This window comes from Taudactylus pleione, unplaced genomic scaffold (assembly GCF_031769625.1).
Source record: "Taudactylus pleione unplaced genomic scaffold, aTauple2 ptg000161l, whole genome shotgun sequence".
NCBI classification, from domain to species: domain Eukaryota; kingdom Metazoa; phylum Chordata; class Amphibia; order Anura; family Myobatrachidae; genus Taudactylus; species Taudactylus pleione.
In genome coordinates, this window is record NW_028284563.1 from 646,724 (window position 1) to 718,812 (window position 72,089).

Here is a 72,089-nt window from a genome sequence, read left to right on the forward strand (position 1 = left end):
CAATATCTCAATTGTCCCATAACTTCTAATTATTCAGCAATCGCCATAAGCAACTTAATTATCAAGTTCTTCAGCATTGTTCATGCACAGTGCCTAAAGCAGCGGTGGTCAACCTGTGGCTCTTTCATTGTCCTGATGTGGCTCCCTTGACTGACACTGACTGCTGGAGTGACACATGGAGAGGCTGCTGTTGTGACACATGAGGGACTGCTGGAGTGACACATGGGGGGGCTGGATTGTATTATGTGAATCTGTTGATTTTTTTTTCAATGTATTATATGTGGATGTGGCTTTTTCAGTGTATTTTATGTGGATCTGGCTTGGGTGAGTGTATTTTATGTGGATCTGTTATTTTCAGTGTTTTTATATTGTTCTGGCTTTTTCTTTCCCTTTAATAGTTACCTCCATGGTGATTGTGTACATGCGTTTTTATATGCTCCTACAAAAATCATACCAGGGGCGCTGTCTAGCTGGCACAAGGCCACACCCCTTTTTGCATGTGCGCCTTCGGCGCGCGCATGATCTTGGCTCTTTGACAAACCTACAGATATTTGTGGGCTCTTTGACTCTGACTGGTTGGCCACCCCTGGCCTAAAGCATTATTAGTCCCATGAACACAGGGTTAAGTACCTTAAAATGAATACATGTCTTGGCTGTCGGATTGACAAAAGGCTTCAATACATCCCTTTAGTATTCGCACCATACAGTAGCTGATCAATTTCAGAAGGGAAACCTCTCCGGCACAAGTCTGCCCTATCAGTGATATTACTGGCAACTGAAATCTCAGAAATGTAATTGGATGAAATCCTGAAGATTTAGCCAATGACATCTATGAAAATCTCTGCTGAAACAAAATAAAAATATATCTGAGTTTGGATTACTCAAATTTTTTGGTAGTGAGAATATAGTACAAGCAATAATACTCTCACCATCACAAAAATAACAAAACAAGCTAACCTGGCGAAAGCAAAAGGCTAGCTAATTCATATGGACATGCAGTGGACCCTGTTTGTATATTTTTTGGGGAGGAGTTATAAAGGTGCCCGGCGATAGCCGCCAGCGCCGTCCCTACAAATGCAGTCTCCTCTGGACTGGACTGGGGTGGGTTACAGCTAGATCCCCTTCCACCGGGCACCCCATGCCCGCATTTTTATTTTTAGAGTTCAGACTCACTCAGGAGTCAAAACTCAGGACTTACTTGCTTTTTTTCTCGGAGCCTGCCACCCGCCGCGGCGAACAGATCTCTGAGTCCTCAGGTCCAGCCCCGGGATTGTCCTCTCCAACACTCGCTGGCCGCTGCAGGGAAGGGGGTCCAGTCAGAGGCCAGGGTTACAGCTAGATACGGCCAACCCCAGCCTTAATTGCGCACTGCAAGTACAAGGTGACGTCATGTCGCACGGTTTAGCCCATCAGCACTGCAATACAAATTAAAAGTAGGGATGGAAATCATTTGATATTTCATCGGATACATCGGTTAAATGGTTTCGATGTTCGATCCTGCAATGTTTTTGATTCAATGTTTCGAGTCTGAAATTGACTTGTTGGAGAAACTAGGTGAGGGAAGAGTGCCCCCTACGGCAGCTGCCACACGTGTTGTGCCGTCTGCTCACCCTCCCTCATTAAGTCACGCAGTCAGGTGGCCAATCAGGAGCCGAACTGGGCAGAGCATAAACAGTGTCCGCACATGACTAGGGCGCAGGGTCCATGTGAGAGCACAGACCACCTGTGGTAACAGCAGCCGGCGGCGGTCACCCCTATCCCGCTTCCCCCGGGTCACTGTGCCGGCTCTGTTTTCTGGTAGTTTTCTTGACATTTTCAGGTTAGCTATACCAAAGCATTTCTTATGGTTTTTGTAAATTTATTTATTTTTTTTTCAAATTTTATACCGTTTTATTCCAAATTCTGTAATTTATTGCTGATTGAAATCAGTTGCAAAAGAATCACATTAATATCTTAATAGTCTTTGAGATATTCAAAACCAAAGAGCGTTTTGGACAAAGGGACTAAGCAAATTATATACATAAGATTAAGTAGCTGCGTCAGGATATCAGCCTGCTGGGGCCTCTGACCCTTGGGACCTAATTCAGAGCCGCTCGCTGTCTGAATGAGGGCCTTGGTCCTATGTTGCTGGCCAGTTTCCTTGCTTACCTGCCTCTGACACAGTTTTTCTTTCAGATCCTGAGAGGTTTTTCCCAGGGAATTGCTCATTAAGCGTCACCTGTTCCTAATTACTGACCAATCAGAGGAAGTATTCATCTTCCTGTTTTCCTTGTCTAATAATTATTATACCTGTGGTTTTACTTTGCTTCTGCAACATTTGAGACGACCTAGACTGAACCATCTTGTCCTTTATAATGTCTCTGCTTATACCTGCATACTGCACTTGACTTTGATTTTTATTAACTACAGTATGCCTGGCTGATGGCTGTACTGTTCTTCACTTGCATCTGGTTCCCTCGTTGATACCAGTTTGATTATATGCTATTTGTATTTTTAATAATTGTATTATTATGTCCAGAGTATACACTATATATGGGATATTTAACAGTTGTGGGAACCTCCTGCAATCAGTGTTTTGCTTTCATTTTTAACTGCACTAGAAAATTGAGACCTAGGGGCCTTATTTACGAAGCTTTTGATTGTGTTTGTGTCCGATATTTAAAAGGGCAATGCTTTTACCAGCAGTGTCTTGCTAGTAAAATCATTGCCCTTTTAAATATTGGGCATGAACATGATCAGAAGCTTCGTAAATAACCGCCCTTGATGGGTCTGGTTACTATAGGTAAGAGCTAGTTTGCGCAGATTGCACCATTTTATTAAATACTGTGAACCCTGCTCAAAAAAAATGTGTGTGAGGAGGCAGCATTGTCACAGCTCCTGGATTTTGCCACATCCCCTGTATTACCTGCAGGACCGGCCCTAGCCCAAATTTTTTTGTAAGCGAGTATATTTTTTGGCGCCCCCAGGCATATTGTTGCGCATGCCCAAACAAATTAAGGGACCATGGTCTCATGGAAAAAGCCATAACCATGACACACACCCCTTTCTCGTCACTCTGGGAAAAGTGCTTTCCATTCCACATGCACCTTAATGCAGTCCCCCCAGTATGCAATGTCCCCCAGTGGTGGTCTCTCTTATGCAGGCCCCAAGTAGTGCCCCTTATACATTGCCCCCAGTAGTGGTCGCCCTTCTGCAGGCCCCCAGTAGTGATCCCCACCTATACAGTGCCCCTTATACAGTGCCCCCAGTAGTTCTTCCCCCTGGTGCAGTAACCCTTGTGCCCAGGAGTGGTCCCCCTTATGCAGTCCCTAATTAGTAGTCCCCCCTATGCAGTGCCACTTGTGCCCTAGGAGAGGTCTCCCTTATGCTGGACTCCAGTAATGCCCCCAGTAGTGATCCCCCTATGCAGTGCCCCCAGTAGTGGTCCCTCCTGTGCAGTGCCCCCAGTATAGTCCCCCCCATGCAGTGCCCCCAATAGTGGTATCCCTTATGCAGTGCCCTTTAAATAGTGGCCCAAGTTGTAGTTTCCCCCCCAGTAGTAATGCCCCCGTTAGTGTGCCCCCAGTAGTAATGCCCCCGTTAGTGTGCTCCCAGTAGTAATGCCCCGTTAGTGTGCCCCCAGTAGTAATGACCCCTGTTAGTGTGCCCCAAGTAGTAATGCCCCCTGTTAGTGTGCCCCCAGTAGTAATGCCCCGTTAGTGTGCTACACCCACACACAGAAAAAAACAACACAATACTTACCTTTAGCCCCAATCCTACGTCTGCTGCCATCTGCTGCTCCTCGGAACTATGGGAGAGACGTCTCTCCCATAATGCCCGTGGGGGAGGAGCCGGAGCTCAGGAGTGAGCTCCTGCTGTTGCTGCAGGGGGGGTGGGGGGAGTGTGGCGGTGGCGAAGGCGGGTCGGGAGAGGAGGAGGAGTGTGGCGGCGGCGCTAGGGTACGGGAAGGACCCACAGCGCCCTCTGCTGGCTGGCGCTCTACGCTGCTGCGTAGTTCGCGTAACGGGCGGGCTGGCCCTGTTGTATTTCTCGCATCCCCGCAAACACAGTGTATGGCCACACCATGTTGGGGGCACAGTAATGTCATATTGGGGTGTGCCACCCCCCAACGCCCCTTGCATGTACTAAAACCAGTTTCATTTGCAATGTGAAACTTTAGCCATCATGAGTGGTTCACATTGCACATATCTCTCAACTTCACAGCAGCCGGCATGCAGTTGGCTACTGGCAGGATGGCGGGACAGTCCCCATGTCACCTGCATTCAGTACCTTATATTTCACGGTGTGCGTCTGTAGGTAAAAGATAAAGGTGCATACACACGTAACGATTTTGTGAACTATTTAACTATAACGACGTCGTTATCGTTCAATCGTTCAAAAAATCGTTAAGTTTCTGAGCTATAACGATGAACGAAAAACATTCAAGCGCGCTCCCGTTTGTAGTTCATTTCGGACTGTCCAACATAACGATTTTCATTAAGGGAAGGAACATTTTTCGTTCATTGTTGTAGAAAATAGTTTATTACACTTCAAAAAATCATTCACTTTTTCAAGGGAAAATCTGACAGATAATCGTTGGTTACAAAATCGTTACTTGTGTATGCGCCTTAAGAGTGACATCTCTAATGAAACCCATGTTATCCTATGATCTTAGTAAAGAGTGCACACAGTGCTTGTACACATTCTAGATGCCTAAAATATAGTGCCCGTCTTATTTATTTAACAGTGTTCTCATTGTGAGCATGCCAATTCATACTTGTTACCATTGTTCATCTATTTAATTGTTATTATTGCTTATTTAATTGTTATTAAATATTGGCATATCTATTGTTGCTTTGCATATCATTACTCTCTTTATTTGCTCAGTAAATCTTTGTCTATAAATTAATTGTATTATCATAATTGCATCTTACCCGTCTCATAGGGAGATTAAACTTGTTACACAGTCATTTCATAAACGTGCCAAATTGCTTGTCCCCTTTCCTGGAGTGTGTGTGAGTGAGTGGTCACAAGTCATTTATACCCTGAGCCAAAAGCCATGGGATAGATGCCTAGTATCGTGTAGGACCCCTCCAGCCCGGCAAAGTGCAGCAACTCGATGTGGCATCAATTCCACCAGTGAATGGAAAACCTCTGGAGAGATGTTGACCCATGCCATCTGGATAGCTTCCCACAGCTTCCTGATAATTGTAGGTACAGGATCTTGGGTGCTAATGGTACTCTCCACCACGTCCCATAAATACTCGCTTGGGTTCATGTTAGGCGAATGTGGTTGCCACGCCATTCTTTGGAACCCTCCATAATGTTCCTCAAAACCAAACCTGGAAAACTTGGGACAGATGACATGGTGCATTATCCTGCTGGAATATTCCATTGTTATGGTATACATGAATTCCATGATGGGCTGCAAATAGTCATCAAGCAATGCAATGTATCGGTTACCGGTCAACGACGTGTTGAGATAGACCAGCGGACCCAACCCATGCCACATGAACACACTCCACACCATTATAGAACCACCATGTTGAATGTCTGCACAACTTTGGAAATAGAATGTCCCATCCATCGGGCACCCACAATCATGCCCCATTCGAACTCTGATTATTCACTTTGCCTTGCCGTGAGCAGCCTAGCCGGTGTTCAAACTGTTTCACGAGATGTCAGATTACAACTGATGCAGGTCTGTGCATTTTCAAGACATCACAGTATGGTGATGCCACCTACCGTTACCTTTACATACTGCTATCTCATTACTTTTGGCACTTCAGTGTAGATAGTTGATCAGGGTTTCCCATGTCATCCTCTGGTGGACTCAAGCTCTACAACCGAGGGGGACAAACCAGTCGAGAGGAGGCACTGTATTTAAGAACTTGACATTACCATAACTTTGAAGTTTAATACACCTTTCCACACCAGGTATTTTGTAATACCTGGTGGCAGAGGGACTAAAGCAGGGCTGTTGAGAGGGCAGGGCCACTTGGAGGAGGAAGTAGATGACTAAGTGGCTCTGCAGCGGTTTACTCAGTGCCATTCCGGGCATCCTGCAAGCCAAATGGAATTGTCTAGTCCCTGGGTGGTGGCAATGCTCGTCCTCCCCTCATTATGGCCTTGGGCTACAGAAAAATTGCAAATTATATCACAAATAAGAACAAAAGGAGTAAAAACATAAACATTTATATTTTACATGTTTTATGGAACATTGTGCACTTCCCCATGTCCCTAGCACTGATAGCTACAGGTGTGTAAGTTCCCAAGATGCCTTTTACATACATGAACCTCTTATGCAGCTCTGGTATTGATGCAGTGGACGTCATTTACAAACTGCACTGGATGCACTAAACAGATCACAATGATTTAGTGGCAATGCCTCTAGGGAGTTCACCCAACAATCTTCATTTTGCAGCTGCTCTCAAGAGAACGGTTCCACCAACTACAAGTTTGTCTGCCAATTGCAAGACTAAGCGTTAAATAAAAATCAAACTACCTTCCACCTTAAATCTACCCCTTCCATGCATATTTACATATTTATCCTATATTGCTGCTCTGCGTAGCCTAATTTATTACTACAATAAATCATATTCATCATGAGAGTGAGGGTACACCCATAATGCAAGTCGCACCATTTTGTATTTGAGGCGTTTTCTTATATTGGGTAAACAGTTTCTAGACAGGCGCTGTGGTGCAACATGTTTACCACAAAATGTATAGGACGAGAACCAATCTCCACCGGCTCTGAGTTACTGCTGCACAAATCAAGTGTTTCTCTGTTAAGATGCACCCACTCCACTGCTTATCTGTATCATATTCCCGTAATCTCTCTCTGCAAACGTACATTTTATTTTTGCACTCTCTTGCAGAACACAAGAAATTCCTGACTCCACCTAACTCCTCTTATCAACTGGTGCATATTTCTTCTCCTCTATAAATAATGTTATCTTGCTAGTTAGGTTCTTCTTTTTTATAAAATGAAAGGGAATGGGTATGATTCCCGTCAGCGGCAGGCCGACATCAGCAGAGTTCTGAGCAGCGGAAGCCCGACAGCGCTGGAAATCCTGATCGTGGATAGGTGAGTATCTACTAACCTAACCCCCCTAACCCTCCTTAGGGGTGCCTAACCCTAACTTCCCCCCCAAGTGCCTAACCCTAATCCCCCCTCTAAGTGCCTAACCCTAACCACCCCCTTCCCCCCTGCCTAAACCTAAGTCCCCCGGGGGGTGCCTAACCCTAAGTCCCCCCGGGAGCCCTAAACCTAACCCTCCTCCCCGCGGCTGTCCGCTCGCGGCGCCCGGCATCACTACGATCGGGATGCCGGGCATCGGGGAAATGCGGGCGTCTACATCTAGACGCCCGGCATTTCACCCTTGCCGGGATATGACAGTCGGAAAGCCGGCTGCCGGTATTTAGGCAGTCGGCTTCCCGATTGCTTCCCAATGGAAGCCATATATGACATGGGCCCAGGGCCGGATTGAGGGCCACATGGGCCTGGAGCAGAAAATGACCAAGGGCCTATTATGAGAAGCAGAGGAGGAGTGGCCAGTGCTGTGTGGATGTGGCCAGTGCCATGTGGGCGTGTACACCTCTATACTCTCAGCCCCAATGCCCCCCCTAATTATGTAAAAGAAAAAAAATGCTTCATTTTGTGAGGTAAATAGAAATACAGTGTTACTACTATATGATTTATGGCTGGCCGTGTGGAGAGCAGATGGCCAGTCATCATGTTGTCATGACAATGGGCCTATTTGTATGTGGAGGCCTGGAGCTGTAGCTCCATCAGCCGCATTGTTAATCTGGCCCTGCATGGGCCTCCTTATACCCTACCTGTCCGTTGATGGAGGCTGTATACTTCTCGTCATTAGGCCCCAATGGAATATTTTTAGCATGACTGAGAAAGTGAAACCTTTGCTTTCTGAAGGCTCAATGTACACAAACTTTGTTTAAAGCACAAAATTATTAAAATACAGTATAAAATAACCTTCTGGCCAGAGTCGGACTGGCCCACAGGGGTACAGGGGAATCCCCCGGTGGGCCCCACCTCTAGGCATCAGGTTCCAAACTCTGCACTTGAATTATACATTATATATATTTACATTATACTGCACAGGACTATGGTGTATTTTCTACAGTGCATTGCTGGTATTTATCTGGTACATTATCATACATGCACCAGCAGTATGTACTAAACATACTGTATAATTTAAAGGGGCCCAGATCATGCACCTTCTTGTGGTTAGCCAAACCTCGCTGGAGGCTGGCCACACCCCTAAGTATGGGCCCTATCACTGCATTTCCCCTGTGGGCCCTTCATGCCCCAGTCCGACACTGCTTCAGGCTGTGTGTATAAGGTGTATGTGAAACATAAATGAATTTCATGTATGTACACAAACTTTTTTATGCACAAAATTATTAAAAATATTGTATAAAATGACTTGCAGGCTGTGTGTATATAACACATAATTGCATTCTGTGTTTAGATTTGGGTCCCATTCTCATGGTATGCAAATATTCCAAAATACCCCTGGTCCCAAGCATTTTGGATATGGGAGACTCAACCTGTATATATATAGGTATTTCTGAAATTTTTATCTAAGTATCTGTGCTTCAAAAGCATAGTTTATAATTTTATAATCATTACTCATTGGGTAAGCCTGAGCATTGTAAATTATTGCAGCAATTAAAAATAACCTTGGACTTCTGTGGTCAATGTTTGCAGGGCTCTGGTCTGCATACGCACTTTTTACATTTCCAGTGAGCACTAAGCCCATGTTGCATTGGCAGAGAAGTATTGTGTAAAATACACATAGCACTGTTACTGTACCAGTTCCTTCCTTGACAGTTCACAGAGAAGGGAATATACAAGAGAAGGGACTTTCCAGAGCAGAAAATATGCTGGTTGCTCAGTTGAATAAAATATTTATGCAAATGAGCAGGGCTATGTCTCAGCCTACATAGTTTAAATATCTGTGACACCACTCTATAGCACTTGCAATGCAGATTGGCAATTCTTCATAGGAAAAATACATAATCGCTCCTGGAGCGAAAGGTTTATGTTATTGGGTGCAAAGCAGAGTGAATATGGACTGAATTATTGGGAGAAAGTGGGATGAAAAAAAATCAAGAATTATATTAAAATAAAAGGTAAGTATTTGCGCAAATAGAACTATAATATTAACGGCAGCCTTTATCGGTTGTCTTTCTGGTTTTAGTTATTGCTATAAATAACATATTCATATTTTATATGCAGCAGTGTCATTGCTCAATTTATTGCAAAGTGATATTTAAATATTTTTTTTGTTGCCATTTTTTCTGATTAAGTACTGTGTTTTCCTTTTAATTATGTTATTTTGCATGCTGTCATTGCCAATATGTTTCTTTCTTTTACATATATTGCAATTTAGACTTTTAGCAGCTGTTATCAGCAATATTAGCAATATTTTGTTTTACTTATTTACTGATTGGTACAGATCATTTAAAGTGTTTTAGTGAATCATTACATTGTCCCATGTAATCTCTCATGTAAAGAAGCCATTTAAAATGTGTCACAGGCAGAAATTAGCATTAGTTACTCAAATATTTGCCTGTGTAATATTGATAATTATTACATTTTGCTTATGAAATTAAATTAATTGTTAATTTACAAAAGTGTATAATACATCACTGCATAATGTGGAAGACGGAGGTATGCCTCTACATATTCCCACCCATTGGGGCTACTTGTGGGTTGGGAGCAAAAGAAAAAAAGTAACTTTGCACCTTGGTAAAACCATGCTGCACTGCAGGTGGGGCAGATGCAAACTGTACAGACTTAAGGAGCCTATACATCTACTTCCTCAATTCCCCGCTCAGCCGATCCCACCCGACCGGCCATCGATGATAGGCGATCTGTCGAAGCATCGGGGAAATTCAACATGTAAAAAATACACAATCGCCCATTCAGACCATTTTAGAGATCTTTAATTGTTTTAAATATCCTGAATTCCCTGTGCTGTCAGTAGAATGGAGAATAGCGGGAATCAGATGCAGATGTATGGGCACCATTAGATATCAGAGGGGTGTGTCCAAACTCAAATCTAAACTGCAGTGTAAAAATAAAGCTGCCCAACATTTGTGGGCTTCATGCAAATGCAGCCAGTATTTACCCTGCATGCAAAAAAAATGAATGACAAAATAAATGTATTTTCACCTCTTGCAGCGCAACACGGTTTGTCCAGGTGCAAACACGTCACGTATGATCAAACTCCTTGATAAATGGCCCCCTAAGTTTTTCTGTATGGCTGAGAGTAAGCTGACCGTACCTTGCACTACAAACAGTAAGCTATACACGATAGTCAGATGCACATCATCTAATATTACACAAGAAATGCTACCACGGAGTAGTATCGGAAACACTGAGGGCCCGATTCAGAGCTGGACGGAATGGTAGAGTTGCACACTAGCGACTGTGCAATTCCATCCATCTCATATGCTTATGCAGCAGGAGGTGCCTGTAGGAAACATCGATTCCAGGGCTGCTACTGAGGTCGCAGCCTGGGATCAACATCGCAACCATCGGTTGCTCCATTAACCAGGCTGCGGAAGCTGAAGCTTACTGCAGAATGACCGGGTCCTGGTCACTTGTGAGGCCAGGAAATATGCATCCGCCAACACAGACCCTGGCCTCGTCCCTCTCGGAAAACGGGGGGAAGGGGGGGTTAGCGCCCCCGCTTCGCCTTCCTAACGTCGCAGCATGTCAGTAATCCTGTGGGGGGGGGGCTGCGAGCGAGAGCCAAAGACCCGTTCTGCACATGCGCGGAACCCAAAACATCGGAGATGTGCGCTGACCATCGGGTTAGCGCACATCTCTGAATCAGACCCTGGGCTCTCTGTGGTAGCTATCTGTCATGTGGAAAGCAGATCATTCACTTGAATAAATGTTTTATCGTGATTCACTATCTTTTTTGGCCCATACACTTCAGGATTTGCATCTGATGAGGTCTAATGGGCAAATACAATTGCTGTGTGTGTATGGGCACCTTCACTGCCCATTCATGGATTGCATTCCGTCATCTTTGGTTCTGGGCTATTTGAAGAATGATTTAGGGAGTGTCTGATAATACATTCCGCTGGGTTTTTCCCATCATGTAGATATTTGACACTGTGTTGGCCGTGAAATGCAGTCAGAAAGGGCCACTTTTCCACCACCAACATTGTCAGTTTTCCCCGTACCCCATAGATTGGGCAGGCAAATTGCCAATGTTGGGGCACTATTTTGTACCGCATTGTGCGCAGCCTAAAATCACGCCCGCACTTCGATAAAAACATTTAGCTGTATAATGTACATATTTGCCGTTACCTATTTGAATACAAATGAATAGAATGAAATAAAAAAAGATACACTGTTGGGATGACAGAATCCTTCTACGTTATAATAATGACTACACTGAATGGACAGACAGACAGAATAATAAACATAGCACGTTACTTGCTGGAAGCAGAAGAACCGGAGATTAATCCTGTAAGAAAATCCATAGAAAGTAATTTGAGGCTGAAGACACTTGAGAAAGCTAAACGCCGTTTGACAACTAATATGAACTAGTGGAGATATAAAAGGTTGATCGTGGGAATATATTTTGGGGTTTATGTACTAAGCCTTGGAGAGAGATAAAATGGATGGATATAAAGTACAAACCAATCAGCTCCTAACTGTCATTTTTCAGACACCGCCTGTAACATTACAGATAGGCGCTGATTGGTTGGTTCTTTATCTCTCTTCAAGGTTTGATACATCTCCCCTATAATCAGCGTTGCATTTAATACAGCCTGATCCATCTTCTGCTGTGTTACTATTAAATAGCAACAATTTGTCAAAGTTTTGGGACTCTACAAATGTCAGTATATATGCAAACCCTTTTTCCTCTTCATCTCAATAGAAATAAACAGTATAGGGAGCCATTGCCAGCGTTCCAACACAATGGCACAACCAGGGCTTTGCCCGCAATTCGTCCCTATTTAAATTGACCCAGTAAACTAGAGTCAAACTTTTCTCTCTGAAGCTCATTGCAGATGTAGAATATGAGGCCCAATGTTATTAAGCAAAACAGCGCTTATTATAGCAAATGAAAACTGAAATATACAAGGGAATGAGGAACATTATTCTGAAGCTTTTTGCAGTTACAGTAAATGTTACATCTACAGTAGAATCAATGTAATTTCCTGAATCATTGCTTACAAATCCGAGAAATGCAAATCCCAAATATACAGAGCGATTTACTGACATATTTTTCCTTTGCAGCTCATTGTGAATAAGAAGAATGTTATAGGCCCTGTGTCAGCTTACAGTAACCAGATTAAAGTCTTATTCCACTGCCGCTCTGTGCAACTAAAGCAGGGATGGGGAACCTCAGGCTCGGGAGCCGTATAAGGCCCTCGGAATCATTTGGTCTGGCCCTTGGAGCTTTTGGCACCCTGCAGCCAGAATCTATGCAGTAGTGCTGCCTGGAGCATACTTAGGACGCTTCAGACAGTCACACCGCTGCCCTTACAGCTCCCGGGCATTGCTGCGCCTGCGTGATGTCACGCGTAAGGGGCGTGGCCTGCATCGGGTCCGCAAAAATGTTATATATATTAAAATGGCCCTCGGCAGAAAAAAGATTCCCCACCCCTGAGCTAAAGAATAGAATAGTGTATCAGTGCTTGCACACAACAGTATAGAGAAATGCATTCATACATTTGTTACATGTGTATGCATATAGTAAGTCTACATAGGCCTTTTTCACACTTTGGGCCTGTTTCGGCGGTGGATGCCTAAGCGGTCTGTTTAGCCACCTCCCAGTCACTGCCCAGGGGCACCCAGCACTCCATCGCAACAACGTGCGTACGCTCTGCGTAATGCATGCGCCAAAGGAGTTTTTAAAGATTTTCACGTAGGGGGCATGTTGCCGCGATTCCATCCTCATGCCCCTGCCCCCTGCTGTTCATAGCCTCTATTCGCAGCATTTCACAGTTGGGGTGGGGACGTGGCTACCATGACGCAATTCCAATGGGCTTCACATCGCCCGACCTCGGTGCCACCCATTCAGTCGGGAAGTAGACAGCAGCTGTAGACTGGACAACTCTGTCATGAGGCCAGTGGAGTGCCCCTAACTTGTGACTCTCCCACGCATTTCGGGACAGTTGGCAAGTATGCAGTGAGAGAGCCACTAAAAGCAAAGTGGCGCTTTAAATCTGGCAGCTACCTCGTGGAAATCGCAGCGGTGCCTGCAAATAGCAGGCTGTTACATTTGGGCCAAAGGGTCATTTACAAATAGCAAATGTGTACAGTATGTGTAAAAGGCAGTTTGTTTTCTAAGGAATGGGCAGTAATCAGACCTTGGAGACCACTAATTTAAAGGTGGCCACAGCTTACTTATACTCAGGAGTAGAGACAATTGTGTGACTGTCTATATGTTTAATAGGTTATCTTTTGCACTAACCAGGTGCACATTATTCAGGGAAGCAGAATTTTGGGTACACAAATGTACACAAATACCCATATAGTAAAAATACTAAAGTGTACAATAGTAACACGTGATAAAGACAGTCTCGTTTTCCCCATAATTTTTCATGACCTACGACATGAATGAAGTTCCAGTGAAACATATTTTAGAGAAAAATGTAAGTATTGTTTTAATTATATTGATAGCCCTAAAGTCATTGGCAGGATTTCAAGTGAAATTCGTTCTAAAATTTTGAAAATTAGTTGCAGAACAGGTTAAAAGAATTATAAGGAACAAACATGTTCAAGCCGGTTTGACCGAGTGCGTGTATCGCTGTAAATACATAACAAAAGCATCTAAGAGTGTGTATGCATGTAATCATAGAATAGTGTGTTTGTGTCCAGCCTTGTGTATCCATATGTGTATTATTGTGAATTAATATTAGGCTTTGTTGAATACTGTACTTTCTGAGAATACCCTACTCAGAATCTGGAATGAAATGGCGAGATCTGCACCACTTTAATTATAGAAACTTGAAGGTAATCTTTGATGCTGCTCTTAGAATATAAGGGGAGTCCTGAATTGTCTCAAAAGAGTGTAGCATAAATGAATAGGTACAGTATACCATCGATATAGGGTTCTTCGATGGAGTAATATTGTCTCCATTTGGCTAAATTAGGATAATCACAGTTTTCTTATCCAAACGATTTGCTCTTTATTGTATAGAATAACAGTAGATCTCTCCAGACAGTTCAAATATTCCCATCAGTCCATTTAATGCGTTTCGTGACACATCTGTTCATTTCATCAGAAAACTGCTGTAGTTAACTAGTTGGGGAATTTCATCAAGTCCTTTGTGTAGCATTCTAGGCTCATGCATGTAACAGGCTCTTTCTGCACATTGGCCATGTCTGCGCGCCAACTGGCCACAGGGCCCATTCCAGCGTCGCTCCCGGCCCCCTAGGTGTACTCAGGCGCACGCCAGTTGTAGGACTCCTAAACAGATTTGCTAAATTTGCACATGTGCATTATAAAAATGCAACCTGAGGCTAAGAAAAGGCTGCCAAATGGGTTAGCGTCTCACTCTGGAAAAATATTGGCAGTGTCCTTGGCTATGAATGAATAGCAAATACTACTTATACATATGCAATAGCGCCCCCTTCTGTCTAGTTCAACTTCATTTATAGAACACACAGAATATGGACAGATATCAAACCTACCATACTGCTCAGTATAAATAGATTCAGGATTAGGATCGATCAGTTATGTTGTTTTAAAATACCGAACATGAATGATAAACACCTTTTCGCACATACAGCTGGTAACATGAATAACAATCTAAACATAAAGGTATAAAAGATGCCCTGCGTCGTTCCTGCTAATATACAGAACATTGGCATTATATGCATGGGTGGTTGGTTGTTGCTGTGGGTTAAAGATCCTGTGACCCTGATTCACAGTCACTGTACTGAAGTCTTGCTAGCTTGCTACAAATTTAATGATGTTCCTGCCAGTATATGGGCTCTCCCTATCCCTCTAATTAATTCCCAGAAATACTTATACCTGAGTGTAGTAGAAACTGTAGGCAGTAAATGTAACATGTTGGTGAGTATGCTTTTCAGAAATAATTTTGATGGCGGTACTATGTACTATGGATAGACTGGGTGCCAGGCTAACTGTAAATTAAGGTTATGTCTCTCGCCATTATAAACTACCCGTTGACATGGGTGCAGGATCATCTGCGTGAACATCAGTCATCTGACTCACCCTCAGGTGACTCAGGATGGCTGGGAAATTCATGCTGCTGAATCCAAGGACGCAGCCACTGCCCACAGCATGCGCCCAACACCCTTCCCCCCCCCGCCCCCCGTTTTCTGTAACGTTGCCTGACGCCGTCCTGTTACTGCCCTTAAAAGCCAGCAGCATGTCAAACATGCTGCGGCATTTGGGGAACTGCGAGCGGCTTTGCAGACCTAGATCTGCACATGTGCAGTGCGGCTTCTGAGCGCGGGCAGATCTCAAACATCAGAGATATGCGTAAACATGGGGGTTTACGTGCATCTCTGAATAAGGCTCACAGTTATTATTGAAGGATGTTTTAATGTTTTATTATTGCACTTGATCTTGTCGCCAGGTGGGGTCTAGAGACACTGCTGTGTTATGTATCATGTATCATTACAGAGCCTTTGTCGCTTGGGCACACTAGAATCACCACAGAGACTGTTGGCGCTGACGCTATTCTGATGTTCCATTTCCTCTTGCCTTATTGTGTCGCACATGTGCAGCATGTTGCAACGACTACTAGCGAAAGGCTGTTATGAGAATGAGAACAGTCGCAGAGAACCACAAACAGTTTAAAACCTTTGATTTTACAGACATAGAAAAATTGCAGTCACATCAAAGTAAAGAAGGCAAAGCAGTGTAGTACCAGACCACGGTCCATCATTTTGCTTGGTCAAATAATGGAATTTTATCCGTTCTGCTATTATGACAACCTCAGCGGCTTATCGCTTGATGTATACTATTGGTATTAATAGCTATAATAAATAATGAATAACAGAACCTTTCTCCTTTGATGAGTCTGCCTACGTAAGAATGCCCTATTTGTTATTAGAAGTCCTCACCTCCCTTATGTTAGGTTCTATATTGCGGAAATCATAAATCATTTCTAAAAATCAGTTTTACAGGACTATACCCCTTCCCGTACGCAGTTGTCTGTGGCTTTTTACTTCCCTTCATTATTTCCACACAAAGCCCAGGGTCTCCCGATCATAAGCACACGTGGACAGGTCATTAAATCCAACTAGATTAGAACACTTGTCCCCTGAAATACGAAGGAGATATGTATCAAGTCTTGGAGAGTGATAAAGTGGAGCAGTTGCCTAAAACAACCAATTAGCTTCTGTCATCTCAAAGAATGTGCTAGATAAATGACAGAAGCTGATTGGTTGCTCTGGCTACTTCTGCACCTTATCACTCTCCAAGGCTTGATACATCTCGCACTATGTGAGGCTCTGCACAAATCACTGCACTTATTGGCTGCACAACGTATGTATGTAGTTTGCATCATACAGAGGTGTGTTTTACACCACAATGTTCCTGCATTAGTGGCCAAACATCTATATTATGTCGTTAATGGTCCCTGCTACTTCCTCTATACAGTTGGCTGCGGCTTATAATTTCCCCTCCTTCTATTCCCAAATAGCTCTGACTTCAGTACACAATCACGTGAGTGGACATGTTACCACTTCAAACAAGATCAGCACACTTATAGAAATACTGCCTGTCCCTGAGGACATACCGATATCTGATTGAGTACAGACTGTTCTATCTCCACCAACTTCAAGACTGCTGATATACTGGGCAAGCTGGAGACATAGACTGGATACAACCTGGTGCTCAGACACTAAATTGCAACTTAAGTTTATACAGAGGTTTTTGCCAGTGGCGATTCCAACTTTGTCTTAGACCAGAGGTTCCCAAACGCGGTCCTCAAGGCACCCCAACAGTTCAGGTTTTAGAGATATCCATGGTTGAGCAGAGGTGACATAATTAGTACCTCAGTCAATTTGATTTAACCACCTGTGCTCAACCATGGATATCTCTAAAACCTGAACTGTTGGGGTGGATTGAGGACCATGTTTGGGAACCTCTGTCTTAAGGGGGGGGGTATCCATTTAGTGATATTTGCAGGTGATTGCACGGTAACGATGTCGTTATTGTGCAATCGCTTGCAAATCGTGCATGTATCTGACACATTTAGGCCAGAAACGACCAGCGATGCGCATGTCCGCTGGTCGTTTCCGACATCAATCATCGCCCGTACATGCTGGTCAACCTGACGATCATGTCAGGTTCAGCATGTACGGGGATGATGGATGTCCCTACACTGAACGACTGAACGTTCAGTGTATGCACATCACAGACATAGAAACGACAGCACGATTACAATGTCATAATCGTGCTGTCGTTACTATGGGGTCTAGTTACTAAGCAGTGATAGGAGACAGAGTGAAAAGTGATAAGGTGCCAGCCAATCAGCTCCTAACTGCCATCTCACAGGCTGTGTTTGAAAAATGACAGTTGGGAGCTGAGTGGCTGGCACCTTATCACTTTTCATTCTGTCTCCTAATACTGCTTAGTAAATAGACCCGTATGTCTGTTAATGGATAGGCACCTTTAGACCAAACTATTTATATTGTATCTAATTACCGTATAAATTCTATTTACATTGCATATAGTGAATATATCTATATATCTATATAATAAAACGAACTGCTGATAAAAATGACATAAAACCATTGGGGTGCTCACATGGGACACATCATGGGCTAATGTAACTATCTGGACTTTAGACTCATTGTACTGTTCGAGCCAAATAGCTTTGTGGGGAGTTTGACAGAGTCTGGGAGATACATGGGAGAGGGTTGAAAAGATAAAATCATGAAGAAAAGCTTGTGAGATTCTAACGTCACATGAAATGATGATGTTTGGCCTCACTTTGGACTCACAAAGAACTGTCAACAATTCCATGTTAATTTGAGATGCGGACTGTATAGGGAAACTCAAATGTGTCTGACTACCTTTATCCAGACCACCCATCTCTAATAGTTTTACTCACAGAATGGCAAACTAGATACTGTCTCTAAAATTGAACCAACTAATCTCACAGATATACCAAAAAAATTGAATACAGTATATACAAGGATTGTTGCAGTTATCGCAGAGTTATAGGGGTGACAGCAATTCTGGCAGACATTCACACATCATGGAGGGCATAATAGTTGCCCTTAGAGATGAGATAAGGGATGACATTTTTTTTTTCTTATATTCATTTTTAAAAACTTTTGTAAATGTTGAATTATATTAATTGACTGCTTCAAATACATGAATGAAAAGATTTCAAACGTGCTTAGTATTGTGTATGAATACATTATGTAGCAGCTATAGAACAAAGAGGCCATCGCCCTAAACACCAAATCACATAAAAACGACGTCACATATCATTTTCAGTCAAAATAAAATATTTATTATATCTATTTAAACAAAAAAAGGCACATAAAGTGCAAATTGTGTACCTACTGTACAAAATCATCCTGGCAATGGGCAGGGCCGCCGAGGCATACTGCGGGTTCAGGTGCTAGATGAGGGGCGTGGTCAAACACAGGAGCATGGCCACATCCACTCTTTAAAACATGTAGTAAAAATACCATGTGCACTGAGGAAGGGGATACATCCTCCATAGATGTACCAGGCCCCCCAGACAATCCAATGACAATGGGCCCCGAACTAGAGGTAAAAACAATAAAAAACACATTTGTATCACTGTTAGCCCAGGTTAATGATAGCAGCTGTGTACTCACTTAAGACTGTAATAAATAAGTTAGGTTACATACATGGAGTATCTAGACTACTAGGAAGCAAATAAATATTTGCTCAGCGTGATTAAGCAATAAAATAACATGAAATCATTAGTTGCGGCCATTCAAGTGAAAAACATCTTTTTAGAAAGTGATTGTAGATCTCGAATTATTGGCCAAGTTCTAATTAGGTGATTTAAGACATTTTTTTTCTTTACAACTCACAGTAATTAAAACCCATTTTATGAATCTTTTAGAAATCTTTTTTGACTCCGAAAACCATATAAATATGAAAGGGAATTAATGGTCCAAGATAATTACTATTCCCAAATTTAATTATTTTATTATTGAGTGCATCTGAGAGGTCACAGGAATAATCAAGACATGAACAATTAAAGTTAAGCTTATTTAAATATTAATAGCTCATTTTCAATATACACTGATAACTTTTTTTTTTTTTCATTGAACATTCACCTCAAACAGCTTCTAGTAAGATACAATTCAAACACATGAAGGGCAGTAAAAGTGAGATACCTCATATTAATTCAATACGATATAATTCCAATAGCAATGAGCAATACCCTGTAGTTAGAATATAAATTATATAAATAATATGACTTGTACTGAAGCCTAATATTTCACCTCGAGTTGTGCAAATTTCTTTCGGTTCTATTTGCAGAACTAAGTATCATTCCAGTGCTTCTATTTGTGAGATTGAGGGCCATATTCAATGAGAGGCGAAAAGCCATTTTCAACCTGTTTTTTTGAGAAAATTTTGCCTAAATTTTTTTTGCCAAATTCAATTCCAGGACAATTTTGCCTAAGCGAAAACTCGATGCATTGAATTCTCCAAAAAAGATTCTCCAATCAATAGCAGGTGAAAGAAGTGCAAAATATTTATTTTGGGGTGCAAATGTGAGGAAATGACTCAGAACCCTTGGGACAGCCCCCCAAAAGACAAATCTGCAAAAAAACAAAAACCAAAGAACACCCCAAAAAATACATGTAATTTTTGGGGTAAAAATGCAAAAAGTGGGGGGGCAAGCCTAAAAACTAGCAAAATAGGTTTCTTGGGGGGCTGCAAGTATGGGTCAGGTTTTTTTGGGATTGCAGGTGCATGCAGCAGATGGATTTTTCACGTTTTTTAAAAGTTCACTTTAGAAACATAAAAATATGCTAGAACCCATTTTCATGTACCCCAAATTTGACTGGACTATTTATTTTCACAAAAAAATACTGCTTAATGCTATTCTTCACTTTTACAAAGACGCTAATAGCAAGCAATTTACACAACTTAAGTATGCAAAATAGTTTTATTAGGGCTATTAGTACATATCTATATTGATTTCCTATGTTAGTGCATCTTTTTCTGGGGTACAGACTGATTTCCCCAATTCTTTCAGTACTTTTCGCCTTTTCCGTATTCGCCTGTTTTGCAATTGAATTGGGCGAAAAGCGAGGATGCGCATGGAATGATTTCGCTTCTGAAACAGGCGAATGAGGTTCCTAAAGGAACGCCTCCGTTTGTGAAACCACCCCCCCGGGTCGCCTACAAAACGGGGCGAGCTGTCGATCACCATCAACAGCCACCCCTTTTGTAATGAGCTCCGGAGCGAGAGAATTGCGCAGGGCCTAAACATTGACCCGCTTGCGAGCGCTCAGCGCTTGCGAGTGGGTCTGAATTAGATCTCTTGGGCCTGATTCAGCATGAATAGCAATTGAAACCCTGTAAGCAGATCGGCCGATGGTGCGTACTGTGCATTAGGGGTGAGCGGGTTCGGATTTCTGAAATCCGAACCCACCCCCGATTTGAGGCCGATCCAAGTTAGGCTCGACTTTTCCCGCCTGACTCGGATCTGAAATCGAGGCAAAACGTCATCATCCTGCCTTCCGGGTCTCACGGGTTTTGGATTCTATATAAGGTACCCGTGTCGGCGCCATTTTCTCACTCGGCTGAGGACAGTGAAGAGGGAGGGTGGGAGTTAGGGCTTACTGGGCTGTGTAGTGTAGTGTTGTGCTGTGCTGCTGTTGTCCATAGGGGGCTGTGTCCACTCCTCCAAAGTCCATAGGGGCTGGCTGTGTTGTGCTGCTGTTGTCCATAGGGGCTGTGTCCACTCCTCCAAAGTCCATAGGGCCTGGCTATGTTGTGCTGTGCTGCTGTTGTCCATAGGGGCTGTGTCCACTTCTCCAAAGTCCATAGGGGCTGGCTGTGTTGTGCTGTGCTGCTGTTATCCATAGGGGCTGTGTCCACTCCTCCAAAGTCCATAGGGGCTGGCTGGACTGTGTTGTGCAGTCAGTTGTCCATAGGGGCTGTGTCCACTCCAAAGTCCTGTGCAGTGTCCCAGTCCTAAAGGGGTGCTGTAGTGTTGTTCAGGGGGTGCTCTGTCCATCAGGGGTGCTCCCCCCAAGGGCAAAAAAAAATAAAAATTTTCTGTGTTTGTGAATTGAGTGCGCAGTAGCCGCACGTGCATCAACAAAGTAGCGCCAAGCGTGCGCCTGTGTCATAAGTAAAGGACCGGCTGGCTCGTCCGTTCAAGGGTGCTGTAACCCCCAAAGTGCACTCCAAATAATATATATTTTTTTCTGTGTTTGTGAAAAAGTGTCCTGAAAAATGCGGTTGTACCCAATGTCCACTTAACCACGGACATGTGGACAAGTGGAACAGGGCAGACTAAGGACTATAAGACTGTGACAGCCCACTGGGTAGATGTATCACCTTACGCAGCAACAACAGCAGCGTCACCAGTAGCAGCATCTCAGAAACGCCAGCTCGTTCCAAGGCAGGCTATGCTGTGTATCACCGGTTTCAGTAAGAGGCACACCGCCGACAACCTCTTAGAGAAACTGAGGGAAATCATCACCCAGTGGCTTACCCCACTTAGACTCTCCTGGGGATATGTGATATCTGACAACGCCACCAATATTGTGCGGGCATTACATCTGGGCAAATTCCAGCACTCCCCATGTTTTGCTCACACAATAAACTTGGTGGTGCAGAATTTTCTGAAAAGCGAAAGGGGCGTGCAGGAGATGCTTTGGATTCAGCGACTGCGTGCCGAAGACTGGAGCGCCAGCAAACACTCTTGAACCTTCCCCGCCATCGCCTGAAGCAAGAGGTTGTGACGCGGTGGAACTCAACCCTCTATATGCTTCAGAGGATGGAGGAGCAGCAAAAGGCCATTCAAGCCTATACATCCACCTATGACATAGGCAAAGGAGGGGGTATGCACCTGACTCAAGCGCAGTGGAGAATGATTTCCGTGTTGTGCAAGGTTCTCCAGCCCTTTGAACTTGCCACACGTGAAGTCAGTTCAGACACTGCCAGCTTGAGTCAGGTCATTCCCCTCATCAGGCTTTTGCAGAAGCAGCTGGAGAAAGTGAAGGAGGAGCTAAGACGGAGCGATTCTGCTCGGCATGTGGGACTTGTGGATGAAACCCTTCATTCGCTTTGCCAGGATTCCAGGGTGGTCAATCTGTTGAAATCAGACCACTACATTTTGGCCACCGTGCTCGATCCTAGGTTTAAAGCCTGTGTGGTGTCTCTCTTTCCGGCCGACACAAGCCTGCAGAGGTGGAAAGACCTGCTGGTGAAAACACTGTCAGCTGAAGCGGAACGTGACACGTCAACAGCTCCTTCTTCATTTTCTTCCGCAACTGGGGCTGCCAGGAAAAAACTTAGGTATCCTAAGCAACTCACTGGTGGTGATGCAGTGCAGGCAGGACCAAGTTTGGACATCTGGTCCGGACTGAAGGACCTGGCAATAATTTCTGACGTGTCTACTGTCACTGCATATGATACAGTCACCATTGACAGAATGGTGGAGGATTACATCGGTGACAGCATCCAAGTAGGCATGTCAGACAGTCCGTACCTGTACTGGCAGGAAAAAGAGGCAATTTGGAGGCCCCTGTACAAACTGGCTCTATTTTACCTGAGTTGCCCCCCCTCGAGTGTGTACTCCGAAAGAGTGTTTAGTGCAGCCGGGAACCTTGTCAGCGAAAGGCGTAGGAGGTTGCTTCCACAAAATGTGGAGAAGATAATGTTCATAAAAATGAATTATCAACTCTTGCAGGGAGACCAGCCTCCAGAACGTACAGAGGGACCTGTGGTGGTGGATTCCAGCGGGGACGAATTAATACTCTGTGAGGATGAGGATGTACACAACACTGAAGAGGATGAGGAATCGGTGAATGAGGAGGATGAGGACGACATCTTGCCTCCGTAGAGCCAGTTTGTGCAGGGACAGATTAATTGCCAGCTTGTTTTGTGGGGGCCCAAACAAACCAATAATTTCAGCCACAGTCGTGTGGCAGACCCTGGCGCTGAAATGATTGGTTTGTTAAAGTGTGCATGTCCTGGTTATACAACATAAGGGTGGGTGGGAGGGCCCAAGGACAATTCCATCTTGCACTATGTACTGTTTGGGGCCTAGTTTTTCAAACTGCCATCCTGTCTGCCACTGCAGTGTCACTCCTAGATGGGCCACGTTTTTGTGCCGCCCACTCGTATCGCTTAGCATAGTCATCCAGCTACCTCGGTGCAACCTTTTGGACATAAAAACACTATTGTGAGGTGTTCAGAATAGACTGGAAATTAGTGGAAATTTAGGTTATTGAGGTTAATAATAGCATAGGAACAGAAAAACCCACAAATTCTGTGATTTTAGCTGTTTTTATGCTTTTTTAAAAAAATATACAGATCCAAAACACAAAACCCAGAACCCAAAACACGGAAGGGTGGTTTTGGCAAAACCAATCCAGATCCAAAACACGAAGAAAGATCCAGATCCAAAACACGAAAAGTGGCCGGTGCACACCCCTACTGTGCATGTGTATGCACCGCAGTGCGTGTGCGCAGGTTAGCATTGTGATCGCACCGCGATCACGCACGCAGATAGAAAGCCTTCGCAGAGTGAGCGATGAGACGTCAGCGTTTTGGGGTGGTGACGGGGGAGTGGTTGGAGAGACGCAGGTGTGCCTGTCCATTTGAACGCCGTTACCTGGGCGTGCATAAATTAGCAACTGCGACGGCCTACACAGCTTGTGTACTCACTGTGTGCGACGGGACTTGCAATTTCGGAGACAGGTCAGAGCTGCTGGAATTCTGCGTGAGGGGCCGATGTTACTGAGCTATACGCAGGACTGCGAGGTCTGTGAGAAAGCGATAGTGGGGGCGTCTCTGTGCTGGCTGAGCGGTTGTAAACTGTGGCATATTTTCTCAGCACAACTGTGCGCTATTAGGCAGCTGCGAACGCAATAGCGATCCGTGATGAACCAGGCCCTTGTACGTACTTGAAGACCAATGTTCCGAAAATCTGGTCTACAGTATATTCATTGTAGCACTTCTGTAAGTCATCTGTTACTCATGCAGTAATTAATGCGTCTGTTTATTTCAGAGGCATGGCAGTGGATGGAGGCGTGGCAGTGGATGGAGGCGTGGCAGTAGATGGAGGCGTGGCAGTAGATGGAGGCGTGGCAGTAGATGGAGGCATGGCAGTAGATGGAGGCGTGGCAGCGGATGGAGAGAATCACTAGTTCCCAGCTATGAGAACTGAATTCCATATGTTGTTACATGTATAATAAAGAGACCTGTGGAGCTCAGTTCTGCAGCTTGGATCACATAAAGGCATCGCTGACTCACAGCCATCTGAGTATTGCCGGATCACACTGCAAACCCCGACTGCTGCACTTACTGCACAAATGCATTTAAAAAGGAATATTTCATTTTAAAATACTTTTTTTAATGTATGAATATTTGTTATTTTATTCTATATGTAAAGGAAAGTAGTTTCTGCTTACATCAACGGTCCTAATGCCAGTTTTCTATTAAAATACCAAGGGGCAGTAGCGTAACTAGGGTATTTGGAGCCCAGGGCAAGATGAAAAATGGAGCCCCCCACCCAAGGGTCGTGGCCACTGAAAAATGGGGCCGTGTCAACATGACACACCACCGTTTCTCGTCACTCTGGAAGCATTCCTTTCCATTCCATATGCACCTTAATGCTCCCAGTAATAGTGCCCCTTATACAGTGCCCATTATGCAATGCCCCTAGTAGCAGTGCCCCTCATGCAATGTCCACTGAAGTAGTGCCCCTTATGCAATGCCCCCTGTCCCCAGTAGTAGTGACCCTTAAGCAATGCCCCCAATAGTACCCCTTATATAATACACCCTATGCAGTGCCCAATATACGGTGCCCCCAGTAGTGCCCCTTATATAGTGCCCCCTATGCAGTGGCCAATATACAGTACCCCCAGTAGTGCCCACTATGCAGTGCCCCTGGTAGTGCCCAATATACAGTGTCCCCAGTAGTACCCCTTATATAGTGCCCCCTATGCAGTATCCAATACACAGTGCCCCCAGTAGTATTGTCTTTTACACATAAAACACGCAGACACACACAGACAGACAAATTATACTTACCGCTCCTATCCGCTGCTCCCGTCCCGCTCGGCACTCTGAAAAAGACGTCATGACGTCTCTCCCTTCACCCAGTGCAGGAGCCGGAAGGCGGAGCTCATGAGTGAGCTCCAGCCCGGCTCCGACCCTAGGCTCAGCAGCCAATAAGAGTCTTTCTGACTCTCATTGGCTGCTAAAACAAACACACACCACTGCCGGGTAGTACGAGTGTACTACCCGGTGCAGACGACAGTGTGTTTGTTTTACTGTGTTGTGAGGACCGCACTACACACTAACCATTGACCTGGAAGCCGGTCCAACGGCGCCTAAGGCACGTACCCCGCCCGACCCCACTTAGTTACCCCACTGCCAAGAGGTTATGGGCCCTATGTACTAAGCCTCGGAGAGAGATGAAGTGGATGGAGATAAAGTACCAACCAATTAGCTCCTGACTGTCATTTTTCAAACACAGCCTGTAACGTGGCAGGAGCTGATTGGTTCCTACTTTATCTCTCTACACTTTATCTTTCTCCAAGGTTTAGTGAATAGACCTTTATTTTAATGAATTTGTGTGATGTCATCATGCACATGTGGACACAAAGGATGATGGGAATGCTGTCCGAGCTCTATAAAGCCTAGGGGGTATATTTGCTAATGGTTGATTTTAACTGAATTTGTAAATGTGTGATATAGCCCCAGAAACACAACATCGATTTTTTTGGTTTGTTATCGATTTTCATCTATTTTAAATCGATTAAAATCGACCTTTTGTAAATATACCCTTAGGTCTGGTGCTTCAAGGTCTCTTCCTACACTCTGGCATACTCAATACTTCTATAATTACCCATTTCTTCTCCACTTGATGGGACAGTAATTTATGGCAATGCATACATTATGGATCAAGGGACGACATGAAGCATATGGGAGACTGTCTAGGATATGGGACATATGATGGAGGTCATATGTGAATATAGGGGAAAATGTATGGTATGTCTTGCAATAGTAGTAAATATGCCAATTTTTGGAAAGAAAATGGGACACTACAATATGGGGTAAATGTAATAGCCTGCGAGGTACAGGCATCGGCGAGATCCCAACAAGTCCAATGATGTAGCAATGATTTAAAAGGCAAAATCAAGGTGGTTTGGCTTTTAATTGATTGGCACGCTGAAACATCAGCCAGACCTATCAGGAAGTTGCCGAACCCTAACCTCCCCGGGAGGTGCATAACCCTAACCTCCCCCCGGGGGTCCCTAAACCTAACCCCTCCATCCTTGGAGAAATTCTAATTCTTCGGGATGCCTACGTTGGTATCTTGATCTCATTCGGGATAGCGGCGTCGGAATTTTGCCAGGCAGCGGGATTCAGTCGTCAGTATATCGACGTCAGGGATTCCGTCCGCCGGCAATTTAAACGTATACTCATTTACCTTTATAATGGGAACAGAAAGAAACGGGTTCATACTGGAGCAGTGATTTTTTGTACTGAGCATTGGTGTTTACACCGTTGCAGTGGAGTTTGACTGGTAGATATATATGGGATCAGCAGTGATCTATAGATTGTGTTCAAGTGCGCTGCACTCGTACAAGGTCATTACTGTGCTATATGAGAATGCTGCTGACATGGTATTTGTAATGGAATCTGGAATACACACAAAGAAAGTTAAAAAGCAAATAAATCAGAATAAAGGAAACTTTATAATATATGACATCATCAATGTTATATTGTTTTATATGACCTGTAAAATTGTTAATGAAGATTGGTAATAAAAATATAAAATATCTTGAATGGAGCTTTATAACCATGTATAATTCTTCCTAACATAATTATAATTGTCCCTGTATAGCTCATCATATATGAAATTCTATTTCTATTTTATTTATTTATAGCGGGATCTATGCCTTATATGCACTGTGTATATGATTACAAGCCCCACGTCAAGGATATCTGATATAGTATGCAGGTGCAAAGTATATAGTATAAGGCTACAATAAAGTCATAATTCCGAACAGAAATAAAACCATATTTCTGGCCAGAGCCATAACTAGACTTTTTGGTGCCCTGTGCCAGAAAGAGCATTGACGCCCCCCTCATTTTTCAAAGGGACATAATGCACCCGAAAAAGGGCCATGGCCTCATGGGGAAGGGCCAGGGAAGAGAATGAAGAGGCCAGAAGATGTTGGGGATGAAATAAGAGGAAGCTACAAGCAAGAATGATAATAAACAGAAATTTCACAGGCCCAAACTACACACCCTGACCTGTGGTGCCCTGTGCGATCGCACCGGCCGCACTACCACCCTAGCTACGGCCCTGTTTCTGGCTAAACTGGACTCATTTGCAAATGATTAATAAATATGAAATGCACTGGCATATCTATGAATCTATAATGGGTGCAGAAGTAGAGATAACACACCCCCTCCTAGAGTTCCAGGCACGTGGGTAGTGCATGCAGTCAGATGAGTTCATTTAAGTGGACAGAGAGGTCTATTGTAACTAGAAGGGCTGCAGCAGATATCGGACCCCTGTAGATACACTTTACACTGCAATCATTTTACTTTTACACATCACAGGGTGGGTTCCTATCGGAGCCCCTGTCCCTGGATGTATTCTTTAATACATTTCTGTGGTAGATCATTTCTTATTGCCGCGAATAATTAAAACCCGATAATTAAAACATGGGCCCTAGAGACTGATTACTCATGCTGTAATGTGTGAATGATAAAAAATTAACATTGTATTAAAATAAAACATTTTGAGGAGTGTAACATCTGTATGCTGTGATGTTCTTACTAGCTTCCACTAGGAGCTAACAAACATCTTCTTGCTTCAAGATGCCTGCATCTGCTTGTAACCTGTGAATACCAGATGAGCACTAAGGGCGAGATGTATCAAGCAGTGTAGAGAATGTAGAAGTGGACCAGTGGAGAATTTGCCCATAGTAACCGATCAGCTTCGAGTTATCATCTATCAAGTACATTCCATAAAATGATAGGTAGAAGCTAATTGGTAACTATGGGCATCTTCTCCATTTTTTTCAATGCTTCATACAGTACATCCCCTTATACATGCTTATCTGGTCTCCAGCTGTCCTAAAGTTGAACCCAGAGCCGTAGCTAGACTTTTTGGTGCCCTGTGCCAGAGAGAGCATTGGCACCCTCCCCCATTTTTTAAATAGGGACAGAAGAGAGCACCTGAAAAAGGGCCATGGGGAAGGGCCAGGGAAGAGATAGGGGAGGTCAGGAGATGCTGGGGATAAAATAAGAGAAAGCTGCAAGTCAGAATGATAATAAACAAGAAAATTGACAGGCCCAAACAGCGCCCCCTGCCATTCTGTGCCCTGTGACATGGCACTTGTTGGACTACGCTAGCTAAGGCCCTGGTTGAACCCATTGTCTCCAAGCTCAGCTCTCTGCACACTACCAAGCACAACACTGTCCCAAAGTAAGCTGTCACTGGGGAATTAGACTTCACCAACCAGGCGATGTTGTAGCAGTGTGACCACACATGCCCAGAAGTGGTTCCACATGCCAGTGTAGGAGCCTGGTTGTGGCAGCTGGTTACTCTCCGACGATGCAGTGGGCAGATTCAGTAGCAGGTGGTTAAGTAGCAGTAGTATTGTCTGTGCCAAGTTTTATAGCAGTGAGCAAAATAAAAAGAAAGAAAAAATAAAACAAAGAAGGGGGTAAGGAGTTTAGGGGAAAAGAAAATGTCAGATTACCTTGAAAGTGGATTTGAAAAAAGAAAACTCCAGTTCTGTATTTCTAGTTATGGAAGAAAAAAACAAAAAAACATTGGTAAATGCTCAAGAAATATGCCTCAGCTTTGTGTACATGATTTGGTAAGTCTCAATAAATAAATCTTTTACCAAGTGTTTACAAATCAAGTATTTATAATGACCATAATTGATCAGGCTATTTACCATCGGTAAAAGTACTGTGCTTATAAGTGCATCAAGTCTCTTTAGGTCACCCAGTGAAACAGAGAGCGAAACCCCAGCAAGACAGCGGCCACTCAGGTTGTGGTCTTTGGAAACATCAAACCTGTTCAGTTACAAGTCATTCATTAGTAATGTAGGGGTATTTATAGTGCAATAAAAAGACAGTGTGAAGGTGTAATCCTATGGTTCCTGGTCTTGTCTGTAGTTGATGATCTCCTGTAACATGGTCTCAATATGTTATCAGTGGGAAATGGATGAACCAATCAGTATGCACCCAGGCATTGGGGGCTGGCCAATCAGCAGGCATTGCTGGCAAGTGCTTTACTCCAGATGAAATACAGTGCAGTGAAATATTTTGTACTTTAGGGGAACTTTCAGTCTGACAGTAAAACAAGCTGATACCTGCGGTCAAACTTCCGAAAACTGTTCCCTGAGGTATATCACAATACATATGGATCCCCAGATTAATTAAAAAGGTTCACAGCATATATCTGAGATATCCGCTGTGGACACACAGCATAGAATTCTATGTAGCTTAAGACTAATAGGCAATGCTATCTGGCCTTGCCTATAGAAGCCTATGGTCTTCTTTTTGTAAGAAGCCCCCCCTGAGACTGATCCGAAGAATCCCTCTCCATCCTTCTGCTAATTGCACTTGTGCGTCATAAACCAGGAAGTCAGTACTTTGCTGGAACAGTTCTATATTGGAAGTGCTGTCCTAGGAGGTACATAGTCATGTATACCTGTAGCGGTGTTAAAAAAAACACCAGAATGCAAGTGATAGGGGCAGGATGTATCGCAATCTATTTGCGATACATGATAAATCCCACCAGCCTGTGACAATAAGCAAGTGCCACACATAACATGTCATAGCTCATGGCTTGTTTTACTATGTTATATTGGTAATTGCCAAAATAGGGCTTACAGTATAACCTAGTAATGAAAATAATAAAAATGGGGGGTCATTAATGTTGTGCTTAGGGCTGGCCTAATAGCTAAATCTATCAAGAACACGACTTCATACACAATCCACACCCCATCATCCCCGTCTTCTACTACCTCCCCAAAATACACAAAAACACCGCCAACCCCCCCAGCAGTTCCCAGCAGTTCAATTCCATGACAGCTAACCTATCACAATATATAGACCACCTGCAACCATACATAAAACAACAACAATCATATTTACAGGACACAACACACATACTCAAAATACTGGAAGGAGTCACTTGGGGTGATGACCACTGGTTGGTGACAAGTGATGTCACATCACTATACACCATCATCGACCACACACAAGGACTAAACAGCATACAACACTTCTTAGATAGAGACCACACACTTGATCCCCTACAGGCTCAGTTCATCTTAACAAGTATAGACTACATATTAACACACAACTACTTCTGGTTCAATGGTGACTTTTTCAGACAAAAGATAGGGACTGCTATGGGGACTATATTTGCCCCCAGTTATGCCAACCTCTTCATGAGCAGATGGGAGGAGTCCCACATCAGGTTGGGGCATGACTGGGGGACAAATCTAGTCCTCTGGACAAGATACATAGACGACATATTCTGCATCTGGAAAAGACCTTTAGACACCCTCAAAGACTTCCTAATGTACATCATCAACAATGACAGAAATCTCCACTTCACATCCCAAAATAGCCAATCAGACATCAACTTCCTTGACCTACATATCATCATCGAACAACAACAGATCCAGACGAAAACCTTTCACAAACAGGTTGACGTCAACAGCTTCAACCTGTCAGACAGTGGTCACAACCCCAACTGGCTTCAGAACATCCCACTCTGGGCCAATTTAAATGCATAAGACGAACTGTACAAAACTCACTTACTACTACGAACAAGGAGAGAAACTGAAACAACAATTCACAGAGAAAAAAATGAAACCGTTTCACTACAAAACATATTACAAAAGAAAGGCAATGAAGACAGAACACCACTACTCACGTACAAAGAAAACAAAGAAAACCACATGAAAGACACAATCCCATTCATCACACAATACAATACCAATGCGACACAGATTAAATGTATCATGCACAAACATTGGAATTTGCTTCTAAAAGATGAGACACTTGCAGGAACACTCCCACCACACCCCCAACAAAATACAGAAAGGCACTAGACATCAAAAACAACTTAGTCTCCAGCCACATCCCACCGCCCACTCTCAAACAAATGACACTGAGTAACGAACCTGTAAGACAGGGTTTTTATCACTGCGGCACTTGTGACAATTGCCGCACTTTAGGATACAGGAGTACAAAACCCACCATCACTTTCACCTTGACAAATACAGGCACGATTCAAGAACAGATCTCTTGCAACACCAGCCATGTAATTTACCTACTACAATGCACATGCAACCAACAGTAGGTAGGCAGAACCATTAGGCCCTTTAAAGCCAGAATAGCTGAAAACCTCAGGAACATCACAAACAAATTGGACAACCACAACGTACCACTGCACTTCCTGGAAAAACATCAAAATAAACCCAAAGACATCAAATTCACAGTATCAAAACCATCAGTAAGAACTGAAGAGGGGGCGACATAACCAAGAGACTCAACAAAGAAGAGTTAAAGTGGATGTTCACCTTGCGCACATTCACACCACATGGCCTCAACATAGATAATGAAATTAAATCCGTCATTTCCAAATAAAACACCACAGGCTTTGACACATCAATACTCTCACCCCCAATAATGGCCCTAGAGGATCACCTAACCTGTCCCTTACTCCCACAGCCCAACACAACCCCTCCACACCCCCACCCTAAATACACTACACCCCCAGCCCCAACCCCCCGACCCCTCCTGCTATGTCCCCTCCCCCCACATATCCCCTCCCCTGCTCAAGCCCTCCCCACACCAACATCTCCCATTCCACTACCAGTTACACCGCCCACCCACAATCAACACATCCCATGACATACAAAACCATCATCAACCCACCCCCACCCCACCCCCAACAGAACCACAGCACGTACCCCACCCGTATCAGGCACATTTCACAAATCCCACCACAACACAACACAACCCCCAAACATCTCAGACGCCAACCTTACAGACCCACCCTCCTACACACACAACCCCAACACCATGTAACCACACACAACCCCCGCATCGCTGCTGACACTACATGGCCAATCTGTACTACTGCCAAAGACACACACATTAACTCAATTGACAAACACATCAGACGCGCCCAACAAAAACACCCAACACTACCCACCGACACAGTAACTACAGATACCCATAGAGACACGTACACAGACACCCGTCCCTACTGCCATACCCAAAACTCTGCCATAACACGCAGGTGTCAAATAACGACACAGAACCAATCCAATTCATTATTGCGATCACACTCCAGTTAGGTTTGCTGTTTGTATCCATCTGCCCCATAAGCCACACACATACACACTCCCCACAACCATGGTCCAGGCCCAAGCTCATACCACACACAAGCTAACCACGTCAGCCGCTCGTCACATAGTAACCTTAATTACACCTCCACAACAACTCCCGCTGCACCCTGACTCCGGTCCCGCATACCTACCCAGTCCAGTACACCGACTCATACCCATGCCCGTATAGCCACATACACATCACCCACCCCCCACACACAATATGTCACGCCACTTAGTCAATCACCCAGCCACACCATCACATACACATACGGATGCCGGTAACCATGGTTTCCAGCAACCCCGCACACACCCACACCTCTACCATCCCATTGGACATTGCAGCCCCCTCCAACACCAATTACTCACTCCCAGTAGTTCACTCCCACCTGCTCCCTGATTGGCCCATCAACGACACATGATGGACTGGCAATCAAGACACCACAATTGAAAGACAGCTCTAACTACAGCTCAGTAACTCCTTGATATAGGCCAATGGGCCGAAACGTGTTGGAGATCCCTGCACTCACCAAGAACTGTATCCCTGAACTCCCACCTGCCGGACCGCCCACCCGCCTGCGGCCATCAGCGACTTGCACACCCGGCATCTCGCCAACCTGCCAGCGGTGGCAGTACACACCGGATAGCCTCACTCCAATCACACCGGCTCTGCCCTCCACCATCTGTGCCACGCGTGAGATATCCAACACCACTGCATTGCCCACTCCCCACCAGGCTTGCTGGGTCGAGTAAGCTCTAACAGCCGGTGCAAAAGACAGCGTCGCAGGGCCAGACTATCCTGCACTGAGGCCACACACGGCGCCGCACCCACATCAAGGGCGACTGCTCACAGCCAACAGGACAATCTCCTGCTCAGCACCCACCGGCACGTGGAAGCCTCACATCAGCCAGACAGGCAACATTGGCACCAACTGGACTTTGAGAGAGCCACTCCCTGCCACGGACTTCTGGCACCTACCGGTAGGTAAGCATCACCCCTTCTCACCAGTGCAGGATGCCTACAACTGGAGACAACTCTTGACCACCACACACAAGGTCATCCCAGTTCTCAAGTCAGTAGACCATAGGTCCAGCAGGGGAACATGCGGTAGTAAGGACTGCATGTCAAGGAGCCCCCTGAAAGGGTCTACCCACTTCCCAAACTGTGGATTGCACCTGATCACCCCCTTCACCATCACTTTGGCAACCATACGCCCCTATGAACAATCCAGGGACACCGGAGTCACCCCGCCACACGAGGCGACCCCACAGGAGCACTGTGCCTCCCATCAGAAGAAAATATAAACACAAATAAAAACAAATATAATTACCTTCTACTCACCCACCCAGCCTGCCGTGTGTTCTTTATCTCTCACCACAGCACACCCATCACAACACATACTCACTACCCCCTCCCCCCAACTCCCCGCTCTCCCCCCCCTCCCTGACCATACACACACAACCCAGGAGTGCATGTAACCCCCTATCTTTTCTCACGTTAATACCTATATCTGTTCCTGAATGGGGTATTTCCATACATCACACAAAGTTATTATATGCCCAAGATGTTGGTCCACGCAAGTTTCTATGCCAGCATACAGGATACAGGAGGAGGTAAAAAACCATGATAGTTTGGAACGGCAGGTTCATTTGTAAAACCCCACAAAATTGGCTGCTACTACCATGGACACAGGATAAAGTGGACATTTTGGCTTAGAGTATTGCAATTTCAAATTCACTGCAAGCCTAACAGCTGACGTATGACTCGTGGAGATGAATGCACAGCCAACTACCTAGCAGGTTATTTCCTACTAACCGCTCTACCAGTACCTCTTACTGACTACTACTCAATGATACCAACCCACAAACACTGAAATACTCTTTACTCAGCACCACTCCCTGACCCCATACCTCACCCATTGAAATAGCCCTCATTCACCACTGCTTAATAAATTCATACCTCAAAACACTGATATAGCCGTCAATCACTTGCTTCATGGGTGATCTCCTTGGTCGCATCATCCTAGTTACGCCCTACCTTTGTGATGGTCAGGGGCAGTTAGTCACCTTCCGCATGCTATGGGCAAGTTATTATCAGGTTTCCAGTGAAAAGAACCAGATTAGCCCTTCCTCACTGAATAGGTTACACAGGAGCTATGCTATTGGTAGCAGAAGGCTTAAGGCCTGATTCATTACTGATCGCAACTGCGATTACGCATGCAATCGGCCGATTGTTGGAGATGAATGCACAGCCAACCACCTGGCAGGTTATGTTCTACTGACCGCTCTACCACTGCAGGCAGAGTGGGTAAAGCAACTGTTGGATTAACCCGTTTGCACTAGCGAAATCTGCCTTCTGTAAGTCACTTTGCTTCCACACCCAGAGACAGACCTGTGTCTCAATTATCAATGGCGGTGAAGACATACTGCCAGGGGAGTTCCCTATGTGTCAGCACTTTGTGGCACCCAGCTGGGCGTAGGAAGAGGAATCCTGAGGGGAGGCACGTCTTGGCTGACATCTCCTAGCACTGTCCTAGGTACTTGAGCTTTGGGCACACTATTGTTTTTGTTTTTTACCCGAGACCCACTGTGACCCACTGGAATACAAGGCAGCTCTAACAGAAGAATACAAGCATTTCCCCATGTTTTACTTTAAGTTAGTATTACAGCAACAGATTTCCCAAGACGCCAAACTGAACTGCAACCGGAGCCAATGATCATGATGATAGGCTGGAGCTTCACTAAAAGCGCTACCTTGTGCCAGAGATAGACCAGCATGGTGACGGGTGGGGTAGTCACAGCATGTGTGACTCCTAACAAGCCATATATCTGACAGTACAATCATACATGATCAGATCATGATTGGTAATTAGTGTTTAAGTATCGCTATCTTGACTCAAGTTAACCCTTGAAAGCTGTTTGCTTGGGGTATTTTTTATATAAACAAAAAGGTACTTAGGGGGCTATCAAACCTTCAAGAGAGGGTAACTGGAGAAAGTGCCAATAGATACCCATTAGATTGCAGCTATCATGCATCTAGAAAACTCTGTTAATTAGTAGATAGAAGCTATTAGGTTGCTACGGGAAACACTTATTCTTTAGAAAGTTTGATAGATCTCACCCATAAACTTACAAGGTTACTTAATAAACCTTCAAAGAGACAAAACCGTCAGCCAGAATTAGGCATGCCCCAAATAGATTGCATATCGCCTGGGCTTTATGGCCAAATGACAATATGTATTGCACTGTACTCATTTTAGCAACAGGAGGGTATGGGATTGTTATACCGCCGGTTCAAATCCCGACAGGGGAGCACGGCAGGACAGAATGCCGACAGCACAGGTAAGCTGGTCTAACCTTCCCCTCTCCCCCCCCTAACCCTAACCCACCTTTAGGGGTGCCTAACCCTAACCTCCCCCCGTTAGTGCCTAAACCTAATCCCCCCTCCCCGCTCCATAAAACTAACCACCCCTTCCCCTAGCCTAACCCTAACCTTCCCGGGGGGGTGCCTAACCCTAAGTTACCCCGGGGTGTCCTAAACCTAACCCCCCCGTGGCTAAGTAGAACTACTGCCCGTACTTACCTCAATCAGGCCCACATTGTTCTACTTTCCGGCTTCGGATTATGACAGGCGTCGGTATCTTGGTGCCTGTCATAACTCCTTGGCCGGCATTCTGGCATCAGGATTATAACTACATCCCCCAAAGGAGGACCCACAAGTGATAACAACTGACAGCTAATAGCCACATGATGGGCCTCATTCAGAGATGGATGCAGTTGTGGTCACTCGTGTCTGTTGCCGAAGTCGTGGCTGCGAGTATCTGCAAATGCTAGTATCAGCCCTATCCCTGGTGTAGTAGCCTTTGTCTCACTGTCCAGGGACTGAGAGACAGCTTCTCTGCATGCTGTAATATCACCAGTGACTGTTTAGACACCACCATCGGTGCGCACAATCGGCGCACCAACGCTAGCACCATCGTCACTTGAACCAGCCCGATGCCTGGTGTAGTAGCCTTTGCCTCACTGTGCAGGGACTGAGAGGACCACTCTCAGCTTCTCTGCATGCTGAAATATCGTCAGTGATGTTTAGACACCACCTTTGGTGTGCAAAAACGGCGCACCAACGCTCGCACCATCGTCACTTGCACCAGCTCTATGGCAGGTGCAGTGTCTCTGTCTGACCCTGGTCTCCTCTGGCCGCGGCTGTGATTCTGTGTACGTAGCCGCTTTCACTGACACGCCCATAATACGCCCAGGAGACAGATCATTTTTGTGTACGCTTCTAGCCACCTCCCAGTCACCTCCCCAGGAACGCCCATCACTTAACTGACCCATTTCTGGTACCATCTGTCCCGACCTTTGCGCGTACACTCTATGTAATGCATGCGACATAGGAGATTTCAGAAATGTTTGCGTTCTCTCATGTTGACGTCAGGAGGAAAAACGACTAATGTCGTCTACAAGGCAATCTTATAATACCTTGGGTAAAGAAAAAGACGATTGCCGTAAATACTAAATTGCTGCTGTGCAAAGCCGGGTAGGGTTGCTAGTAACAGGTATTTGAAGTTCAGACAACCTATAACTAAACATATGTGTATGTTACAGTAGTATAGCTTCTATATTTACCTTGTTACATTACAGCATGATGTTAGCCCTCTTCATTTGTACTGTACGGCAGGCTACTGAGATGCTCTCTGTATTGTATGGTGATCACGTATATTCTCTCTGTATTATATTGGGACTAGGCCCAAAGCTTTCTGACCTTGCCTATGTTTGTGTTTGGCCCTGTCTATATTTGATTTGGTCCCCCCCTGCATTAGGCCACTTTCAGAAGTTTTAACATGGCCTCTTTGAGTTCCCAATCAGCTCCTGAACAGAGTTGGCTGCTAGCTTGAAACAGGTAAGGGTTAGCTGTAAAAACTTGTGTTCTGTTCCAGTCTTAAGGGGACCTGTGGGGTCATTGGATGCTGAACAGATGGTAAGGGGTATGTTAAATATAGTATAGAGGAATTGAAATTCAATTAGAAGAGAACCATTAATCTGTAGATGTACCAATAATTCTGGTCTTGCCTGGCTTCGCGGGGAGTAGTTATTTAGCCTGTAATCCCCCCAAGCAAAAGCATTTTTTTTCTAGAACTTATAGGGTTACCTATTATAACATATGATATATTATAATAAACAGCAATTTATTTTTTAAACTTTCAAAAATCAGAAGAATAAACCATTTTCCTTATTTTTTTTCTTAGTTAGTTTTATGCCTATTTCTCATAAGTACAGGGAAACCAAATGTGTGCAGTATCTTTATCACTCTAAAATCACGCTACACTTCCCATCAATATCTATGTTCAGACGCTTTCTGTAACCTGCTCTCATACACCACTGGCGATACTCACTGCAGCCGCTGGTGCCCCTCTGTTCATTATACACGCCATGATCATGTTTGTCCAGTCAATTACATGGGAATAACTGTCAGAGAACAGATTGCAAGGCAAGCCTTATGTAGGAACATCACTGCCGTCTTTTTTTTTTCTTTACCCAGGGGTCTCGCCGTTCCGATCAGCAGTCTCACATTCAATCGTAACCATGGTGATTCCTGATTTCCCCTGGATTGGAACAGAATAATAAAAGGAAAGACTAATCGAGAGAAATAGCATGATATAGATAAACAATTTAATTTAAATTACTATTCAGGTATTTAATATAATGTTTCCTGATTTCAAATGCTATTAATAATAATACGGTATTACTATTAATAAATAGTATTAATAATAATAATAATAATAATAATAATGATAATAATAATAAAAAAAAGATTTATATAAAGGTGTATGTGTTATAAAATACAAGCAACACAAGTTACGCTAATGACCAGCAATCCTAGCATGCTTTGAGGCGCTCTGTTAATTACTTGCTGCCCTTTGATTTGGGAAGTCACAGATACAGAAGCAGTTTGACCTTGCAGCATTCTTAAAGATGATATATTATATATTATTATAATGGATGGTAACAATGTGTGCTGGGCAAAGGAAAACATAGTACTGCAGTGCTCCCTCGCTGAAAGCTCCTTTTTTAATGTTTGTATTGCAAAAGCCTATCAACACGGCTGACAATGTCAGACATATGAAATAATTAGCACGTTGACACTGAAAAATGCAACAACGGAAGAAAACACAAAAAAACCTCCCCCCTGTGGAAGCGAGACATGTAAACCTTGACGGCATCTCTTCTGCCGTCTCCACCTGTCATCGCCTGGGCATTTATTGATTTCATATTTCCGATGCTGAAAAGCAAAAAAAACCCCACACAAACTTCAGATTTAATTTTTCAATAAACTGCATCTGGAAACTTTTTGAACCAAGAACTCTATGGAAAAGTAAGCAATGCGGCCACTGGAGGGCAGTAGTGTGCCACGAGAGAGACAGGAGCCCTTGAATTGAATGATGACAATGTGGAACCAAGATAGATAACTGAAGTGATTATAGATAAGCTGAATGCCATGACTGTGTACCAATTGTGTCAGGCAGTAAGGCTTAGTGCTCCAGTGCTGTTCAGGTTCTGGTCAGATTCCTGTCAGAGTCTGTTTGTCAGTGCGCTCTGTATTGCTGTGTCAGAGCAGTAAATCTTTATCACAGTTTAAAAAAAAAAAAAGGGAAGAAATTAATGATTTCAGAGGTGAAGAAAAGTGTTGGGCATACTGCAAGTTATTTTACATGCCTTGTGGGAAAAGGGTCTGTCGGTATTGTACTGTTGTAAAGTGCAGATTTGCATGTGGTACGGATGTACTAATGCGCTTAGCTGTGTTGGCGTGTGTGCGCTAATAATGCGGTTCCCTCCGCCTACGCAGACTAGGAAGAATGAAAAAAAAGGTTGACATGTGTGCCTGCATCAGATAGATCTGGCTGTATGATGTCCAGCTGATGCTTCTGTCGTATTAATAGTAGCCTTAGCGAGGCGTTCCCTGAGTGACTGAAACATTTAAAGACCATTAAATAGGTTACGCCTGTTATCCGTGTAGATTATTAACGGGCGCACTTTCCAGCAACACACATCGAAGCTAATGCTGGATACACACTATGCGCTATATTTATTTATTATTTATTTATTACCAGTTATTTATATAGCGCACACATATTCCGCAGCGCTTTACAGAGAATATCTGGCCATTCACATCAGTCCCTGCCCCAATGGAGCTTACAATCTATATTCCCTATCACATGCGCACACACACACATACACACTAGGGTTAATTTTGTGTTGGGAGCCAATTAACCTACCAGTATATTTTTGGAGTGTGGGAGGAAACCGGAGCACCCGGAGGAAACCCACGCAAGCACAGGGAGAATATACAAACTCCACACAAATAGTGCCATGGTGGGAATCGAACCCATGACCTCAGTGCTGTGAGGCTATATCGTCCATACAGCCGACAAATGATAGATCGTTATCTGTGAACAACGTCATTCACAAATATCTCATGTCGGCCGTGCTGCGCGGCAGATGTGATATATCTTGCAGATATATTGTGCGCATCTGCCGGTGTCTACCATCAATCAACCCGTACACTGGCCATAGGAACCGCTGACACTGACCTCACAACTGGGCGGGCATTTCAATTTAAATGCCTGCCCAGTTGTGATGTCTGACCAGACATATGGGGGTCTATTTACTAAGCTTTGGGTGGAGATAAAGTGAACAGTGATAAGGTACCAGCCGATCAGCTCCTGTCATTTTTCGAACACAGTATGTGACATGGCAGTTAGGAGCTGATTGGCTAGTACCTTATCTCTGTTCACAATGGGGTCTAGTTACTAAGCAGTGTTAGGAGACAGAGTGAAAAGTGATAAGGTACCAGCCAATCAGCTCCTAACTGCCATCTCACAGGCTGTGTTTGAAAAATGACAGTTGGGAGCTGATTGGCTGGCAACCTATCACTTTTCACTCTGTCTCCTAACACTGCTTAGTAAATAGACCTCATTATGTCCATCCAAGGCTTAGTAAATAGTTAGTGAATTTGCAGGAGGTAATAGCTCTGCATTGCTGCAGTCGTGGTCAAAACTCCTTCAATGTGCAGCTCCCTGGGCTCATGATGACTAGCCCACATCGGGGCATGCCAATCTGCTCCTGATACCAATCTTGTTTTAGAAATATTAATAACTGTATCCGGGCAGATATGAGAGCGGCAGTTACCGTTCTGGACGTAGCGCCTAGTGGGAGTGTCATGGGAGTGTCGCAGGCATGTAGTCCAACCTCCGCGCTTAGTTCAGACGTGTAGACGGCGGTGGTATGCGTGCTTCAGACAGATCTTTTTCCTCCAGTGCGGGGTGGGTTTAAGTGCCGATAGGATGACGATGACATTCTAATGATACTATGGCTGTAAACACAGTGGATGGTGCAACCATACGCATGAAGATGGATGGATGTTATCCTTGGGCCTCATTCTGAGTTTGGAGCAAAGCAGGAACAGCAAGTAACTTTGCACCTGGAACAAACTATGCTGCAATGCAAGGGGTGCAAACACATTTATTGTTTCTGCATGTAGGGTAAATACTGGCTGCCTTTGCATGTAGCCCACAAATGCTGGAGAGCTTTATATTTACACTGTAATTTAGATTTGAGTTTGCAGATGTTCCATCTGAAGTTTAAGGGGTATATTTACTAAAGGAAGAGTTTTTAGAAGTGGAGATGTTGCCCATAGCAACCAATCAGATTCTAGCTATTATATTTTAGAAGGTGCTAGTTAAATGTCAAGTAGAATACCCCTAAATCTCTCTGCAAAGTTACTTGCTCTTTTTTGCTTGTCTCCCAACTCAGAACCAGCCCCCCATAGACGGCCAGATAGGCGGATTAGCATAAGGCAGTAAATCAGGCTACTCGTCTGTGCAGGGCCGTCTCCTGAAACCAGATAATACAGGTAAGGTAATCAGATGGCTTAATAGAATTTTCTTCCCAACATTTAGAATTTTGTGTACAGTACACAATGAACAACTCTTAATACATGTTATGGCATTGAAATCCTGTAACAAGTTTAGAAAAGACTCCATTCAAAAGGAAATGTATTCCTAGCTTTATCTGTTCTCCTTCTGTATAATGCAGCTGATATACAGTAGTAAGTATAATACATACTGGCTTTCTATACATTGAGAAATGACATTGCTCCTGCACATATTGTTCTCAGAGGAGGCAGCTTGTTGTTGCAGTCAGGTCTTGTGCTACAGTACAACAAATCCTCCAGGTTCATTCAAATGCAACACAACTGTGCGACAAATGGAATTTGTGAGCAACTGGGGAGAATAGGGAAATAGTTTATCTGATGTAGACAAGGGCTTGTTTGTTTTTTTGCCTCTTTTTCGGTTGCCTGTGTATGTGCCCATTAATAGTTTGTCAAATCTCAATTATGCTGCCAGAGAATCATTTTGAACTCTTAAACCTTTCTGTGTAAAATGCAGAGCGCTATAAACTGAAGAGGTTATGCAAAGGCCATTCTGATGTGAAATAATGGATCATTGTACTACTGCAGTATGTAAACTGGAAAATGAAATGAACAGTACTGTATGGACAGCTAGAACGGAAGGTTGAAGTTATTAGTCAATTTAGGAGCGCTGGCTATACAGGCAGGGGCGCCAAGGGGAGGGGGGCACCCAATTTTTTTGGAGGGGCCTGATGGGGGCCAGGGCCAGCTGTTGAGGGAGGCAAATGTCCCCCTTTATAGGGAGCGGTGCAATTTAGCACATAGAATTGTTAATTTTTTTTCTCGGAGTAGGCATGGCCACGCCTCTTAGGTTTGGCCACGCCTCCCAGTACCCGGGCCCCCATCAGCTCTCAGTGCCTTGTGTACAAGTATGTAATGTTACATTTTAGTCATATCCCAGATTGTCCTCACTTTCAGGGTGGTGTTCCAGTTCCCAACAGCCAGAAAGGGAAATTGATCACCTGGAATGTGTCATGAACTTGCCGTTAAAGCGCGATCTCAGCGGATCAGGGAATAGCCAGGATGTGCTCTAAGTTTTATTATTTATTAGCAGCTATTTAATTGTATACTACGCACCTAGCGGCTGGTCCTGAGTTGGAAGCAAGTGGCAATGAGGGTGGAAGAAAGAAATCAGTGACTGTGTATGTGCCAAACCAGACTTACGCATGCAGGTGGAGTTCGCCTACGCATTGATCCGTTCTTAGGGCCCCATTTACAAACGAGTTGTAGGTGAAGAGATATTTTTCTTTATGTTTCATTGTGTTAGTTTTCATTTTTTAAGCAGTATTTATTAGAACTTATGATTAGGGCGAGCGCAAATGAAGTCAGTCCTTCTTTTTTAGCTATTTTTCGTTCCTAGAGAACGTTTTTTTAATTAATTTATTTTTTCTGCACATGCACATAAGGGGGATTAGAATTTTGCGCATGTGCAGTGTCTATTTCTGAACGCCGAGGAGGTGTCAGGGAGCCATTTTGGAGGAAGAACGTGCTCCAGTAACTCCATAATGGACAGCAAAGATAAGTGTGAACGGTATGACGGCAGGGCTAGCATCCAGCAGCGGCAACAGTTCTAGGGCTTCACCAGGGGGAGGGGTGGATGCCATTTGTTACACGCCCGAGCGTTGTGCACGGCTGGCCGTGGGACCAGAATCCAGCTTCTATACACTGAAACACAGCTTGTTGGGGAAGCCTCCAGTGGATCACATGATCCCCAATCAAAGATTCATGGGTAAGTCCCCGGATGAAGCCCCGGAGCTGGCTGTCGGGAACCCTCATCGCTTGTGAGCTCTATTTAACACATGCCTGGAGCCTGGTGAAAAAAAACCTAAAAACAAACGGTAAGTTTCACTTTCCCTTCATTTGTAAATGAAGGTTACCATGTCTGCTCATGGTACACGCGCTATTGAATAGCGCTATTCGAAAAAACAGATAACATACTGGAGACCACTATTACTAAATACCTGCAACTGTTAAATATCTTCACTAACGAGTTTGAACAGCTCAAACTCGTTAGTAAATGGAGCCCTATGTATGAAATGGGCGTTTCTGGACGGTGACCTTACAAACGCATCGATTTGTTCCGTCCAGTAGGAGTGTCAGGGGAGTTTAGGCTGACTTTTGCGCTTGGTTGTAGCACGTGGACAGAGGTGGGACGCCCGGATATTTTGCAGCCAGCACGGGGCAAGTGCAGGTCCGGATACTAATGATGGTGGCTGCTGCTGCTGGAAAAACGGCGGGATGGGCTTCCACATGCAGTCACATGGATTTTCTGCATATACAGGCGGATCCTTACATTAGCATAAGGTGGTAAGTAGGCTGCTTCCTACTCAGAATTAGTGCATATTACACAACGCTTTGCAGTGGCTATTTCAGTAATTTACATCAGTCCCTGCCCCAGTGGAGCCTACGCATGCACGCACACACTCTGTATCTCACTCTCTCTTCAGGAATTCAGTTCATGGCCTGAGGCAGTAATGCTAACCACTATTCCAATCATGCTGTCATGCTGCAAATATTTGTAGATATATAATATATAAACAGAGCATTTCATGTCAATGGGGTTCATTTACTAAGTACCGGCTTATGAAAGCAGATGCTTCCCGGCAGGAAATTTAAAAGGGCAATGTTTTTAATAACAAAATAACCCACATTTTGCTATTAAAAGCATTGCCCTTTTAAATTACAGGCAAAAAAAAAAAATGCAGAGAAACTGAAGCCATGGCTTTTACCAGCTGCCGCTCAGTAAATAATTCCCCTTGGGCGGAATGCGTCACAGGGAGAAATGCAGTCAAACCCACGAAAATGCGGGTTTGACCGCATATCTCATATGCACCAAGGCCCGGAATGCGATGCACCCCGGGGCTTGGGTGCGCTGGGTAACGTCATCTTCCTGATGGCGCTATAGAATCTGTGGGCTTCTATCGGGAGAGTGCTGTGAGAGGGATCCAATCAGATCCATCTTAGCACTCTCCGCGGTGCAAGCTTCCTTCTGAGCTTAAAAAAAGGGATTTAAACAAATGTGATCCAAATTAAATGATGCAGCACTGGAACTATGGTGATTATCACAGATCACCCCAACAACGGTAAAACAACAAGAAATGTTCCTATGCGCTCCAAATCAGAATAACTTTTATAGAATATTAACAATGTCCATGATAATGGAGTCCACAAAAAAGAAACACTGATAATGTCACTGTTCAAAAAATCCACTGATAAATATAGGTGGCTAAAATATCCAACTGTAAAAATATGTAGATCCAAAAGTATAAGTCACCGTAGGTCTTTTACTCCAGTCATTTTCATATATATTCCTTAGAGGTGGCTTCTCTTTAACGTAGTTGCATGTAAAATAAGAAAGAGAATTGCCACCATGACATAAAATCTTTTACATTTTATTAGAATATAAAATAGACAAATGGAAGCGTACCTTTTATGACCTTTTGAGAAAGGTACACGTTTGACACATAGGGGGAGCACAATAATACCCCTATATGAAGTGTTACCTTCCTGGTCAGAGTGTGCTCATAAAATATGATCACCAACGCGTTTCAACCACAGTATGGGTCTTTATCAAGGTGTAAATAAAACTGGAGTGACTAGGTATTTATAAGATAAGAAAGCCCGCCTTATGTGCTAATTGTTATTACTCACTTTACCTTAGCAGCTGTTGGTGCTGACCAGCGGTAATCCCCGCTACGTGGAGCGTTCCACGTGACTTTCACTGTTATGCGGAAGTGCCCTAATTCTGGTGCTGGTGTGTCACGTGATGCGTTCCACATGTCTTCCCTTCTGCACCACGTGATGCAACTATGCGTTCCACATGTTAAGGAGTGGCTCAGCGTTACATTTCCGCATCACGTGGTACCGCTCTGTGTTACACATATACAGCGGCAGTTTAAAATTACTATGCTGCTAGCAAATTGATTGGATCAATGCAGGACAATGGTCTGGGTTAAATCAATATCCCAATAGGCCTCATATAGTAGTATGTAAGGTGTGTTATGATCCATAAGCAATGGGAACACAATCCCATAAACCCCCCTGGAAGGCCAATCATAGCAGGCACTGATTCTATAACCTCAAATCTGGCACATTTTATTGATTTTAAATTACAACCGGAAGTTTTAAAGGTAAAATCGTACATAAAGGACACTATAGATACCATTAGAATTCTTAAACAAACTCCCATACCCCAACAGTGCTTTTTAATTACGGCGGATGTCACAGCACTATATACTATTATCGATCATGAATTAGGCATTAAAGCTGTAGAACACGCAATGAGAAAAAATCCTAATGATTTTAATGAAGATAAAATTGATTTTATTAAGGATTCACTTGATTTTATTCTTAATAAAACCTTTTTTTGGTTCGATGGACAGTACTATATACAGAAGAAGAGAACCACGATGGGAAGTCGCGTGGCACCATCGCATGCGAATTTGAATATTTGGGAAAATAATTCATTTATAGATAATATCATTGTGTGGATCAGATACATAGATGACATATTTTTTATTTGGAAAGGTGATGAGGGTGACCTAAAGAAATTCTGTGAAACTCTAAACAATAATGAATTTAACATCCATCTCACTTTCAACATCAGTAAAAAAGAGGTTAATTTCCTGGATTTAGTCATTTATTGCACAGACAAGGGAATAGAGACAAAAAATTATAATAAACCCACTGATAGCAACTCTTATATAAATATAAAAAGTGACCATCACCCAAAATGGTTAAGGAACATCCCGAAAAGCCAAGTCCAACGTATCCGGAGGAACTGTACGGATGATAAAAATTACCTAGAGGAAACAAATACTTTACGCAATAAATTTGTAAATAAAGGATATGATAACGAAAATATAGAGAAAGTTATAAAGGAGATGGGAGGAATACCACAAAATGAACTCCTGACTTATAAAGAAAAAAATAATGAAGAAAAAAGACCTATAGCCTTCATAACCACGTTTCATGACCAATATAAAACGATGGAGAATATAATTAGGAAGAATTGGCTTCTTCTCCTACAAGACCCCGTATTAAAGGATGTGATACCCAAGAAACCAATTTTCACATATAGACGGGCTCCTAATATTAAAAATAGGCTAGTAAAAAGCGCTATACCAGAAAAAAGAACTGGAAGGATTAAAACAAAGGGCTTCCACAGATGTGGCTCTTGTGTAGCCTGTACCACACACCAAACAAGACCCGAAGCTTGAAATGTTTGATTCTAAATCTAACCTTAAAAAATTCAGTATACAAGAATGTATGACCTGTAACAGTAAAAATTGTATTTACATGATTGAATATAGTTGTGGTTTACAAATACATAGGTAAAACCTCAAGGAAACTTAAGGAAAGATGGGGTGAGCACCTACGTAATATAAGAAGAGGGGTGACCAACCATGCCCTCTCTAATCACTTTCATGAAAAACACAACAACTCAGTCAGTGAAATAAGATTAATTACAGGCATTAAAAAAGTAGAAGGGAACTGGCGTACTAAGGGTATTGAAACATTCTTAGCGAAAGCAGAAATGAAATACATTTATGATGTAAAAACATTAGAACCAAATGGGTTAAACATAGATTTTGAGCTCAAGTGGTTCCTATGAAAAACAATATACGCAGTTTCCTTTAATGTCTTTTAATATTATACCGATTTCTTTTATGGTTTTATAGGTTTTTAAGTTATCATGTCCTTCTTTTAAACGATTTTAGCGTTATATTGTCATATTTTAAGTGTTTTACTGTCCGGCTTTTATATGTATTGCTTTAACTTTTAAGTATAAAACTATTTATGTAAATTCTTTTTATGTGGATATATGTAGTATCAGGTAGTTGCAGGTTCAAATGACAGTGTTCCCATTGCTTATGGATCATACTTACTATATGAGGCCCATTGGGATATTGATTTAACCCAGACCATTGTCCTGCATTGATCCAATCAATTTGCCAGCAGTAGTTATCATGTCCTTCTTTTGAACGACTTTAGTGTTATATTGTCATATTTTAAGTATTTTACTGTCCGGTTTTTATATGTATTGCTAGAACTTTTAAGTGTAAAACTATTTATGTAAATTCTTTTTATGTGGTTATGTGTAGTATAAGGTAGTTGCAGGTTCAAATGACAGTGTTCCCATTGATTATGGATCATAACACACCTTACATACTACTATATGAGGCCTATTGGGATATTGATTTAACCCGGACCATTGTCCTGCATTGATCCAATCAATTTGCTAGCAGCATAGTAATTTTAAACTGCCGCTGTATATGTGTAACAAAGAGCGGTACCACGTGATGCGGAAATGTAACGCTGAGCCTCTCCTTAACGTGTGGAACGCATAGTCGCATCACGTGGTGCAGAAGGGAAGACATGTGGAACGCATCACGTGACACACCAGCACCGGAATTAGGGCGCTTCCGCATAACAGTGAAAGTCACGTGGAACGCTCCACGTAGCGGGGATTACCGCTGGTCAGCACCAACAAGATGATAGACAGCTCCATGCTGCTAAGGTAAAGTGAGTAATAACAATTAACACATAAGGCGGGCTTTCTTATCTTATAAATACCTAGTCACTCCAGTTTTATTTACACCTTGATAAAGACCCATGCTGCGGTTGAAACGCGTTGGTGATCATATTTTGGGAGCGCACTCTGACCAGGAAGGTAACGCTTCATAGGGGGAGCACAATAATACCCCTATATGTGTCAAACGTGTATCTTTCTCAAAAGGTCACAAAAGGTACGCTTCCATTTGTTTATTTTATATTCTAATAAAATGTAAAAGATTTTATGTCATGGTGGCAATTCTCTTTCTTATTTTACATGCAACTACGTTAAAGAGAAGCCACCTCTAAGGAATATATATGAAAATGACTGGAGTAAAAGACCTACGGTGACTTATACTTTTGGATCTACATATTTTTACAGTTGGATATTTTAGCCACCTATATTTATCAGTGGATTTTTTGAACAGTGACATTATCAGTGTTTCTTTTTTGTGGACTCCATTATCATGGACATTGTTAATATTCTATAAAAGTTATTCCGATTTGGAGCGCGTAGGAACATTTCTTGTTGTTTTATCCTTCTGAACATGCGCAGAAGGACACCAGAGGAGCATGTGGGTCATAGACCCGTATGTCCCTCCATCGCAAAGGGCCGCGCTTACCGAGAGAGTTGTCCTTTGTAATATTTATCATGCATACCGGCGTTACCAAATGCCGGCATGCATGCGAAGACCGGCATCCCGAATGCGACGCATCATGCATCCGGCCCCTTGTACCAATCGCCTCTGCAGATATTTGTTGTTCTAGTTCTCCTTCACCAACGCACAAAACGAAAAAAGGCTCTCGTCTTGCTGTCATCATAGTGACCTATTTATTATTTATCAGGGTCCTATTATATAATGATTAATATGGCATTATTTAGTTCTCATTTTGTCAGAGCTATTTAATAAACTTTCCTGCCTGGTCATTGCGTCCTATAACCATGGTAAAGTCTATCTCCGTTATCTTAAAGCATCTTCAAAATACTTAAATTTCTGCATTAAACATTCTGTGTTTTATTCTGCTTCTGTGGTGTTTTGTAGGACTACGAACTATATAAAATAACGTTAAATGAAAAAAGAGAAGTATCCAGGGCTCTGTGCTGCAGTGGTACAGCTGCTGCATTATTCCTATTTTAGGTTACAGGGAAAACCTCTGCTTTGGAAGTGCAATGAAGTGGATATCTGCTTTAAACATCCAGGGATATATTACACAGTAGGTTCTTGTAGCTGAGGGAATCTGCCTGAAATGGTGCAGAGAGGAATCAGTATCACCGTGAGGTGAAATGTTGTTGGATTTGGGCTGACAGAAGGCATTTTATAGCCAATCACGTTGGAGCCGTAAGCTTTTCGGTTCAAGCAATCTTGAACTACAAAACTAATCTACTCGCCAGCGACTCTCTTCTCCTGTCTGACTCGTTCAGGCATCTTCTGCCCTCCGAAGTTTATTACAGTGTAACTGTCTGGTAGGAGCAGTATTGTGTTGTGCAGGACTTGATAATGGTGAAAAAAGGATGCTACTTTATCTATACAGCGACATTATGCATCTACTGATTGGCATATGGGGACCCTCCATGCTGAATGTGAGCTAGGTTCCCCCGTATGTATGGGCTAGACGCAAATGCTAAAATAAGAAATTGTCACAAGATATTTCTTAGGGGTGTGCACCGGCCACTTTTCGTGTTTTGTGTTTTGGTTTTGGATCTGGATCTTTCTTCGTGTTTTGGATCTGGATTGGTTTTGCCAAAACCACCCTTCCGTGTTTTGGGTTCTGGGTTTTGTGTTTTGGATCTGTATTTTTTTGAAAAAAAGCATAAAAACAGCTAAAATCACAGAATTTGTAGATTTTTCTGCTCCTATGCTATTATTAACCTCAATAACCTTAATTTCCACTCATTTCCAGTCTATTCTGAACACCTCACACCTCACAATAGTGTTTTTATGTCCAAAAGGTTGCACCGAGGTAGCTGGATGACTATGCTAAGCGACACAAGTGGGCGGCACAAACACGTGACCCATCTAGGCGTGAAACTGCAGTGGCAGACAGGATGACAGTTTGAAAAACTAGGCCCCAAACTGTACATAATGCAAAGAAAAAAAAGAGGTGCAAGATGGAATTGTCCTTGGGCCCTCCCACCCACCCTTATGTTGTATAAACAGGACATGCACACTTTAACAAACCAATCATTTCAGCGCCAGGGTCTGCCACACAACTGTGGCTGAAATGATTGGTTTGTTTGGGCCCTCACAAAACAAGCTGGCAATTAATCTGTCCCTGCACAAACTGGCTCTACGGAGGCAAGATGTCATCCTCATCCTCCTCATCCACCGATTCCTCACCCTCTTCAGTGTGTACATCCTCATCCTCACAGAGTATTAATTCGTGCCCGCTGGAACCACAGGTCCCTCTGTACGTTCTGGAGGCTGGTCTCCCTGGAAGAGTTGATAATTCATTTTATGATCATCATCTTCTCCACATTTTGTGGAAGCAACCTCCTACGCCTTTCGCTGACAAGGTTCCCGGCTGCACTAAACACTCTTTCGGAGTACACACTGGAGGGGGGGCAACTCAGGTAAAATAGAGCCAGTTTGTACAGGGACCTCCAAATTGCTTCTTTTTCCTGCCAGTACAGGTACGGACTGTCTGACATGCCTACTTGGATGCTGTCACCGATGTAATCCTTTAACAGACAGACGCACGCTTGTCGCTGCTGCTTTGAGGATGCAAGTGCGGCTACAGCCCATACAATTCACAAAGACAGAAAAAAAAAGAACAATATTTTTATTGTTTGTGTAGCACACTTTGAGGGTGTCACCACCCTTTAACAGACAGACGCACGCTTGTCGCTGCTGCTTTAAGGATGCAGGTGCGGCTACAGCCCACACATTTCACAAAGACCGAAAAAAAAAGAACAATATTTTTATTGTTTGTGTAGCACACTTTGAGGGTGTTACCACCCTTTAACAGACAGACGCGCGCTTGTCGCTGCTGCTTTGAGGACAGTATCATATGCAGTGACAGTAGACTTGTCAGAAATTGTTGGCACGTCCTTCAGTCCGGACCAGATGTCCAAACCAGCCCTTGACTTATGACACAGGCGCACGCTTGGCGCTGCTACTATGTTGATGCACATGCGGCTACATCGCACACAAGTCACAAACACATTAAAAAAATTGTTTTCTATTTTTTGGAGCACTTTGAGGGTTACACCACCCTTTAACAGACAGACGCACCCTTGTCGCTGCTGCTTTGAGGATGCAAGTGCGGCTACAGCCCACACAATTCACAAAGACAGAAAAAAAAAGAACAATATTTTTATTGTTTGTGTAGCACACTTTGAGGGTGTCACCACCCTTTAACAGACAGGCGCACGCTTGGCATTACTTTGCTGATGCACGTGCGGCTACTGCGCACACAATTCACAAACACAGAAAATAATTTTTTTTTTGGTTTGGACTGGAGTGTACTTTGGGGGTTACAGCACCCTTTAACGGTCAAGCCATCCGGCCCTTTACTTATGACACAGGCGCACGCTTGGCACTACTTTGTTGATGCACGTGCGGCAACTGCTCACACAATTCACAAACACAGAAAATATTTTTTTTTTGGTTTGGACTGGAGTGTACTTTGGGGGTTACAGCACCTTTTAATGGTCAAGCCAGCCGGCCCTTTACTTATGACACAGGCGCACGCTTGGCACTACTTTGTTGATGCACGTGCGGCTACTGCTCACACAATTCACAAACACAGAAAATATATATTTTTTGGTTTGGACTGGAGTGTACTTTGGGGGTTACAGCACCCTTTAACGGTCAAGCCAGCCGGCCCTTTACTTATGACACAGGCGCACGCTTGGCACTACTTTGTTGATGCACGTGCGGCTACTGCGCACACAATTCACAAACACAGATAATATATAATTTTTTTAGCACTTGGGGGGAGCACCCCTGATGGACAGAGCACCCTCTGGACAACACTACAGCACCCCTTTAGGACTGGGACACTGCACAGGACTTTGGAGTGGACACAGCCCCTATGGAGAACTGACTGCACAACACAGTCCAGCCAGCCCCTATGGACTTTGAAGTAGTGGACACAGCCCCTATTAACAACAGCAGCACAACACAGCCAGCCCCTATGGACTTTGAAGTAGTGGACAACAGCAGCACTACACTACACTACACTACACAGCCCAGCCAGCCAGCCCTAACTCCCATCCTCCCTCTTCACTGTCCACAGCCGAGTGAGAAAATGGCGCCGACGCGGGTACCTTATATAGGATCCAAAACCCGTGAGACTCGGAAGGCGGGATGATGACGTTTTGCCTCGATTTCAGATCCGAGTCAGGCGGGAAAAGTCGAGCCTGACTCGGATCGGACTCGGATCGGGGGGGCTCGGGGGGGGGGTCGGATTTCAGAAATCTGAACCCGCTCACCCCTAGTATTTATACGTATGATTAGCCCTCTGTTTGAAAGGTCCAAGTCAATGTAGGTACATATCTCCTGGCACCTGTTTCTGGAGATAGTATGGACCTGTAGCCTAGTGCTCTCCACCTCAGGGGACAGTGAGGGGTAAATTTACTAAGATTCGTGTGGGTCCCGATTTGATCCGTTTTTAAACCCGGATAGTATCGATCAAAAACGTCCGTTTAAAAAAAAAACAAACAAACGGGAATTTACCAAGCTCTCGTGTTGTCTCATGGTGTATTTGATCGATCCTGTCCGTGTTTAATCTCCGAGTTTCTCTCCCGAACAAGCAGCCTGCACATATCAGAGAAATATGTACAGGCTGCTTGTGTGTGTTAGTGTAATGTAATGGTTAAAAATTTAACAAAAAGACGTCGGGTCCCCCCACAGAAGACATAACTAGCCCCGGGCTGCTCAGCCAGTCCTGGTTCCTAAAAATACGGTGGAAAAAATGTGTAGGGTTCCTGGCCACAGCCAGGAGACCCTACCACCGGGTCTCCCCAGCCAAAGCATTATCACCCCAAGCTGGTCAGAACAAACCGGGGAGGTGGGGACCCCCCAATAAAGGGGTCCCCCCTCTCCCGAGCACCCCAGGCCTAGGCTGAAGACGGGAGCTCTTCCCTGCACCCTTGGGCTGTGGGTATAGGGGTAATAGTAGTGTAAAATAGAGAAACTATTGTATTTTTACAGTGGAACTGCAGGTACCAGCATGCCTGCCCTTTGGCACTTGGGTAGCTACAAGTGCCAGCAGGCAGCCGTCACCCGTACCCCTGTTGTAAAATAAATAGTTAAATAACCACAACACTCATACACGGTGTCAAGTATAACTTTATTACATACACCTACCTTACTCACACATACTTACCTGCTGCCAAGTGATCTGTCCCCTTCTCCATGTAGAAATCCAATGGGATTACCTGGAACAAAGATGCTATACTCACCGCTATCCTTGAGCTGGTCTCCTTAGAATCCCCGGACCTTGTCACATATACCAATACTTCGTGAATGACAGGAGACGGGCCTCTACGGGAAATCCCACGGCCTGGATTGGGCCACTCGTTTTTTTTGCCAAGTCCGGGCATTCTATGGAGACCAGCTCAAGGACAGCGGTGAGTGAGGTAGGTGTATGTAATAAAGTTATACTTGACACGATGTGTGAGTGTTGCGGTTATTTAACTATTTATTTTACGTATGGCCGGCACCCGAACCCTATCAGCTGAGCGCAATTTAGACTTTTGTCTTCGGCGGAGGACTCCTGTAGTACCTGACTTCGCACAGGTGAATCATCTTTATCCATAATACAGTTTTACTCTGAGGTGATGTTAGAGGAAAAAACGAAATAGTAGGATCCTTTTGAAGCTGATACATTTCACTGAAGTGTGTTAGTGTGGGTCATTTTAAATGACTCCCTTTGATTGCTACGATTTAGGATTGATTACAGTGACGGCCAAGACATCTAAATTTAACTTGTCAAGCCTGTGCCATTTCTGAGCTGTCATCGGCTCCTTTGTTGCAGTGTCACAGGAATAGAAGGCATCTTGATGAGAACATGGCTCACTCGGCAGCAGCTGAATGGCATTAAATAAGTATAAAACACAAGTTTCAGCAAGTTTCATCTTAGCCTCCAATCAAGTCCTGCGTGCATTAATTTGGACAAAGCAGGCAATCTGCCCTCTATTGATTCCTGCATCAAACTCTTGTTAGTCACATCGACAGTCCTAGCAAGTGTCTGCAGACTTCCCCAGCTCAAGCAACGGGGAAGAGAGAAAAGTGTCAGCGCTGCAGAAATTTCTGTTCAGGCCGTTTAGTTTATTTACAATCGCAAGCTGAAGTTATCGAGCTCTTAAAGCATAGTTAAAATGGAGATCAGTTTGATTGAATGACCTTGATAAATGTTTTTCTCATTGTGCGCGATCATATTTGTTAAATATCTTAATCCACCTTGCAATAGTCCAGTCATATTGGGGGCAGGATGTACTAACGCTAAAAATGCGTCATATCTTTAACCGCATTTCCCATATGTACAAAGCTCTAGAAAGCGAGACTTTACCTGATAAGCAACCCCAGGCGTAGATATCGTCGCTTAATTGAAGCCGATGGCTTCACATGCACAGTAGGACTCCCGGGTTGTAAACCTGGAAGCCCTCTCATCACGAAGGACAGCTTTTTTCGTAAGGGCTCTCCTTTGCTATTCTAATCACAATTACACAAGCATATCGGCGTTATCAACGCCGGCATGCATGCGGTAAGTGGCAGGATTTATCGTATCCAAAATGTGATGCTTGATACATCCCGCCCTCAGCCTGATTCTGAAATGGACTCAACTAAAATGCAGGTTTACAGAAGTGGAGGTGTTGCCCATATCAGCCAATCAGATGCTACTTATCATTTATCTTGTACCTTCTAGAAGATAATAGCTAGAATCTGATTGGTTGCTAAGGGCAACACCTCTACTTCTGTAAACCCACACTTTAGTAAATACACCACTTTGTGTGAAAGCAGGGGCTGGCTGGCAACTTTAAACCTGGGGGGCAAACGCAAGCATAAGGCCCTCGATTTTCTGCCAAATAACTGCGATGGAAAAAATAGCATAATACATTTCTCAGAGGTGTGGTGTATCTAATATGGTTGTGGGTTAAATAGCAATAGAACAAACTTGTTATATGAAAGAGCTATAAACAAATACATAACCCACCAGCCCCATCTGAAAAAAAACAGAAACTATACTAGTCATGTCCTCTATTCAATACAGAGACCATAACAGTGACCTCTATAGATTAGACATAAAACCAGATCCACAATCTGGCTGCCTCTACTTGCTCATTAAATATCTGCCCCTCCCCCCTTTTTAAATTAGACCCCAGATTTAACTGACCAAAACCCCCATTATTAAAATTCCTACCCCAGATGTGAGCCCCCATTCCTGATTAAAAGCTGTACCTCAAATTTGATAACTCCCCTTCTCCCTCATGAAATGTCAAACCACAGATTTGCTCCCTCAAACACACACACAAATATATACACATACACTGTACACACATACACACACACCCATAGACATATACACACACAAATATATACACATACTGTACACACACAGACATATACACACACATATACATACACTGTATACACACAGACATACGCACACAGACATATACCCATACTGTACACACACATATATACACATTCACACACATACTGTATAAATACACACATACTGTATACACACACACATATACTGTACACACACATACATACTGTATACACACAGACATATACTGTACACACATACATACTGTATACACACAGACATATACTGTACACACACATACAGTATACACACAGACATATACTGTACATAGACATATACTGTACACACACAGACATATATACACACAGACATATACTGTACACACATACATATATACACAGACATATACTGTACACACACAGACATATACTGTACACACACATATATATACACAGACATATACTGCACACACACATACATACTGTATACACACAGACATATACTGTACACACACATACTGTATACACAGACATATATTGTACACACACACACATACTGTATACACAGATATACACTGTACACACACATACATACTGTATACACACAGACATACTGTACACACATACATACTGTATACATACAGACATATACTGTACACACACATACTGTATACACACAGACATATACTGTACACACACTATACACACAGACATACACTGTACACACATACTGTATACACAGACATACTGTACACACATATACTGTACACACATACATATATACACACAGACATACACTGTATACACACACACATATATATATATATATAGTTATATACACACATACTGTACACACACACACACATATACACACACACACCCACCCCTCCCCCCATCTGTGGCCCCACAGCATGCATATGTAACTTACCTTAAGCAGTCTTCTTGTTTCCTCTCCTATTCACAGCTCCTCAGACAGACGACAACACCGTCACCACGGAAATCTTGAAGGGAGTAGACATTCGGCAGTTATCTGCTGCCAGGGAGCCGGCACAGACACCTGCAGGAAGTGCAATACAGGGCTGCCATAGTGGCGCCCCTCCAGGCAGTGGCGCTTGTTATGACCGCCTCCCATGTGACTTCAGGCGGTAAAGAGGCACATGCCGGCGCGGAGGAGTGGCTCTCTAAGCAGCGCAGGGAGGGCTTGTGAAGCCTTCTACTGCGCCGCTAGCCAGAGCAGATGAATGCTTCCGGTTTGCGTTCCAATGGAACGCAAATCCTGGAAGCGCAGCAGCCAGCTGGCTGTGTCAAACGGGCCGGCTGACACATTGTAAGCCAGCCCAGCAGAGGGGAGATCGGATCCCTCCCAGCCTGGAGCATCCCAATAAGAAGCCTATAGGCTTCTTTTGGGTAACGCCACATGAAAGGTGGCCTTACCCATCGGGATGAAGTACAGGTGAAGGTGCTTAGTACATTCGTGGAATGTGGTAAAACCCCCGAAAATGGCATTTTCGACGTTTATACACATTACACCACACAGGACCACTTATACACCTTACGCCACATAAGAGCCCCTTATACACGTAATGCCACACAGTAGTACCCCTTATACACGTAACGCCACACAGTAGTACCCCTTATACATGTTACACCACACAGTAGTACCCCTTTATACACATTACACCACACAGAACCACTTATACACATTATGCCACAGAAGAGCCCCTTATACATGTAACGCCACACAGTAGTACCCCTTATACACATAACGCCACACAGTAGTACCCCTTATTATTTATTTATTATTATTTATTACCAGATATTTATATAGCGCACACACATATTCCGCAGTGCTTTACAGAGAATATTTGGCCATTCACATCAGCCCCTGCCCCAGTGGAGCTTACACTCTATGTTCCCTATCACATGCACACACACATACACACTAGGGTTAATTTTTGTCAGGAGCCAATTAACCTACAAGTATGTTTTTGGTGTGTGGGAGGAAACTGGAGCTCCCAGAGGAAACCCACTCAAGCACAGGGAGAATATACAAACTCCACACAGTTAGGGCCATTGTGGGAAGTGAACCCACGACCTCAGTACTGTGAGGCAGTAACGCTAACCATTACACTGTCTGTGCTGCCCTTATACATGTTATACCATACAGTAGTACCCCTTATACATGTTACACTACACTAGAGCCCCTTATACACATTACGTCACAGAAGAGCCCCTTATACACGTAACGCCACACAGTAGAACCCCATATACATGTTACACTACAGTAGAGCCGCTTATTCACATTACGCCACAGAAGAGCCCCTTATACACGTCATACCATTGTAGATCTATAGAGTGGAAGGGGGTGCTCAGGGGGGTACTAGATTGGGGGGATGTGGGTGATAGCTCAAGGTGGATGAAGAAAGTCAAAGGACACAGGGTTGGGGGGATGCTCAAGGGGGCACAGGGTTGGGGTGGCCGCCCAAGGGTGTAGAGGGTTGGGGTGAATTCTCAAGGGGTCACAGAGTAAGGGGGGGACGACACTCATGGGAGCACAGGTTATGGGTGGATGCTCAAATGGCACAGGATGGGGAGGGGAGCTCAGGGTGGGGGAGACAGAATCCCCCTAATGCCAAGATCCCTGGCATCTTCTGTGAGCCCGCTCCCTGCTCCCTCACCTCAGGCACTGGCAAGATCTTTTCAGGCAGACGCACATCCTGGCTGGCGCTCGCTTTTTCTCTACATGGTGCAGCCTGGTATGGATGTCGGGGCCAGCGGGTGGGGGGTAGTGACAGCACTCAGCTTCTGTCTACCAGATCCAAGCAATGGCTGCTATCATGGTGCAGTGACAGGCCGCTGGTTGACTGAGAGACAGTCATTCTCAGCCAACCAGCGGCCTGTCACCACGGTAATGACTGATGATTGGATCTGACAGAGGTAGCTTTTCGAACCAAAAAACAGAGATCCAATGACGGGATCTCTGTGTTTTGGCTCATTTTTGGATCTGAGCCTGAACTTGGATCAGCTCAGATCCCCTAAGTTCGTGCGTGCTCGGATTTCTTAAAATCTGAACTGCTGATCTCTATAAATATAATATGCATAATTTTCCAGAAATACACATATAAAAGACTAGTAAACATATAATTTATCTATATGCTACAATGCGTCAAGAACACTTTCTCAATAACAAAAAATATCTATACAGTACAATGAGTCTGATTCATAGATGGACGCACTGCCAATGTTTATGTAGTTGAGCGATGTTTTGCTACTGTGTATGCACAAAATGTCCGGGAGTCCCTTACTGTGCACGCACGAACACAAGTGACCAAAACATTCCCAATTGTGTATGGTATTGCTCACACTTGAGAAGGGGTTTGTGATCCTTGGACCAGTGGCGTAACTACTGCCCCCGCAGCCCCCGCAGTGGCTTGGAGGCACTGGATAGCTTGGGGGCGACGGGGGCAGTAGTTACGCCACTCAGTGGAGGAACTCCCGTGACTCCCTCCATCTGCCGGGCGCCCGCTGAGTGTGTTACCAGTGGGCGCCTAACTCCTATTGAAACCCCCGGCGGCAGCCGGAGGACGGAGCTCCCTCCGACTTCCGGGTCCCGCAGGGCACTATGGGAGTGACGTCATGACGTCACTCCCATAGTGCCGAGGAGCTGACGGTGGGGACGGAACTCAGGAGTGAGCTCCGTCTTCCGGGTCCCGCAGAGCACTATGGGAGTGACGTCATGATGTCACTCCCATAGTGCCGAGGAACGGACGCCTGAAACTTTTTTGGCATGGGGGAGCAAAATTTATAGTTACGCCACTGCCTTGGACGTTTCAAGGTGGAGACTGGGAGGTGACCTAAAGTGAACGCAAAGAGGGGCCATTTCATGGCTGTGTTATGGGGTTATCTGGAAACGCTTCTATGTTCCCAATAGCAAGTCCAATGTTTCAGAGGCCATGTGTACAGCAGTTGGATTTGAGGAGACTAGCTAGAGTAGACCCTAGGCTACCGAAAATGTTGATGTTGCGACCAATGTTGCGTTGATGTTAGAGTGCTTACAATATCCATCGCAAAAGCACAGACCAGAGTCTCACCATTTGCACACTCCAGTGTATGTTGTAGCACAAAGGGAAGGCCGAGTTAAGAATTTGCATATTCCCAGAAGCAGGGGCTGCTTAAGGGGTGCCCTGGCATGGCTATTGCCCAGATGCTGCAGCATGGGGAGCACAGCCGTCACCCCACCAGTGCCGCCTCGCCATCTGATAGAGGCACTCCCAGAGCTGAATGTTTTTACTGTTGGCTAACAGCTGCCCGGCACTAGGATCCAGTGACTCTCGGCAAAGGCGTTACCTCCGCCATGTGCATTCTATGCATGTGTGGGTCACCACCACATGTTTTCTCTATGCTGTGTTGTTGAGAAAGAGGATGATGAAGAGCATTTCAGAAGGTAATTTGGAGGTGCCCGGTAAGGATTCTGCCTTTGAACCTCTATACACCCCTGCCTATATCTTCTGATATCCTGCCTATAAACCTCTAAGGATGATGCTATTTTGCGTACGCAGTTATACAGTAAATAAAGACTCCAGACCTAGAACTTGTGGTTCCAAAGCACAAAGTATTATTCAAGTAAAAGTACAGTCAGTTACACGCTAGTTATAAGTACAATTTAGCGCAAAGGAATTATACAGACCCAAGTACAGTTATACATACGCAGCGCTCTGGACCAGATGTAGGCATCAGCAAGAAACCCCTCGTCAATCAGCATTCAGCACGAAGAACTCGAAACCCAGGGTCAGAGCACACATATTTATACCCCCCAGAAATAGCCAACACAATAGAGAAGTTTGTTGCTAATACCATTGGTCCTAAAGGAGAGGGCATATGTTACAAGGCATCTAACAGGTTGGTTTAAATAGACACAGTCCAGCCTCTAACAACTGGTGGTCTCTGGTTTCCCTCCTCATGCAAATCCTAACAGTTGGTCATATCATGTACATTTTGTTGCTTGAAGTCTCTGCGGTCCATAAGTTGAAAATGCCTGTTGCGATCTCTACATTGATGTTACCGGAATACTGTTGAGAGAGTACGCATCAGTACAATACCAAACATGACTTACTTATCACGTATAAAACCTTAGTTACAAAATAATCTTTATTTCATAGCAATTATAGTAAATGTGCATACTTGAATCTTATACCTTAAAGCTTATGGAACCTTGTATGTGAATATGTAATGTGTGAGTATGTGGGGTTTGATGTAAAGACGCTAGTTAGGTTTACCTGATTTGGGGCAGATGTGCACGTATGCAGCTAATAAACAGCGTTCGCATGCAGGATATTGTGCATTCGCTACTGAGCGTCATGTTAGCAGCTTAACTGTGCGTAATGTGCACGAGATTCCATACACATATATACATGTGTATACATATATTTATACACATATATATACATACACACACACACATCTCATTCCTTATTTACAGTTTCAAACTGTAATGCAAATGTGTTACCCCCAGCTGTGAAGCCGGGGGCCATTCTGTCTGGATGTGGGACTAAAACCTGTTTAGGATTCAGACAAATTCAATTGTGTAGATCAATGCCTGGGTTATATTACAATTGCCACAACTATACTTGCCTACATACAGGGATTCCCAATTTGTATGTAAAACACTCACAGTATCCTGTGCATTGTCTATTCTATTTACTTTTCTCAGGGGCTGCATTTCTAGTTGTTTTTGGTAGATTATCAAAAACATCGCTATCTGTACTTAGCTCGTGAGTTGTAACTTAAAATGGCGCTGGTCGCAAAATGGTGTCTTGAAGATACTTGTTTCTAAAATGGAGTCTAGCTTCCATTCGCAAGATGGCGGCACGCACGCCAATTTCTACGCTGATTCCGTCTTAGCCACTAATCCAGCTTTGACACCGGGGAGGGGGTTGGCTCTTCAGGTGTCACAGGAGGCTGGAGGTACACAGAGGGCTGGAGTGACAAGGGAGAAGCAGGCCTCTCCCAGCACAGCATGGATGTCACGCACATGCACGCGTCCTCAATCACTGCTGCAGTTCTGCTTGGTGACACTATCCAATATGGTGACAACATAATTGAAGAGCAGTCACTGCTCGGATGGTGTCACTTGGTGCAGCCCACACACCCCTAGTGACACCACTGGTCTCATACATAAGATAATAGCATCAGGACCAGGGGTGTATCTAGGGGTCCGAGCTCCCCTGGTATCTAGGGATTGGCGCTCCCCTCCAATGACTGCTTCTACTAAAAAAAAAAAAAAAAACACACACTGGGAGTAGTTTAATTCACACATGTGAAGAAATAATTTTTATTTCTCTTTGTAATATATATATATCTTTTATAGAACTTACTCCATTGCAAACCACTATATATAAATTTATTTATGCAAAAAAACACAGGAAAAGCTTAAAAACATTGAATCAAAAACAAACAAAATGCATTATGGGTAACATAATTTACATATATTCAAATTGGGCTATCTATACTACATTATGCTTTTTAACAACTGATACCTACACTCCACCTTTAATTTACTGGGATGATAGATCTTCCATATTTTCCCACATAAGAATGAAGACAGTCTATATGGATCATGTCTTATTCCCAACAGGGGGTTAGCCACCACCTAAAAAGATGATTGCCAGTCCCCCAAAATGAGAAAAACATGAATTTATTCCACTTACACTGGGGGTAGCTCAATTTACATGCTTGTAGAAATAGGGAGACAATATATATATATATATATATATTTCTTTTTTTTTTCAGTTATAACACTTACTACATGAAAAGCACTGTTTATTCATTTCTATATGTCAACAACACAGGAAAAGAGGGCATCATTAACAAACAAGATGCATTGTGGGCAAGATAATTTGCATATATGCAAATTACCTTGCGAATAGAGCCTTGTGATTGATGTGGTGCTTGCACTCTTTTCCTGCACAGTTGACATATTGCAGTTAGTGAGTGGTGATTGGTATGTGTTGGGTATTGAGGGGGATGAAATATATTAGGAATAAAAATAAAAAAAATTTACTCTCCCTAATTTTAAATGTTTCTGATATTAAGGGACATATAAGAAGGCTAATACATAACAACAATGAATAGAGAACACTGGTAAGAGCAGAGGAGACAGGAGACCAGTGATCTTTGCTGCAGCAGACTGCAGGACATTGCTAAGAGCAGAGGAGACAGGAGATCATGTGCTAGTGATGTCGGGCTGAAACAGCACCCCCCCATCCGGCCGGCAGGGGCGCCATCCAGGCCAATGGGATAATACGCCCCTGATCAGGACTACTAATATTGTAAATGGGAGTTAATACATGGGAATGTTATTAATGAATGGAAAATGTGTATTTACCCTGTCAAATACATTTAAATGGATAATAAAAGTACAAACATACGTTATCTAATAACACTAATCTTTAATTAGAGTGGATCCACAAGCAGTCAGCCGATTAGAACCAGCTGACACTTGTTATCGGCATCAGTGTGTATTTGCACCAGGAGTCAGGCAAGTGCACAGGGTGCGCCTCCTCAGAGGCGCATATGCATCTGTTTCCCGGAGTACCTCGGTAACTGTACTCAATATACGCGTGCCCGCCCCTTTACTCCCCTGGTCTGTCTCTCTACTCTCTACGTTAAGAGCCGGCCTGGGCCCTATTACTGATGAGGGGGCGTGGCTTAATTGCGGGAGGCTTGGGTATGCTTCCTTAGGAAAACTGTTGCGCACTGGGGAGGGGCAGACATGCCAATAGCCGGGTCCAGGTAAAGAAAGGGGTGTGGCCTAATCCCAGGAGGCGTGGTCACGCCCCCTTAGGAGAAAAACATAATTTTTTTTCAGCGCGCTGGGGAGGGGGCGCTGTGAGCCCCTCAACATGGCGCATAACCAGTGTAGAGCTCGAGCAGTATGATCACTCCCCCCACAGGCATAGGAGACTGCTGTGGCTGTTGCTTAGAAGCTGTGAGCAGTCTCCCAGTGCAGCCCTTGTGCTGGGCTGCTGTGCTGTAAGAGGTGGGGGTGGCAACGCCGGGTCCGGGCCCTTCAGCAAGTAATTAGTACCCGCTCCCCCCCCTCTCTGCGCCCCTGGGGAGGGGGGCACTGCGATCCCCATAGCTCTGTGCAGATGAATGGGGGGCACGATCACTGCGATCACTCCCCCCCACAGACGGGGGGGGGGGGAGAGGAGACTGATGCTCAGCGGCAGCAGTCTCCCTGGTCTCCCACTGCAGCCCAGCACACAGCAGCGTCTGCTGAAAGGTAAAATGGAGGGGGGCAGGCGTCGGACCAGGGCCCTCCGCCAGGTCCCTCCAACAAGCTTGGGCCTGGGTAATATGTACCAGCTCCACCCCTCTCGGCGCCCCTGAGTATGGAGTCGTAAGCATAATATGTGACGGAATCTGCATTTGTACAGAAGCGGAAATCTTTTTTGTGACCATGATTAATACAGAAATGCGTATGTTACACAGACAAAAGACACATATGTCCAACTGTATATCAGGCCCTGTGATTTTCTGCTCCAATTTGCTCCAATAATGTGTCTGCAAGAAACTCACTCTCTTCATCTCTGAAAGCAGACTAACTACGGTTAATATATGATATGTACATACTCTCACGGTTTGGAATTTGGCCAGTATGTGGGTGCCATTACTCCTATTTACCATGCTCATTATACATTTACAGTTGTTTACTAGCATTTTACTGAATTGTTTTTCCACAGCGTAAAATAAGACAAGGCCATTCTGTCTTTTTTATATAGACATATTTGACTTTGGAAATCAGGAGATAATGACAGTTAGACAATTTAGCTCATAACATTGGACTTAATTCCTAATTTTATGTCTATAATTTGCTCTAATAGAACTAATTCACCATCTGTCAAGTCCATAAGGCTCCTGCTAATGATACTATCTGTGTCTGATCAGAAGGCTAGTAATACTCATTTTAAAACTTCTTTCAAGATCCAGCTAACCCAGAGCTGGATGTGAAATTGTCCTTTCGTCTACATACAAGAGGGGTGACAACTTTTGACAACAGTCTTTAAGTACTTACACAACTGGTGTATTTGTATAAAACTGTGCATGGCACAGTGTTATGACCGGGCTTAGCCAAACCAATGATACCAGCGATAATCAGGGGAATGGGGGAGGGGTCTAGTTAAAAGAGCAAAGTGCTTTAACCCAGCTATTTGAGGGTGGGGGGCTAGCTGATAGAGCAAAGTGTTTTAATTCAGCTATTGGGGATCCCATAGGTACTTTAATCTATAAAGACTCCTGTTTCCTTTGTCAGAGAAGTGGCAGCCATTGTTGAGGAGGCATTTGGGGGGGGGGCGTGGTTGTAGCCACTGGCTGCATAAAGCAGTGGGCACACTGACGCTGTCCCTATAGTTGTGGAGAAAAAGGAGAGCCCATTTAAGAAAGGTGACCTCTGGCGAAGCCTCCAGAATTATGGCGGGAAGAAACTGCAACTAAACTAAATGCAGAGAGGAGGGCGAGATTCCCTGCACCAACAAGTCCACTGCAGAGGGGGAACTGTTTGTTACTGAGGGAGCCTATTCATCATCAGAGGCCATATGGCCTCCGATGATAAAGTAATGGTCTCGCTGCGAGAGATACTTAAGTATCCAACTCGCAGCTGGGGATAGTTTACACCGGAGCAATTTATCATTGCTCCGGTGTGGGGACAGCTGCTCAGAAATGCAGCTGTCCCCTCAGTTACTATCGTAGCTACTTCTGTAGCTGCGTTACCTCCTCCCCGTCGATGCGGCTACACGAGTGACCCGCGCTCATGCATGCGCACAGCCACCGCGGAGTACGTGAGAAGGTGGCAGAGAGATCTGCTTGAATCCCTCTTTGCATCCATGCAACTCCTTCTCATAGAACTTTCAGTTTTCGAAGTTTGCTGAATATCAGTGGGTCCTATCAGACCCCTGATGATGAATAGCCCGGTAACTAAAATATGCAGAAACTAATGTTTCTGCATGGTTAGCGGGCTATTTATAGTATGATGAATAGGCCGTTAGAGGCTATTAGGGACACTAAGAGATCTGTTGGGTTGGCACCTCCCTCTCGGGTCTTCTGAAGGTCATCCCAGGAAGAGACACCCATGTAACAAGAGACAGTTATGATACCACTAACATATTAATACTTACTGGGTGGGATGTAATAAAGGTAAAAATGCTGTAAAACCCACAAAAATGCCATTTCAGGGGTTTTACCACATTCTCCCGAATGCACTAAGGGGGTCATTCAGACCCGCTCGCGAGCGCAGGACGCTCGCAAGCGGGTCGATGTTCCCCCACTGCGCATGCGCACGACGGAGGGAGCAAAGGGGGCGTGCTGTTGATGTTGATTGACAGCACACCCCCTTTGGTGGGCGTGCCTGCCAGACGGAGGCGTTCCCATGGGAACGCCTACCGTCTGAAGCCGGCCCCACTGACATCACTAGTGATGTCAGTGGGAGTGATTTTGGCTCTGATAGAGCCAAAATCACTCCTGGGCTTGCGGCAGCGAGACCCTACCGCAGGGTCTCCGTTGCAAGCCCGATGGTCACGATGGTCAAGACCATCGCGACCATCATCATGGACGCTCGCATATGCTGTGGGTGGTCACACACAGCTATGCGAGCGGCCAGGAGGCCGCTCCATTTTCATGGAGGAGGGCACTGATTCAGAGCGAGCGCTCTGGTCAGAGTGTACGGCTCTGAATCAGGCCCTAAGCACCTGGAATGCGATGCATTCCAGTGCTTTGTCCCAATGCCCAATAAAAGGCTAAGGGCTTCTTATAGGGACACTCCAGGCTGGGAGAGATCCGATCGGATCCCTCCATTGAGCCCCCGTGGCCGGCATCCTATAGGGAGCCAACTGTTTTCCTAGCCCCTCTCTATGAAGTGGGAAACTAAGCTGCATACCACATTAGTTGCTCCTGCACTGTCTCCTCACTGTGCATACATGCTGGGCACTAGGACCCAGAGTCTGTGGGGAGGTCCCACCTCCAATCTGATGTGCTACTGAACATGTGACTGCAGCCATCGTGTCTGTACTGTGTAGAGTGACATGTGGGAGACAGAGGTCTCCTACTTAGTTCCTTAGTTAGACCTGATTAATTACCTGATATAACAGTGTTCCAGCATCCCTGCACTGCTACCCATTTGTAGCACACACTCACCGGTTGGTGAGCTGTATAGAACCCCTTACTGCTCAAGCTCCGCCCCATTACCAGTGTACAAGTAACAGTGAGTACGGCTGTTCTTACTATACTTCAATAAACCAACACCACTGTTTAAGTGACTGGGCTGTTCCTAGTTTAATTCAATCTCTAGTGTGAACCTATATAACTCCATATCATTTCCAACAACTTTTATTGCTTCGATTACCATCTGCTTTAAAGAGCTCTGCAAGCCAATGCGTAACGCTTCTGTGAGCAGGACCAAGCTGTGGATGATGGAATCAGCACTTGAACGGGAAGACAATGGGAGAGGCCAACACAACCGGCAACTAAGTTCTGCACCAGATACGCTTCTTTACATCGGACGTGGCGCCACAGATATACATGTAAGTCTTGCCACCAGACTGGCTTTGCCAACCAATCTTGGCGAGGAAAGCATTAATTGCCATACGTTTTGTTACCTCCGTTTAATAAGCATGTATTTGTGTGCTAGTACAAAAGAAAAATTGTATTCATAAATTAAAATATTACATTTATACCAACAAAGTACAGAAAGGAAAAAGTTGAGATTGCCTTTGGTTACAGAGTATAATGCTACCATTCATTTGTAAAATGATTCCACTTAGTTATGTTACATTACCCTTTCAGGTATATAATTAACTTGCATAATGGAACAGAAATGATATTAATCATAACTGCAGAAAGTTGTGATATAATTATTCATATACTTCAGGCAAAGTACAAACATCAACTTAACTGTCTGCTGGCTTAATCTAGCTGCAATGCATACATACATACATACAGTACACTTATTATATAGTGCTTATATAAAATGCATAGTAAGCACTGTGGGCACCGTTCAGTCCTGCATTTTTTTTTTTCCGTTGTTGATTCACATTGTTTCTTTTCATGCTTTGGATGCAGCTATGGCTGCGTCTTTTCCTGCAGGTGCTTCCGCGTCTTTATGCTAATGCCGCAACCAGGGGCGTTTTAAGAGAGGAGGGGGCCCGTGTGCAGACTCAGGGCCTGATTCAGACCCGCTCGCGAGCACTGAGCTCTCGCAAGCATGTCGATGGTGCCCTAGTGCGCATGCGCACGACGAGGGAGCTCCGTCGTGCGCATGCGCAAGACCTGCATAGCGACGGCCAGCCGTCGCTATGGGTCTCGCACCAAAGGGGGCGTGCTGTTGATGGTGAGTGACAGCACGCCCCCTTTGGTGGGCGTGCCTGGGGCGTTGCTGCCCAGACAGAGGCGTTCCCATGGGAACGCCTACCATCTGGGGCTGGCCCCACTGACATCACTAGCGATATCAGTGGGAGTGCTTTTGGCTCTGATAGAGCCAAAAGCACTCCTGGGCTTGCGGCAGCGAGACCCTACCGCAGGGTCTCGTCGCAAGCACGATGGTCGCGATGGTCTTGACCATCGTGACCATCTTTTTGGCCGCTCGCATAAGCTGTGGGTGGTCACCCACAGCTATGCGAGCGGCCAGGAGGCCGCTCCAATTTTAGGTAGGAGGGCACTGGTTCAGAGCGAGCGGTCTTGTCAGAGCATCCGGCTCTGAATCAGGCCCTCAGTGCGGGCCCCCTCCTCTCTCTGGCGGTGCAGTAGATTTTGGCTTATTGTCAGAATGTACTGCGCACGCGTGGGTCTCCAGGAAAATGGTGCCCGCGCCGGTTTTGCGGGGACAGCAGTACTGTACATGCGTGAGTCACCGACAAAATGGCCACACTGCAGCAGCACTCTGGAGACTACGGACAGGTAAGTATAAGACTATATGGGTGCAGAGTGTGCGGTGTGGGACCCCCTGGACCCAGTGTCCCGTGTGTCCCGCACCGGTTCCCAACTATAGATAGACAGTAATTAGACAATGTCTAGATAGACACCCCAGGTGTTAGACAGTGAATATTTAGACAGGGACAAAAGTTTGACAGGGACAAAAGTCAGACACACTAAAGTTAGACATGTAAAAAGTTCGACAGGTACAAAAGGTCGACAGGGTCAAAACTTCGACATGAAAATGATCGACACAAAAATGGTCGACTTTTTTTCTTCTTTTTTTTAGGATTAGGGTTAGGTTTAGGGTTAGGCACTTACTGGAGGGTTAGGGTAAAGATTAGGGCTAAAAAAAAAAAAAAAAATTGACCATTTTTCTGTCGATCATTTTCATGTCAAACTTTTGACCATGTTGACCTTTTTACATGTCTAACTTTAGTGTGTCTGACTTTTGTCTGTGTCGAACTTTTGTTTCTGTCTAACTATTAACTGTCTAACATCTGGTGTCTATCTAGACATTGTCTAACTAATTACTGTCTATCTCTTATACCACACCCGCCCCGCACACCCTGCACCCATTATAGATACGCCCCTGGCCGCAGCCAATTCTTAGTGAAACACCGACATGCAAATCTATCTTGGTGTCTTTAGATGCACCATCGGATGCACCATCAAAACTTGCTCCGGCCCTATTCCAGCCTGGCACAGTTTCTCTGTCTGAACATGGCACCCTGTGTCAGCACTACCTCGTCTTTAGACGCAGCCGCTATCAGCCACCCCCCTATAACCACCCAGGAATGCCCACTGAAATCCACAGCTCTTAAATCCAAACTTACTCTGGGGTTTATTTACTAAGCAATATTAGGAGACAGAGTGAAAAGTGATAAGAAAGTGATAAGGTACCAGCCAATCAGCTCCCAACTGTCATTTTTCAAACACAGCCTGTGAGATGGCAGTTAGAAGCTGATTGGCTGGCACCTTATCACTTTTCACTCTGTCTCCTATCACTGCTTAGTAAATAGACCCCTCTGTGTCTCTCAGCAATAACTATAAAGAAACATGCGCAGTGTGACTCGGGTGTATGCGCAGTATCACACAATTGGACAACTGCGTCCACCTCTGAATCTCTTACCTCTTAATGAACCTCTTAATGCTCTTACCTTGATACTATGTCTTACCTCCTGGCCGGCCCCACTGCACATATGTGAGATCGTACAGACACTGCGAGATTTCGTGCCCAGCATGAGGCTCCATCAGAAGCTGTCTGCCCACCGCAGGTTAGCACACATACCGGCAGGTAATCCTGCGGAGGGATACGTTCAGTATCCAGACAGAGGGGGTGCCGACGCTTAGCATACCGATGCCAGAATTCCGACACCTGTCAGAATCTCGGCGCCGCCATCCCAAAGGTAAGTAGCGAGGTTGGGAGGAGTGTTCGGCAGTAGGGGGAGGGTTAAGCTCTAGGGGGGTAGGGTTAGATTTAGGGTGCGGGGAGGGGGAGGTTAGGTTTAGGCACTAAGGGGGAGGTTTGGTTTAGACACCAGGGAGGGAGGGTTTGGGAGAGGGGGGTTAGGATACCTACCCACAAGTGTCAGTATCCTAACCCTGTTGGGATGCTGGCATCAGGATTTTGACCGCCGGGATCCTGAGCGTCGGCGTCCCGTACCCAACCCCCTGCGGATATGTGAAAAAATAAGCTACAAAAGTGCACTTATTGTTAATAACATCTGAATGATTTTCTGCTGCCTTGCTGGATGCAGTAGTCCCCCAAACACCCAGCAGGAGGGAATGCACATGGCCAAAGTATATATGATGTTGAGTGTGTTGGACAGTTGTTTGGTGCTGGTGGCGGTTAGGCCACATAGGTTACAGCTTAGCTAGTTCTTAGGTTTATTGAGCCAGGTAGGACAACAAGTAACATAAGACACAGGAATGTGACAGGTATAACTGTAGCATATAGAGGCAGCGTGGAACTTTAGGGTATTGCTGGGCGCTGTAGTGTGTCTGAACGGTACATACAAAAGCAGATGTTACCAATACGCCCACACAGAATAGCGGTGTTGATATAATGCACTTGCAGTGTTTTTATAGGCTCTGTACAGCTAGTATGTTGGAGACTCTTGGAGTTATTGATATGACCTATTGGTGGAACCTTGGGTGTCACCTTGCTGTCACCCCAGTTGGGTGACAGCAAATGTTAAAGTGGATGTTAGGCACAACAGATATCCTTAGCCACAATACTGGGTTTATTGGTAACAGTAACAGCGGTAAAACACTAGTGGTAACAGCGGTACACAGTGGTGGTCACAACAGCAATAATTACAGGTAATGAAGGTCTTACTCCTAGGAGTACTATACATCCACACAGTACTGTGACACATTACACAGTGGTGCATGCTAAGCTGCGTGCGTGCCATGGCTTCACCGGGTCGGAGGTTGGATCTCCCGGTGACTCCAGGTCCTAATGCCTGAATGTATGCAGGAGATATTGCCGGAGCTCACTACTCTCTAACACCCCCTCTGTATTGTCTCTGGTTACATAAAAACACATATTATACTTTACTCAAAACAGTAAACTTTGGGTTATGCAATAAATCAACAATGAAAGAATATCAACACATGTGAAATGTATTCCAGTCTACATTCTTTCAGGAACACACCCAGGAGTTGTGACATCAGTAACTTTATCATAATTTCAGAGACTCACTTACAACTAAGGCGACGGTGACAGACTTCTCCAATAGCTCATGGATGAAATTATGTCTAATAGCTATGTGCTTAGACCGTCCATGGTTTTTTGTACTGTTGGACAAGTTTATTGCACCTCTCTTGTCACACTCTATGTTGGTAGTCTCATCCTATTTTAGAAGACCTACATTAATTCACATTAGGGGTACATTTACTAATATTCGTGCTTGGTCGAGTTTGCTATCCCAGGAGTGTTTTGCCATTTTTTCCAACTCGCAAATTTACTAAAGGAAAACTCGGGAGAGATTTGTCTTTTGAAACGGGAAATCTCAGATGAGAATGCAAACACGAAACAATACACCATCGGCCAAACTCGTAAGTACTTTTCATGGAAAAAAAAGTCGGGACTTTACCAAGAATCGTGATTAGAATCACAGATGTCATTTCAGCAAACTCGGACCTAAATAGAAGTTTTAAATAGACCACCTCCTGAGCTGCGAGTTTTGCAGAAACATACACAGATTAGGGTGATCTGTGTATGTTTCTGCCTGTAATAAGTATCTAATAAAAAAAAAGCTAAACTAGCCCTGGGCTCCTGAGACAGTCCTGTTTCTTAAAATATATGGAAAAGAATGAGTAGGGTTCCCCGTATTTTAGGAATCAGCCTTGGGCTACCAGAGCCAGTAAAAATAGGGGAAAAAATGTGTGGGGTACCCCCTATTTTTAAAAACAGCACCGGACTCAGGGCCTGATTCAGACAAGCCGTCGCTATGGGTCTCTAAAAATCCAGAAGGATGGCCCTGATTTAGAGCGAGCGCTCTGTCAGAGC

The 72,089-nt window shown here is 44.4% G+C and overlaps 1 long non-coding RNA gene across 1 annotated transcript; it reads right to left on the reverse strand.

Annotated features, from left to right (window-relative positions):
• Nucleotides 1-18,553: 18,553 nt before the first annotated feature.
• Nucleotides 18,554-56,734, reverse strand: LOC148521510 (uncharacterized). Its single transcript, XR_015878820.1, has 4 exons — nt 56,538-56,734; nt 37,981-38,190; nt 28,928-28,970; nt 18,554-18,740 (listed from the first exon to the last, which is right to left on the reverse strand). It is a non-coding gene; the product is annotated as an uncharacterized LOC148521510 (long non-coding RNA).
• Between the last annotated feature and the right edge of the window lie 15,355 nt (nt 56,735-72,089).